The 72,089-nt window shown below is 43.2% G+C and overlaps 1 protein-coding gene across 1 annotated transcript; it reads right to left on the reverse strand.

Annotated features, from left to right (window-relative positions):
- Positions 1 to 11,669: 11,669 nt before the first annotated feature.
- Positions 11,670 to 32,456, reverse strand: LOC308170298 (ubiquitin-like protein 5; the record flags this gene model as incomplete). The annotated part of the gene is made up of 4 exons (XM_080545068.1): positions 11,670 to 11,771; positions 13,499 to 13,536; positions 15,443 to 15,526; positions 32,401 to 32,456. 4 exons carry the CDS (start codon positions 32,454 to 32,456, stop codon positions 11,728 to 11,730), a joined length of 222 nt encoding a protein of 73 aa, XP_080401194.1. The 3' UTR covers positions 11,670 to 11,727.
- Between the last annotated feature and the right edge of the window lie 39,633 nt (positions 32,457 to 72,089).

Genomic DNA, 72,089 nt, shown 5'->3' on the forward strand with positions numbered 1-72,089 from the left:
CATTGGTCACTCTTCGTTGGTGTTGGGCTTGTTGAGCCCTTTCCTAAAATGTAATAATACAGTGCTTAACAGTGAGGTCCAGAATGACATGGTTTGCTGAGTTTGGTCTGGGAGAACATGACTGGCCTGCACACAGAGCTCTGACCTCAACCCCATCCAACACCTTTGGGATGAATTGGAACGCCGACTGCGAGCCAGTCCTTCTCCCCCAACATCAGTGGCCGACCTCAGTAATGCTCTTGTGGCTGAATGGGAGCAAATCCCCCGCAACCATATTCTAAAATCTAGTAGAAAGTCTTCCCAGAAGAGTGGAAGCTGTTACAGCAGCAAAGGTGGGACCAACTCCACATTAATGCCCCTGGTTTTGGAATGAGAAGTTCAACAAGCACATATGGGTGTGATGTTTCGGGTGTCCCAATACTTTTGTCCATATAGTGTATATGGAAACTAAATTATTTAAATATTTTATTGTTTATTCAGATTTACAGAATTGGAATGCTCTGCCCTTGGATCTTAGATCAGCTGGCTCGGTCGAGGTTTTTAAAAAAACGCTAAAGACTGTCTTGTATACACGTGGCTTTTGGATAGCCCCTAGGGCCTGTCTTTCTGTGTCCTGTTGATGTTGTTGTACACCTGTTGTCTGTTATTTGTTCTTATTTTCACTTGTTTGCCTGCTTTAACCTGCTGTGGCTTTCGCTCTTTTATTATGCTTTATTGTGTTTCTTCTTTGTTATGTAAAGCACTTTGTGACCCTTGGTCTGGGAAAGGTGCTGTATAAATAAATGTTACTTACTTACTTACTTACACCATCTATAGCCTCACCCTGCACCAGATCGGACATCAGCTCCAGTCTATGTCAGGGAACCGACAGGACGTCCAACCCTAATCCCTGATCCACAACACCCCTGTGTGTGTCTGTCACCAGCAGGAAAGGAACACTGACTAACACAAATGATTCAGATGCCCCCAATGTTCCTCAGGATCTTCACAGGAACCTTTTCATCAGCCCCCCCCCCAGAGATACAAACTCACCCCCCCCCCCCCCCCCAGAGATACAAGACCCTCGGTGATAAAAGGTGCGCAATCTGAATCAATTAATGTCTTATCATACACTCAGGGTTCCTACAAGTTTCAACAAGTCAAATTCAAGACCTTTTTTAGACCTCTTTGAATATAATTTTAGACCTATTCGCGACACCATATGATAGCTTTTTGTCATCCTCGAGGTGATGAAATTAGGGATTTGTTGAAGTCATTTATGACTCGTCGCTCCAGCTCCGCATCCGCCAGTCTCTTGTTTCGTCAGCTCCGCAATAAGGCTACACAAGCTGTGAGACAAGCCAAAACTGGCTACTATAAGGAGAAGTTCACAGCTTGTGGCTCAGACCCCAACGCCTTTTGGAAAACAGTGAGAGAACTGGAGAACAAACCTTCGACCCTGCCTGTGTCACTTAATGTAGACAACCTTGTAGTCACAGATAAAAGTCTGATGGCTGACATTTTTAACCGTCACTTTACAAATTCTGGTCTTGTTTCAGGTCCTCCTAACCCCGCTCCTATTCCAACGAGCCCTTTGCCTCCAAGCCCCACTCCCCTGCTACACTCACCCTCCAGTCCTGTTTGCCCTCCTAGCCCCTTCCCCCCCGCTCACAGTTTTTCCCTCAGGCCTGTCTCAGTAGGTGAGGTCCTAAAGGAACTGACCTCTCTGGACCCCAAAAAAGCTGCCGGGTCAGACGAGCTGGCGGCGTTCTTTATTAAAACTGTTGACCTGTTGAACCTCTCCCTTCTTTCAGCCAGTTTACCTGCCGAGTGGAAAGAAGCGATTGTGCTCCCACTGTTTAAAGGTGGTGACAAGGCTGACCCAAATTGTTATAGGCCCATTTCCATCCTGCCCTGTCTGTAGGGCTGCAACAACGAATCGATGAAATCGATAAAAATCGATAATGAAATTCGTTGGCGACAAATTCCATTATCGATTCGTCGGGTCTTGTTCCATAACAAACCTACTTCCTGTTGACGCACGCCACGCCATCTTGCGGAGCCGCCCCGGCGGCTACATTTAAATCATGGCGGAGGCGGAGAAAACGTCTCGACCGAAATCGTCACATTAAAAGCTACCCTCAGCAGGGTAAGTTATACGAGTTTAACGTTGGCTGTACCCATGCCATACGTTGCGTTTTGAAGTGAGGATCATTCGTTTCACTGGCACAGCTGTAGGCCTAAGTTAGTTCTTCTCGTTTATCTAATAGATTCTCCCTCTTAATGACCTATTGTATTTTTAGCTTGCTATTCGCATTCTATGCCTTCAGCACCGGAGTATGCTCATAGTCACTTGTATTAGTAAGGAAATGCACTTGTGAGTTCTGGCGAAGCGTCAGCTAAATGACTGTAATGTAATGCGATAGCCAGTGAGTGTTTGCTCGCATTCATGAATTCAATATTGCATGACAAGTGTATTTAGCTAGCTTGCTAACGTCAGTGGTAGAGCAGAGGTGATAAGCTAAAGGCTAGCTAGTGGTAGCCTACCAAGCTACCCGTGAGTTAGAGTGAGGCACTGACTGTAGCCTAGCCTATTGTATGGAGTGAGAGGACACATTGCATTGTTTTGGAGCATATCTGTTATATAAAAACATTAGTGTCTTGTCTGTAGCCTATATTGCACTTTGGGTTACTGACCTTTACATTAAGCAAAGTTATTACCTAAAACAATGCATGTATTGAGCTAGAGTTCAACTACTTTATTGAAACAATCTACCGCCATAGTCCATGGCCTGTTGTTAAACCTATTTGATGTAGCAAAGCCTTTTTTATTTGTATTATTTATAATTTTGTATTAATACATATTCATTTTGCACATGTATATGTATAGGCCTGGCTGATTTAGAAAACATAAAATAAAATTTGCAAAAGAAATCAGTTTTTTCATTTTATCCGATTTTTATTATAATAAAAAATAATCGGCAGATTAATCGATTATCAAAATAATCGTTAGTTGCAGCCCTACCTGTCTGTCTAAGTTATTTGAGAAACTTGTCAACAAACAACTCACTACTCATCTGCATGTGTATAACTTACTTTCTGGGGCGCAGTCTGGCTTTCGTGCAGGGTACGGTTGTGTTCCAGCAACCCTAAAGGTACTCAACGACATCACTTCTGCGTTAGATGCTAAGCAGCACTGTGCGGCAATATTGATTGATTTGGCAAAGGCTTTTGACACCGTTGACCATCCCACTCTACTGAACAGACTGAGTAGCATCGGGGTTACTAACCACTCACTAACCTGGTTTTCTCATTACCTCTCTCACCGGGTGCAACGTGTGAGGTTTGAAAACCTTCTCTCTCACCCCCTCCCAGTCACCAAGGGTGTCCCTCAAGGTTCCCACTCTGTTCTCTATATACATCAACAATATCCCCCTGGCTGCTGGAAATTCACTCATTCACTTATATGCTGACGACACTATTCTCTATGCCACTGGTCCCTCCCCTGACTCTGTACTAACAACTCTCCAGGATAGCTTCCTCCAGATCCAACAGGCCTTCACCCACCTCAAACTGTCCCTTAACACTTCCAAGACCAAGTTCATGTGGTTCAACCGTAAAGGCACCACACCCCCCCCAGCCCCCATCATTATCACCTGTGAGGGAGCTATCCTGGAGCAGGTCACGGTGTATAAATACCTGGGAATTTGGTTAGACAGCTCACTATCTTTCTCAGACCACATCTCAAAACTACAGGCCAAGATTAAGGCCAAACTTGGCTTTCTCTATAGAAACCGTCACTCCTTCACTTCATCCGCTAAACGCACCCTCATTCAAATGACCATTCTCCCCATGCTCGACTACGGCGACACAATCAACAGGTCTGCATGCAAAGCTACACTCTCGACGCTCGACACACTGTATCCCTCCGCCATCCGGTTCGCCACTAACGCCCCCTACAGTACCCACCACTGCACTCTTTACTCCCTGGTCAACTGGCCCTCCCTTCACACCCGCCGTCACATGCACTGGCTCACCCTCATCTATAAAACCCTCCTCCACCTATCACCCCCCTATCTGTGTCTCCTGCTTCACCCTCTGCCTGTCACTCGCAACACCCGATCCTCACTCCACATCCAACTAAAAATTCCCAAATCCACCACTTCCCTTGGCCGTGCATCATTCCAGTTTGCTGCCCCCTCTGACTGGAATGCTCTGCAAAAAACCCTCAAACTGGATAAACTCATCTCCCTCTCTGCCTTCAGACTCACTATTTCAGACACCCTCACTGATTCCTGCACATGCTTCTCTTCTCTGTAGGGCAGCACTTGTATTCATTCCCTTTACACACCCCCTAGTAGTGAGTATGGGGTACTTTTCTTTGATCTCGATTTCCTTTGTTCTTTTTTATGAAGGGGTTCAAAAAACCCTCGCATTTTAGACACCCTCACTGTGTCCCCCAAATTATATTTAAAAACAGGATTTTGAGTTACGAATGTCATCCCCCCATACAACGTTTTAAAAACCAATGTTTCGTTTTCGGTACAAACGTCGATAGGCCTCATTTTAATAGAACGATGGTACGATGTATTGTATGAGCCCACCAAATCCTGCAGAACATCTATGTATCTTTTAGAATTAGCATAGGTCAAAAACCTCCACATTCGACCCTTAATAGTTCTGTTAAAACACTCCACCACACTAGCCTTCAACTCACTCGACGTAGCATAATGGTGTATATCATACTTGTTTGTTAATTTGTGAAATGTTGAGTTGAAAAACTCAGTCCCCTTGTCTGTTTGTAATTTCAGAGGGCTCGTTCCACATTCCAAAATATTTGTAAAACCTTGGGCGACAGCCCCAGCAGTCTTATTCTTTAATGGAATGCACCAGGCAAACTTGCTAAATACATCGATACATGTCAGTATAAATCTGACTCCGTCATAATCGTTTGCATATAACGCCATATCGACCAAATCAGCCTGATATTGTCTATCCTTTCCATAGGCTAACACCTTATTCCTCGGGAAAATAGTTCGTGTAGGCTTGTGTAATGAATAAGTGTCCTCCCCACATAACCACTCTGTTGCTTCATCACTCTTTAAAACCAATCCTGTAGCTTCACGGACACCACGTTTTAATCGAGATTCTCCCCCAAAACACCCCGTAGAAGTAGGGTCGTAATATGTATCCTTCATACTGGTCCCCATGGTCTGTATGTACATCTATCACAACTCAGCACACTTAATGAAAAGAGTTGTGTTTTGTCCCAACGTTTTTATTTCAACAGAGAGCATAGCCACACTTATTTACAATCACACTGCATCTAGGAACTGTAGAAAAAACACACAAGTTGCGATGTCGTCGTTAACCAAGAACCCAGCTAGATCGTCGACGACCTCTGTGACATTGACACATTCATTTTTAGACAGTCTTAACACACAAACATCTGTCACATAGGTACAAAGCCCCACAATACGCCCCACATTGTTACATTTGCCATAAGATTTTAACAATTTTGTAAATGGCAAACCACAAGGTGTTGAGTCACAAAGCTCCACCATCCGCTCCCACTCGTCACATTTTCCTCTAATTTCAGCCATGGTTTTTTTAAGTTTAGAAAGTCTCTTTCTAACAACAATATTCGTTGGATCATCTGTGATGACACAGCATAGCAACATTGATAAATCAAACTTCATGCTCTGCGCATCATAGGTCTTCAGATAGCTCATTAAACAACCCCCCATTGTGTCTGTCAGATGTTGTCTCTCCAGAGGTCTAATGCGTCTCTGACGCTTTTATCACAGTCTGGCTTAATAAGACATTCGCACATCTGTTGCAATTGCGCACATATGAATTTCACTAACTCCAGCTCAAATAGTATGGACTCCACAACTCCACGTACCACTAGGGGGTCGACATGCAAATCGTGCGCTTTCAGGACATGTTGCAGAACGCTGTCCATCGAGCCATCTTCATTCGATCGGTGTAGGCCTAAACGATCTCATATGTATCCAATGTTCATCTCGTAATAGTACGCACATGGTTCATATAAACAGGCATGATGTTTCTGGCTGGGGTGGTTAATTTCACAACCATAACAGTTTTTTGCTACTTTTGCTCCAACGATATTCTCCAATATACGACAAACAGTAGCCTTGATAAGTCTGTAACCCAGAGCTGTCACACTGCTGGAGAGCTTCGGACCTCCCGAAAGATCCACCAGCGTCTCCCACTCGGCTCCCGTGGCGAAGTCGTCCATGATCACTGGTTGTGGCTCTAAACTCTCTTTAGAGCTTGCAGGGTATGAGAGTACAAACAATCCATTCAATCCGCTGGCTTCACTCACACCGGCTTCTTCAGTTATAAAATGATCTGGAACTCCACAATCGACGTCCATCGCACACTCATCGAGAAGTGATTTCATGAAAAGCCCGAATGGCTGATCACGATAATCCTTATGGCTCTTCCTCTTCCGCGGGGCCAACACTAGCGATCCCAGCCGGTCGATCTCGGCGGCTGATCCGATGTCATTGAAATCCATACATGCGAAATCATCACAAGTATCCATTGTTGAGTCCTTGACATTAAAGTGATAGATACAGCAAGTCTATTTAAATACATTTCAACCTTGCCAGTCATTTGGGGGAATCCCCTTTCCTAACACCTACGTCAACTTTCGTTTTGACCCAACCCATCCGTTTGGGGGGTGTTGTGAACAACTGGCTGGGTGAATAAACCCACAACGCTGGGGCAAATAAGCCCCCCTCCCTGCTGTAAAAGAGCTTATGTTTTATGACCCCACCCTCATAAAAAAGCAGGACTCATTTGATTCATTCATTGTTGTTCTCTCTAAACCTGTCTGCGATGGGGCACTTCAATCACACTATCATATACCGCATAAAATACCATCAATCTAACAATTTATGTGGTATATGATAGTATGATTGACGGTATTAGGCAGCGGGTTCCTGAAAAGTGTCTCCTGAGACACCTGGGACGGCTGGGACAGCTGGGACAGCTGGAACAGCTGGAACAGCTGGGACACCTGGTGTCTCAGTGTCTCAGGTGTCCCAGCTGTTCCAGCTGTCTCAGCTGTCTCAGATGTCGCTCATTGAGTGAGGTAGGCTAAGGATTTATTTTCGGGCGTAAAATGATACAGCTCTGTTTTTGACTTGACAATCGGTTGTTTCGTTTTGACCCAACCCTCCGTTTGGGGGGGTGTTGTGAACAACTGGCTGGGTGAATAAACCCACAACGCTGGGGGAAATAAGCCCCCTCCCTGCTGTAAAAGAGCTTATGTTTTATGACCCCACCCTCATAAAAAAGCAGGACTCATTTGATTCATTCATTGTGGTTCTCTTGTAGTCAAGAGTGTTTCAACAGAATTTCTAATTATAATTGTTGCGATAAAGCCAATTGTTGTCATTACTACAATTTACAGTCTATTTCTATAAACATGTTAATAACATTGTGAATGTTGGCGATAGCTGAACTACTACAACTACTATTGGCCGCTACTATTGTTATAACTTGGCATAAATTGGGTGTCCAAGAGGTCCGCTAAAAGACAACTGATGACAACTACTACTATTTTGGGATGCAGGGTATTTTGGGATGCAGCTGGTTGGAAGGTATCACATTCAGGTTGATCAAACCTGGCATTCTAGATGTGTTTTTGCGGGGGTGTCCTTTTGGCAAAAATGGGGAATGGATGTCGACGCAAACTCTAAGACCATTCTGGTAACCAAGATTGTCAGAGACCAAGATTGTCTCTTGCTGTCAGAATGACGCTTCAGAGAGAGAGAGGGGTTGGGAGTAGGGGTTGGGAGTAGTACTCTAACAACAGAGGCTGTCTGAACGCATATCTGACTGCTGATACGAAACCCCCGTTCACTCTCTTAAGAGTTAGAGTTAGAGTCAGATAGACTTTAGTCAGATGACTTTTTTTAGGGAGACAGTATGACATCCCCTGGCCACATGAAAGCCCGAAAGGACATGATAATGTGAGTATTATATGTTATTATATATTGTATCGACCGGAGAGAGAGTTCGCTCCCACTGGGCATCTTTTCCTCTAATTTCATTTCTAACCCTAAGTCTCTTTCTAACAACAATATTCGTTATGGGTTAGGGTTAGGGTAACCCTGTGTGTGTGTGTGTGTGTGTGTGCGTCTACTATCGTTTTGGCCCCCCTTCCTAAACACCTGCGTGTTCTGAGCAAATGGCGAGGGTTAATAAAACCACAACGCGGGGGGTAAATAAACCCCCCCTTCTGTAAAAGAGCCCATGTTTTATGACCCCACCCCTCATAAAAAAGAACAAAGGAAATCGAGATCAAAGAAAAGTACCCCATACTCACTACTCCCCCTCTGTCCACCTGCACTTGTTTTTATGCCCCCATACGCTCATGTCTGGTCATTCTCTGCTTTTAAGCTTTTCTGTGTTAATGTTAATACTGTTTTCTAATGTTTGTTGGCCTGTTTCATAAGTGCTTATTGCTGTTGTTGTATTTGGTGGCTGTGTCTCAGTGGTTATTGTTGTACCGTATTTATGTTTGCTTGACTGTGTCTCAGTGTGTATCGTTGTATTGGTTTGTTTACTGGCTGTCTTAGTGTCCATGTTGTATCGCTGTGTTGATTGGTTGTGTCCCAGCGCTTATTGTTGTATTATTGTCTTTCCTGACTGTGTATCAGTGCTTACTGCTGTATTGTTGTGTTTGCTTGGCTGTGTCCCAGTGCGTTTTGTTGTATTGTATTGTCTTGTGTTGCCTGTCTGCTTTTTGGCTGTGTCCCAGTGCGTTTTGTTGTATTGTATTGTGTAGCCCTTTTTATAAATAATGCTTACGTCCGTTTAGAAAAATGTGCTTACGTGAAAGTCAAAGATGACGTTCAAGTACTTTTTTTATAAATGAGGCCCCAGGCCTTTTCAACTAATCGCTGATGTAGCTATTGACGTACATGGAATACCCCACTTTGTGGTATCTAGTTGTAATAATAATAATAATAATAATAATAATAATTTGTTGTATTTATATAGCGCTTTTCCGAGGCTCAAAGACACTGACAATATGGGAAAAACTGAAAACACAGAAACAACAAGCAACAAATAACATTAGCACATCGAACACAGAGTTAACGAACGGGGAACACAGTAACGTCCAGGGGGGGAGGGGGGGTGGCAGGGTTAGGGGAGATGGTTAGGGGTAGGGGATGTTGTATGCATGGGAGAACAGGTAGGTTTGGAGCTGGGATTTAAAAGTGGAGAGTGAGGGTCACCCGGTGAGTCTCTGAGTGGTTGAGGGAGAGAGTTCTAGAGGCGGGGTGAGGCAGCTCGTGAAAAGGCACGGTCTCCGAAGCCTTTGAGTTTTGAGGGGTGGTACAGTGAGGGGAACAGTGGACGAGGATGGGAGGGTATGGGTAGGGCGGTGGGGGAGAAGGAGGTCGGAGGTCAGTCAGGTAGTTGTACTGTGTGTGTCCTTACTTTCAAACATTTGATTCTTTAGTTACTGTGTGTGCCCTGTAGGTGGCAGCGTGGGGGTGTTTGGCATGGCGAGGGCGCGGTATGACTTCTCAGCCAGAGACAGGAACGAGCTGTCCCTCAGGGAGGGGGACACCATCAGGATCATCTCTAAGAAGGCCGTGAACGGCTGGTGGAAGGGGGAGGTCTACGGAAAGGTGGGGGATACTGCACGCTCACACACACACACACACACACACACAGACACACACACACACACAGACACACACACACACATAGACACAGACACAGACACACACATAGACACAGACACACACATAGACACAGACACACACATAGACATAGACACACACAGACACACACACAGACACACATAGACACACACACACAGACATAGACACACACATAGATACAGACACAGACACACACATAGACACAGACACACACAGACACACACATAGACACAGACACACACACAGACACAGACACGCACACACAACACACACACGCTCACGCACACACACACACGCACGCACGCACACAATCAACGTATTCTATTCACACACAGACACATTCAATCTATGTATTCTCACACTCACAACAAACACATTATGGGCCCTATTATGCACTTCATCAATAAGACGAGGCGGTAGATCTAAACTTAAGACGTGGAGGCGTGGTCAAGGCCACTTTGCTATTATGCGTGCTGTGGTGGGCGCCTAAAACCCTAAAAGAAATTAGTCATGGGTGTGTTTTGGGCGTCTTCTCAATCAACCCAATCAGCGTGCCAGGTGCCATTCCCTTTAAGAACCGGCTGCGTTGAGTCATTAGCGCTATGCTATTATGGAAGTCCTAAGAAGGAGGTCAGCGCGCTTCTCTGCCTCTCCCTTCTGAAATAAAGCATTTATACTGTGACCGTAATTTACGTCTTGCCGTGGAGCCACGTGCGTGTTCATGTGTGCCCACATGAATGCGCAAACCGCGGAGGCGCGCTCGTGTTTCAAAACGTGCATGAAGTCTAAACGTAAGAACTTTTCAAACCACTTCTTAGCGCTAGGAGCAAAGTCAGATCGCATAATAGCAGGGGCGCCTAGTGCACTTCATTAACATATGAACACTCCCACAATGAGTAATATATGCACGGGAGTTTTACGTCTTATGTGTGGGCGCCTATCGACACCTGCATAATAGCAGTAGCGCGTATGAAGCGCATAATAAGGGTGGCGGTAGGTCTTAACCTGGCGGTGCGTCTTAATTAACACTTAAGACGGCAAGTTAAGAAGTGCATAATAGGGCCCTATATCTCTTTCACACAAACTCTTCTTCTGTCCGCAGGTGGGGCTCTTCCCTTCAAACTACGTTGAAGAGGACTATTCTGAGTACTGCTGACCGGGCCGTCCTCGGTGCGTTTGTGTACATGCGTTAGGGACCCCTGGGGGGTATTCCATCAACGTCACTAACGGAAAATCGAGGCTTATTTTGCTCAATTTCACGAAAGACTTATCAAAAATTCAAACCTGGATTTTCCTTTAGCAACGTTGATGGAATACCCCCCTGGTCTTGTGTGTAACCCCAGAGTCGTGTTTGTCTGTACAGTATCTGGCTCTGTAACCCTGCACTGATTCAATCTTCTACTGTGAATAAAACTACTGGTTTTTGTCTTGATAGGTGGCCTGCCTTGTCAATCCACCCCTGTGCTTTGTGCTAAAGGCTAACCTGTCGAACTTAACTTCCACAATGAGCTAGGCACTATAGAAATGTGATACAATCTGTTTTTGAAGATGCTTTTATCATAAGCCACTTACTGGTTCACATGTACGTTCAATATGCGATTCAGGATGTAGCCCATGTGGTCAATTGAACCTCAAACCTTACTGCTGTTACCTTGTGAGAACTTCACTTCTATGCATGTGCGTTTCCATGTTGTTTGACAAGGTAAGTGAGTAACATTCAGATACAGACAGAAACAGGACACCGATACATTGATTCAGACATGAAGGTAAATAAATATCTGATTTTATTACCAAAACAATATCAAAAGAAAAAAAAAATTCATCAACAATGTCCGTCGTAAACCATGACTGTAAATGGCTACCATCTAATGACCATCATTATCTAAAAGCTCTGTGTTGGCTCCACATTTTTTCTGTTACAGTTGTACGTGTGTGTGTTTGAGGACTGAAAGTGGATGAAATAGGCATGTGTGTGTGTGGGTGGGTGGGTATGTGTGTGTGGGTATGTGTGCGCGTGTCAGGTCAGCCTCGCCCCCTACTGGTAGTACAGCTCCAGGTTCATCCCATCGTGGATCTCATCTGCAAGGCAGAAGTTAAGGGAACAACCACATAACTATTACAGGATTCCCACACCTTCTGAAACATCAAATTCAAGCACTTTTCAAGGACTTTCAAGACTCAATTCCCTCAAATTCAAGGACCCAACACGGCATAGTTTGAGACAGAACTAGATGAGAATGTATACAATAGGAACTATCCACTTACAGACAGCAATTCAAAAGAGAGGCTTGAATGTGTGAACACTAGATGGTCTCTTGCCTTCTCTACCACAGCACAGCAAAACAATATATGTGTAAAGGTAAGCAATACAGAGACTTATTTACTAGTTGACGAGCTAAGTAAAACATTTTGAATATATATATATATATCAGTGGAGGCTCCTCCATAGAGGTGGAGGAGGCCTGGCCTCCCCAATAATTTATGAGAAGAGAGAGAGATTTAAAAAAGCAATAATTATATTTTTTATCAGACACACAACATACAATTCAGAACAATACTTCATCCATTTCTAATATTTATCCTGCAGAACAGCACTCATACACGCGTGTGGCGGAAAAAGGTACTACACGGAGGCCAGGCCTCCTGTCGGAAAGTGGTTTCTCATAGAAGTCAATGTAATGCAATTTTTTTCATGGCAATATGTGATTGGCCAAATCACTGAAAATGGGTGGGCACAGGAGGCCTGGCCTCCGTGTAGTACCTTTTTCCGCCACACGCGTATGAGTGCTGTTCTGCAGGATAAATATTAGAAATGGATGAAGTATTGTTCTGAATTGTATGTTGTGTGTCTGATTGACATAGTGTTTGAGTGCTTTTGACATGTCATTGATTGTATGTAGTATGTTGTGGTGAATGAATGAATGAATGGTCTTTATTGTCATTTCTACAGTACAGGTACCAAACAACGAAATTTAGGAGGGGTGCGTTGTTGAATGTTGTGAGCCTGAGCAGAAGGGACAATAGCTGCTGCAGGCGGACCAGAGATTCATGCCAATTGTTTTGTTTATTTGATGACCCATTGTGCAGGCAATAAAAGCTGCTTCATCCACCATCCCTTCAGTACAGCCAAACACAAATCAATTATTTTTAACAAAGACAGATAAGAAGAACAGGGAACATTCCATCGCGAGTGAAGCGAGCAAGCGGGAAAAAAATTGGCCTCCTCAATTCTGGAAGTCACCAGCCTCCACTGATATATATATATATATATATATATTTTAGAGAGAGGGGGAGGGGAATTCGAGCACTTTCAATGACCCATATCGATTTTCAAAAATGTTTAAGGCCTTGATTTTTTTTTTCAAATTCACAAACTTTCAAGGATTTCAAGGACCCGTGGGAACCCTGCTATTAATATCTATACTACTGCTATTGCTACAACTTGTCATGTCATTCCAGAAAATGTTTTTATCCAGTGTTGAGTATGCAGAAAACAAACCCACAACCATTGCTCAACTTAAGACTTTCCCTGGGCTAGCCCCCTTTACCAATCTGGGAATTTCCCCTTTTTCAAGACAGTTTGACACTATTGCAACAAGAAATGCATCAATGTCCTCATATTTTACTACTACAATACATCCAAAATAACAATAAACCTCATCAAAGATGTTATGTTGGTTAAGCAATTCGTTTAAAACATACCTAGCATATGAATCGGTTAAGTGAGTACAAAGGACTACTACTGTAGGTCATATTTCATCTCCTGACATACAAACAGAAAAAGAAGCAGACATTTGAAAGGATACAGTCTCCCAGAGACACGTGGTCCTTGAATATGGTGTACCTGAGGAGACACAGAGCATTAGCAACTGACACACAAAACTGCCACAGCAGAGAGACTTGTCTCATCGCTACTACGGCCCCAATCCCCATGCCTTGAACTTTGTCACTATGGTATGGAAGCCTGTTTTGACTAGGTTATATACACAAATACAGAGACATTGTGTTTTTTCTTCTTCTCCGAATGGCCATAACCACAAGCATAGACGGATCATGAAAAAATGGGCCCCTGGGCCTGGACGTGTAGAAAGCCCCCTCCCCCCCTCCCCAGCGCAAACACATTTTTTTTTTAGAGCGCAAGTAAACACAATGCCAACAGCATATAAGACATAGCCTACGTTTACCTGCATCTCAACAGGTTTTACAGCGGAGGAACACTCAAAGCCAACAGCACAATAACTAGAAAAAATTCACCTGTATTTCAACGAGACAGGATTTACAACACAGGCATGCCACACTCAATTGAAGCCAACAACAGTACATGTACAGTAACAAAATACACCGCTTTCAACCAAAAACAATTGGCAACACTATGGTGTCATATATAGCAACCACAGGATGGCTTTATAAGACTAAATTAATCATAAAATAGTCTTACCTTATGCAATGCATTTTTTCCTGGCTCTGCTTTGTGCAAAATCATCCACGATATCATTAAAGTCCAGTGATTTGGTCAGTTCGCTCTCAATTGCCATGAGAGAAAGAGCCTTGAGACGGTGTTGCGTCCTTTTAGTCCGCAATTCGTTTTTAATCCTGGACAGCACAGAGAATGACCGCTCCCCTTCGCAATTGGTTACAGGCAGAGTCAAAAATAGCCGCAGCGCAACATAGACATTTTGGAAACATAGATTGCAGGCCACAATCGATAATTACGCGGAGTAGTCCTTGTGGGCTTTTATCATCTTCAGCCTTAATAAAAGATCTGTAAAAGACATGCACCAGTGTGACCTCGTGACCTGTCCCCAGTACACAAACTTTAATGGCGCCCTCTAGTGTCTAGTTTCTATAGCCTACTCATTAATCTAATGGGAATGTAGCCTGTATTCGCATTAGAATCTGAGTAGGCTATAGAAACTATGTAGCCCACACAAGCTTCTCTTTTTTTTGCAAGACGTGGGCCCCTATAAAATTGTTCAAAATAGTATATTCAAAAGTATATTCAAAATAGTTTTTTTACGTTCATATAAGGAATCTCATTTGTCCCAGTTACAGTAGGACATTTTCTACCGGCATCCCTGCGACAAGAAATGCAAAGGGCCCCCTGATCTCTGGGGCCCCTGGGCCTGGGCCCGGTAGGCCCGTTCAGTAATATGTCTTTGACCACAAGGCATGTGAAAGCTTGAGTGGACTTGGATCCAGGGACTATAGAGGGACTAATAGTCAAGATCAAGATATTTTAAGATCCTTCTGCTTGTTTATAAAGCTCTCACGGGCACAGAACCAGCATATCTGAAAGACCTTTTGCTGAGCATATCAGCCCAATAGAGCTCTCAGGTCTTCTGACACTGGTTTTCTCTGTGTAACACATGTACAAAAGAAGAGATTTGGTGAGGCTGCATTCTCATTTTATGCCCCCAAATTGTGGAATGCACTGCCAGTTTACATTAGGGATGCAACCTCAGTAAATATGTTCAAGTCAAGACTAAAAACCCATCTTGCCTTTAAATGACTCAATAATTAAATTATGACTATATAATGAATGGAGCACTTTGAGCTGCAACGTTTGCAGGAATAGTGGTATACACAAAGTGTATATATTATTATTATTATTATTATTATTAAAGATTATTAATGCCGGCACTGCTTGCAAACTGACCATATATCAGTGCCTCGGTGTTGGTGACACAGACAAGCAGAGAGGGTTTCAGGGGTTCAGGGTTCACTGGACTCTCCTGGCCCTCACCACTCACCACTTCTTCAGGACGATCTTGTCCCACCTGGTTCCTGTCTGGGCAGAGATGAGCTTCTTCAGGTCTCCGATGGTGTCCTCTGAACTGGAGGGGAAGGGGTTAAGGCCGACACACTAGCACAGGGGGGGATACGTTCTGTCTGCCACACTCGGCCTTCATTGTGGCCTAGTTGTCAATTGCAAACTGCTCAGGAGAAAGGTGGTTTTCTCATGTGAAAGCGGACCTGAGCTCAGTAATTAGGGGCTTTTGCCCTGTTGACCATTGAGAATAGATTTACAACCTCCCTGGATGTTGATGACATCATCGAGGACTTCACCTCATCGAAAGTCAAAAGAAAGCATCTGTCAATTAAAGTTTCCTATTTAAATATATAAATCTGATTAAGTACCGACACATTAAAATCAAATGTAAAATGCATAGAAATAAAATGTATAACATAGGGCTATACTTTCTACTATAAATAAATGACAACAAACTAATTGCATCTGAATACAGAAATATTAATAGATTAAAATAAAAAGATATACCAAACTAAATTAATGAGCATAATAATCACGTGGCAGTTTAAGTCATTTTGTTTACCAATATCAAAACATGCGTGTAGGGGGCCCCCGAAAAATAGTCTGCCTAGTGTAACCTACCATTTTCACCGGCCCTGTCGAGACCTAAACTAACCCCACTCCACTCCCCACCATCCCAGTTTATCCCTCAAAGAAGAATGAACTGATGGTGTCAGGGTGTTATAGAAGAATGAACTGATGCAGGTGAGGATGTTATAGAAGAATGAACTGATGGTGTCAGGATGTTATAGAAGAATGAACTGATGGGGTGAGGATGTTATAGAAGAATGAACTGATGGGGTGAGGATGTTATAGAAGAATGAACTGATGGTGTCAGGATGTTATAGAAGAATGAACTGATGGAGTGAGGGTGTTATAGAAGGGTGAACTGATGGGGTGAGGATGTTATAGAAGAATGAACTGATGGAGTGAGGGTGTTATAGAAGGGTGAACTGATGGGGTGAGGATGTTATAGAAGAATGAACTGATGGAGTGAGGGTGTTATAGAAGGGTGAACTGATGGGGTGAGGATGTTATAGAAGAATGAACTGATGGAGTGAGGATGTTATAGAAGGGTGAACTGATGGGGTGAGGATGTTATAGAAGAATGAACTGATGGAGTGAGGGTGTTATAGAAGGGTGAACTGATGGTGTGAAGATGTTATAGAAGGGTGAACTGATGGGGTGAGGATGTTATAGAAGAATGAACTGATGGAGTGAGGGTGTTATAGAAGGGTGAACTGATGGGGTGAGGATGTTATAGAAGAATGAACTGATGGAGTGAGGGTGTTATAGAAGGGTGAACTGATGGGGTGAGGATGTTATAGAAGAATGAACTGATGGAGTGAGGATGTTATAGAAGGGTGAACTGATGGGGTGAGGATGTTATAGAAGAATGAACTGATGGAGTGAGGGTGTTATAGAAGGGTGAACTGATGGTGTGAAGATGTTATAGAAGGGTGAACTGATGGGGTGAGGATGTTATAGAAGAATGAACTGATGGAGTGAGGGTGTTATAGAAGGGTGAACTGATGGGGTGAGGATGTTATAGAAGAATGAACTGATGGAGTGAGGGTGTTATAGAAGGGTGAACTGATGGGGTGAGAATGTTATAGAAGAATGAACTGATGGGGTGAGGATGTTATAGAAGAATGAACTGATGGAGTGAGGATGTTATAGAAGAATGAACTGATGGAGTGAGGATGTTATAGAAGAATGAACTGATGGGGTGAGGATGTTATAGAAGAATGAACTGATGGAGTGAGGATGTTATAGAAGAATAAACTGATGGAGTGAGGGTGTTATAGAAGGGTGAACTGATGGAGTGAGAATGTTATAGAAGAATGAACTGATGGGGTGAGGATGTTATAGAAGAATGAACTGATGGAGTGAGGATGTTATAGAAGAATGAACTGATGGAGTGAGGATGTTATAGAAGAATGAACTGATGGGGTGAGGATGTTATAGAAGAATGAACTGATGGAGTGAGGGTGTTATAGAAGGGTGAACTGATGGAGTGAGGGTGTTATAGAAGGGTGAACTGATGGAGTGAGGATGTTATAGAAGAATGAACTGATGGAGTGAGGATGTTATAGAAGAGTGAACTGATGGTGTCAGGGTGTTATAGAAGAATGAACTGATGGAGTGAGGGTGTTATAGAAGAATGAACTGATGGAGTGAGGGTGTTATAGAAGGGTGAACTGATGGGGTGAGGATGTTATAGAAGAATGAACTGATGGGGTGAGGATGTTAAAGAAGGGTGAACTGAGGGGGTGAGGATGTTATAGAAGAGTGAACTGATGGGGTGAGAGTGTTATAGAAGGGTGAACTGAGGGGGTGAGGATGTTATAGAAGAGTGAACTGATGGGGTGAGGATGTTATAGAAGAGTGAACTGATGGAGTGAGGGTGTTATAGAAGAGTGAACTGATGGAGTGAGGATGTTATAGAAGAGTGAACTGATGGTGTCAGGATGTTATAGAAGAATGAACTGATGGGGTGAGGGTGTTATAGAAGGGTGAACTGAGGGGGTGAGGATGTTATAGAAGAGTGAACTTATGGGGTGAGAATGTTATAGAAGGGTGAACTGATGGGGTGAGGGTGTTATAGAAGGGTGAACTGAGGGGGTGAGGATGTTATAGAAGAGTGAACTTATGGGGTGAGGATGTTATAGAAGGGTGAACTGAGGGGTGAGGATGTTATAGAAGAGTGAACTGATGGGGTGAGGATGTTATAGAAGAGTGAACTGATGGAGTGAGGATGTTATAGAAGAGTGAACTGATGGTGTCAGGATGTTATAAAAGAATGAACTGATGGGGTGAGGATGTTATAGAAGAGTGAACTGATGGGGTGAGGATGTTATAGAAGAATGAACTGATGGGGTGAGGATGTTATAAAAGAATGCACTGATGGAGTGAGGATGTTATAGAAGAATGAACTGATGGGGTCAGGATGTTATAGAAGAATGAACTGATGGGGTGAGGATGTTATAGAAGAGTGAACTGATGGGGTGAGGATGTTATAGAAGAATGAACTGATGGGGTGAGGATGTTATAGAAGAGTGAACTGATGGTGTCAGGGTGTTATAGAAGAATGAACTGATGGAGTGAGGATGTTATAGAAGAGTGAACTGATGGAGTGAGGATGTTATAGAAGAATGAACTGATGGGGTGAGGATGTTATAAAATAATGAACTGATGGAGTGAGGATGTTATAGAAGAGTGAACTGATGGGGTGAGGATGTTATAGAAGAATGAACTGATGGGGTGAGGATGTTATAGAAGAGTGAACTGATGGGGTGAGGATGTTATAGAAGAATGAACTGATGGAGTGAGGGTGTTATAGAAGGGTGAACTGATGGAGTGAGGATGTTATAGAAGGTTGAACTGATGGGGTGAGGATGTTATAGAAGAGTGAACTGATGGAGTGAGGATGTTATAGAAGAGTGAACTGATGGAGTGAGGGTGTTATAGAAGAGTGAACTGATGGGGTGAGGATGTTATAGAAGAGTGAACTGATGGGGTGAGGATGTTATAGAAGAATGAACTGATGGGGTGAGGATGTTATAGAAGGGTGAACTGATGGGGTGAGGATGTTATAGAAGAATGAACTGATGGAGTGAGGATGTTATAGAAGAGTGAACTGATGGTGTGAGGATGTTATAGAAGAGTGAACTGATGGGGTGAGGATGTTATAGAAGAATGAACTGATGGAGTGAGGATGTTATAGAAGAATGAACTGATGGAGTGAGGATGTTATAGAAGAGTGAACTGATGGTGTGAGGATGTTATAGAAGAGTGAACTGATGGGGTGAGGATGTTATAGAAGAGTGAACTGATGGGGTGAGGTTGTTATAGAAGAATGAACTGATGGAGTGAGGATGTTATAGAAGGGTGAACTGATGGAGTGAGGATGTTATAGAAGAATGAACTGATGGGGTGAGGATGTTATAGAAGAGTGAACTGATGGGGTGAGGTTGTTATAGAAGAATGAACTGATGGAGTGAGGATGTTATAGAAGGGTGAACTGATGGAGTGAGGATGTTATAGAAGGGTGTTATGATGTGTTTTCAAGTGTGCATAGATAAATTGTAGACATTAAGCATGAGCTCACTAGTCAGCTATATGTTGTGAAACTGCCAGCTAGTCTGTCCCATATGTGTGTCAGGAGACTTGTTGCTCAGCGAGGAAAGTGGGTCAAGAGGCCAGCGAGGAGAAGGGGTCAAGAGGTCAATATATTTAGGGAAAGGCAGGAATCGTATGACTGAGGTTGCCAGGGAGACCAGCCCGTTAAGGGGTAAAGGGGGAGAAAAGGGAATCTCATGTTAGTGAGTTGACAGCAGAATCATGATTGACACTGAACAGCTGATGGCTAACTCAGCAGTAATTTGGGCCATAAGAACTGTGCACGGAGGAGAGAAGCCCATTCACATTTTGGTGCATGGAAGATGTGGATCTCTGATCAGATAAATAAATATCTTCAAACTGTCCAACCTGAGCCGACCTTGGTGATTTCGATTGATTCATTCGTTGGGGAGAAACCATCATCATATCAATTGGCGTCTTTCGAACAGAGAAATCCGATTAAAACAACAGGAGTCAGGTGAGATTATGTAAATTTAACACATAAACATTATAGCCTGCCTCTGTTAGATAAAACGGATTAAACGAACCTGTGATGATGTGTTAATTATGAATGAATAATTGAATCATTAAAAACAAAAATGCTAAGCAATGATATAGTATGATAAAACTTGATTTAATTACTAAAACAAAGGTCAAATGTCATTAACAATCATATGGTTTAAAGTATAAAGGATACAGAGTGCGCCGTCACTCCGGCGGAGTGTGTGCAATTGAAAAATAATTGCTCAGAGATTCATATTGAAGTATTTGTATTGTATTTGTATTGAAGTAATTGACAGGGAATAAAACGTGAACTGCAGCACGCTTTGAGTCAATAAGACAATAGAGATAAGAGATTAAGATTATAGTTTTATTTTGTAAAGATATGGTTTGTGATATCCTGTGAGGTACAGGATCACGTAATACGAATGTGAGATAATTGACAAAGTACATGACGATACAGTGGTTGTAGCAAGGAAGCATAAGGATACTGTTAAAAGTAGAATGTTAAAGACGGTTGTGTGAATAAGATATTATTAGCACAAGAAGGGGTGTGGTATGTAATTTGAAAGGTGACTGAAGATTGTGTTAATGTTAAAACATAAGACAGATTTAACTGACTGTGTGACTTGAGAGGGAAAAAAGGATTCAGTTGGACATCGGAGTGGTAATTAAGAGATGATTTATGGTGCGTTGACAGGTGACACACAGTAACAGGAATGTATGGTTGTAAAACAGCAATTGAGACGAGCGAGACAGAAATAGTGACAAAAAGAGGGGAGGTGTTTTTACAGCACAAAACGAGGAGAGAGAACGGACTGTGGTTGTGACATAATTGACTTTATGATCAGTAAATGACAAAACATATTTGAAGAAAAATAAGGTATTAAGCTCTATTACGACAGTTTTAAGACTGATTTATTTTATTTTTAAAAACTAACAACGTGTGCTGTGATTAAATATGGGGAATCAGGCCAGTGTAACGCCAAAGCCAATCAAAAAGATTTATCTTAGGAATAAATCGGAGAATGATTTACCTAAAAAGGAGAGAAAAGCTCTTAAAAAGCTATTAAGTACGAACCCTCATTTAAAAAATATACCAATTAAAAATAAAGCTGATCTATCCCCACGAGAGTGGATGATTTTGAAATTGGGAATATATTACGTTGAACCATTTCTAGGCAACCTGTCTGAATGGTCAGATGACTTATACCCCAATCAAGGAAGTTTTGATAAGGATAAATTAGAAATTGTTAATGATTATTTGGGATCAAATAATGCAATTGTCAATCCAGAATGGGACCTTCAATACATGACAGAAGTATATATTGCGTGGATGCTGATGGCAAAACAATGGCCAGGTAATATAATAAGACAGAAAAAACGTAATGAGAAAAAGAAATGTATCATAGACTGTAATGTATTATCCCCAATAGAGGAACAGACAATCGATGAAATTAAACAAATACATAATGACGATGTCACGACAAATACGCCCACTGTTACTCCATTGTACCCTCAGTTATCTCTGATAAAGGAACCACCAACATATGCGTCACTAACAGATGATGACGATGACGTCATTAATTGGGTTCTGTTAGAAGGACAAAACATAAAGAAAGATGATAAAGGTGCAAAGGTTAATCCAAAGATTACAGCAACATACATCTTTTCTAAAACTGACAATGACACTTTCTCATTAAGAAATTGGAAAAAAGAATGTAATCAATTGTTCCTGGATAATTGTGTTAAAGCCTTCCACACAACGGAAAGGAAATATGCAGAACAAAAGGAACGCATTAAATCTGATAAACTAAGGTACATTAAGGAACTCACAGAAGGGGAATGTAAGAAAATTATCCAAATATTACGAAAAGGGGAGAAAGTTGAAAAACGGTATCACGACATTTCCAGTCTAATGATGAGAACATTATTAGAAAGTATAGACAGGTATGAGAAAGAGAAGGTATCAAATGTTGACCCTACAAACTTCACTACAAAAGATATGGAGACAATATTGAAAGGAATAAGAGACAATGATATTAAGGAAATATATGACATGATAATTGAAACTATTGAAGACAAAAAGAAAACCGAGACAGAAGAACGTACAACAATGCCTTTGTTAACAATGGACGAAAAGGTGTTATATAAACCCCTATCGTTACCGGAACTATCTTTAATCATAAGAGACGCCCCGAAACCATTAACGAACCCAAGGGGATTTATAAATTGGTGGAGAACAACAATAATGCATGGAAGTATGGATGGTAAGGATGTGAGATATATTTTAAACACTTTATTACCTAACATTAGAATGGATACAATAATAGCAAAATGTGATACGCTAAATGAGGACCACGATAATGCCGCAGAAGGGGACACACCTTTGGAACGTTACGTGTGGCTTACTAAAGATCATAAGATTAAACACATTAAACAAATTACTGAATTCCTTAAAGATCATGCAAGCCAAGAACGTGATATATCAAAGATTCTTCAATGTAAACGCCGACCTGATGAAACATTGTCTGAATTCGCTAGTAGGTTTCAGAAATCATGGAAAGAGGACGCGAAATTGGACATACAGGACGGGGAAGATAATTTCTTTACAAGCATGATTTTGAATAACATGGATGACGAATCCAAACAGACAATAACTATCTCAACACCTGGGGTATACTCACTAACACCGGCAGATTTATTAAAGAAAATCAGAGAGTTAGAGGCTGTGGGATTATTTAAAGTTAAAAACAAAACAAAAGACACTGAATTGCCACAACTACCACAAATTGACGTTACGCCACCCACACCACAAGTAGGAGGTAACCAATTTAGATCACCTCAACTCAGACAATATAGTCCATTTATACCAAGATCAGGAAACAATTCGGAACAGTATAAACAAAGACAAAATGGAGAAAGGTATGGTAATAGAGGCGAGAATAGCTATGGTAATAGAGGGACATTTAATGGTAATAATCGGAGAGGGGATAGAACAAACAACTGCTTCTATTGTAAAGAATTCGGACATTGGATACAAGATTGTAGAGTAAAACAAAGAGATGAACAGCAAAAAGGTAGCTGGTACTCACCACGGGCTAATTATAGACAACAAGAAAATGAACGACCACAAACGGAGTCATATAAACAACCACGAGGGGAAACGCCCACAAATTTGTTATGGAAGAAATGACCATTTCAGCCTACAGACATGATCAAATATATAGTTAGTACACCACAATTCCACATAACAAATAAACCTTCAGAAATACCAGAGATAGCTTTAAAAATAAATGGTAAAATAATTAAATTTTTAATAGATTCAGGAGCGACAGTATCATGTCTAAGGCGAAACGATTTGAAATGTCAATTAACAAACAAAACGATAAGAACTATTGGAATAAGTGTGACAATGCAAGATGATGCAGTATCCATACCTTTACAGGTTGACTTAGACGACATCAAAATACAACATCCAGTTTTGATAAGTGCAACGACACCCATGCCATTGATGGGCAGGGATTTACTATGCAAGATAAACGCAACAATTTATTGTACACCAGATGGGATTGAAATGTCTATACCACCACATAGAGCATACCAAATGTTTGCAGAAAACGTTCTGAAAACACACACGGCTCGAACTATTCTATCCTAAATTGATTTTGTAAAACAATTACTTATGATACAGGGAATTCAGAAGCTGGCCCGTTGCAGCGCAGCCGCAGCAGCTACGGTATTACACTTCAAAATTCTTAGCGAACCATTCTCTGACAAAGTAATTAAGACAGAAGAAATGACAGAGATACCTCAGAACTTTTTCGTATCACCATTAGGACTCTTATTAATATGGAAAGACATAAAAGAACACATTGAACCCTTTGTATGTGCATTAAGGAATAACTTTAACGATGTATCTGATTTAATAAAGTCATTTAAAGAACATATTAACTTACCACCAGATAATGAGGAAAAGAACAATAATTGTATCATTTGGTCTTATGGAAAAACTCCCACGCATTTCTTCATAAAAAATTTGAATAACACAGTAATGCCTGAGATATGGTGTGATAATAAAGATTACAAAATATCTCTACTACCACCTTGTATATTACACGAAGTACCGTCAAAATTGTGGGCATTACATGCTAATCATGTGGGTCTCTTGAACATTGAACCCTATAAAGCTATGATTAATCCTGATAAATATCCAGTGTATATTAAACAATACCCCCTTTCTAAGGAAAAGGAGGAAGGCATTAAGCCAGTAATTGAAAGCTTATTAGAACAAGGTGTCATTGCAAAGCAGAGTTCACCAAATAACACTCCTATTAATCCCATTTTAAAACCAGGCACTAACAAATATCGGTTTACACAGGACCTGAGGAAGGTCAATGAAGCCATAATTCCTCTGGCCCCAGTGGTACCTGACACTAATTCTATCTTGACAGCACTGCCAGCAGACTCGAAATGGTACACAGTAGTGGATTTATCATCCACATACTTTTCAATACCTGTACACAAAGACACACAAGGATTATTTGCATTCACATTTTTATCACAACAATACATTTGGCTTCGTCTACCCATGGGACTTATTGATAGTAGCGTCATTTATAGCAGAGCTGTAAATCAACACTTGTCGCATTTGACATTGCCATGTAACTCAGCACTTCTGACTTACGTTGACGACCTGTTAACAGCAGCAACTGACAGACAAGGATGCATTGAGGACTCAATCGTACTTCTGAAGCACCTGGCTGAGGGAGGGCACAGAGCTTCGCTATCAAAACTGCAATTTTGCATGGAATCTGTCAATTATTTGGGATATGTACTGAAAAATGGCTGCCGCTTCCTATCACCTGACAGAGTCAAGGCAATCAAAGACATGGAGAAACCACGGACTAAGACTGAATTACTTTCTTTCCTGGGATTAGTAAATTACTGCAGTAACTGGCTAGCTGAATATGCTATTTATGATGCGGTACTGCGGAAGGCCACATTAAAGACAGCGCCTAACACCATTCTATGGGATGAGGACAAGAAACAAGCTTTCAGACATATCAAATTCCTGCTATGTCACAGTCCCGCTCTAGGACTGCCGGATTATAACCTGATCTTCCACCTGTACACTGCAGATGATGGTGACGTGGTATCGGCAGTGCTAGCGCAACTACATGGCGATTCAATGAGACCAGTGGCGTATTTCAGCAAAAATCTACCACAAATTGTTAAGGGGATGTCCAATTGCCTCCGAGCTGTAGCAGCCGCGGCAATTATGGTAGACAAATCACAAGTCATTGTTTTGGCCCACCCTATGACGTTACATACATCACATACGGTTAATACAATACTACGGAATATTACAACACAACACATGACGAGCCAAAGACGGAGTAATTACGAACACATTTTGACTGGCACGCATAACCTTACGATTTCGACCACAATACACACGAACCCTGCATTGCATTTGAAAACATTACTACATGGAGATTCACAAGTCCAAAGTGAAAAGGATAGTGAACATGACTGTATGGAATTGATTAATGCAACAAGCAGTGTAAGAGCTGACTTACAGCAGACGATACTTGAACATAATGACATGATTTTGTATTGTGACGGCAGTGCAATGAGACCTGACGACAAGACAACTTTAGCTGCATATGCAATAGTTGACGAAAACGGTCATTGCATTGAGGCATACAGACTACCAGTTTCATCAGCACAAGCAGCTGAATTGATAGCACTAACAAGAGCATGTAAATATGCTAAAGACAAAGATGTATCCGTGTTTACCGATTCAAAATACGCATTTTCAGTTGCACATGACTTTAGCAAAATCTGGGAAAACAGAGGTTTCATCACTACTGCAGGAAAGCCAATACAACATGCTATTTTAGTGAAGGAACTGTTGGAAGCATTGATGCTTCCAGCACGAATTGCCATAGTTAAGTGCAAAGGCCATTCCAGAGAAAATTCAGAGGTGGCGAGAGGAAACAACTTGGCAGACAAATATGCCCAAGATGCAGCATTAAATGGATCGCCCGCACCATGGTTGGAACACGCGACCATGGCAGTGTTAACCACAGACCCACCGTTCACCATTGATGCATTGTTATCGTTTCAAGATCAAGCAGATCAATCAGAAATTATATTGTGGGAAAGGAAAGGATGCATCAGAGATGACATAGGCTTATGGAAATGTACGGATGAACGAATAGCCTTACCAAAAATAGCATATGAAGCACTCATATCGTTCATACATGGCCCAACACACATAGGGTATAAAGGAGTGACAGAATACATATCAAAGTTGTTTTTTACAATTGGTCTTGAAAAACAAGTAAGACATTTCATTCATAAATGTTTAGTTTGTGCAAGATGTAATCCAAACATTAACCCTGCTAAACGACAACATTTACCTAAGCCAGAAGGACCATGGCAACAGTTGCAAATTGATTTCTCTCATATGCCAAAATGTAGAGGTTTTTCATATCTATTGGTAATTGTTGATAGATTTTCAAAATGGACAGAAGCGTTTGCGACAAGGAAAGAAAATGCGCAAACAGTTGTAAAATGCCTAATGGAGCACATTATACCTCGGTTCGGAATCCCCACAGGGATCGACTCGGATAACGGGACACCGTTCACATCTAGGGTTACCAAACTGTTGGCAGCAGCACTAGGGATAAAATGGACATTCCACATACCTTACAACCCACAGAGTTCTGGCCAAGTCGAAAGGACCAACAGGACTATAAAAGATAAATTAATGAAATTGCACCAAGCAAGACAGGTAAATTGGATAGAGGGTCTTCCAATAGCACTCATGTCAATTCGAGCTATGCCAAACGCATGCACTGGCCTGTCACCTCATGAAGTTTTGATGGCACGACCTTTTCCCCTAGGTGCATTGATGAAGGAGACAGCGGCTATTGACATAACACAATTGCAAGAATTGCAACAGGACTATGTTAAACACTTGTGCCACTTTGTTTGTAGATATTCCCAACAGGTGACTGATTCGTTGCCTTCACCAGGTGAAAAGCCGATTCACGATTTTCAAGCAGGAGACTACGTCCTGGTAAAAAGTCTCAAACCGGTAACGTTGGGAGGTGAACCGAGATACGGCCCACCTACCCAAATATTATTGATCACCCGAACGGCGGTTAAGGCAACAAACCAGCCGCAATGGATACATGCTTCTAGGCTGAAAGCAGCCCCCCCCTTAGCACTCCCAAATTAGATTAACTGAGTGACGGGGAGGAGATAGAATGACACACACACACACACACACACACACACACACACACACACACACACACACACACAAAAGGAACATTTAATATATGATCCAGGAAATTTGTGACAAGTATCTCTGCTATGATGATCTTTCTTTCTGAAATGTTGTATGTTAAGATCACAGAACCAGATGACAAGTGACACCAACCAAGGAATGGAACAAAAGAACAAAACAATCAGAGCCACGCTATGGATTATGGGACTGGCCACGATGTTTACGGTCATATATACATCTATACTCATGTGTATTAACAAACAAGAGACGAGAGTGAATGACAAAACTAATGATACGCTCATGCGCATGAAACGTAACATACAAAGGATTGAATCCATGAGTGACATTGGCACTTTGGACAACACACCTATGACTGAGGACGAAATGCACTGTTTCTGGTACCCACTGAGGACCTCAGGTAGAAAATCGTTCTACATCGATAATGTGACATTCATCGCTCTAAATGAGGGATCGGTACATGTCGATGTGAAACTCAGATCCCTAGAGGGAGAGAATCTTCACATATTACCATTATCACTCCCAGCAATGGGCGCATCGACCCCTACCAATGAGTTTTGCGACACATTGTGGAAAAAATTACTACCTGATTTCCCGGTACAGAGACTTAGAGACATTTGACAACTTGCCGACAGTACGCACGATTGCTAGACAACAACAACGACCTTTGACTTGTGTAGACCCTATTAAAAGCTACCAGACGCTGCACGACGTGGGGATCACCCTAGGGTGCCCTGACAAGCGGATATTCTTAGATGTCAACAAACCATGGCCTGCCACAGACTATATCATTTGGATGTGTGGAGAAAATGTCTACACTTATCTGCCCAGTTTCTGGCAGGGTCGATGTGCACCTTATTGTTCTGACAACATTGATAATGACAAAACCAGCAAAATGGGACTAGGACAAGACCAAAGTGACAATTTCAAACATGACACACCAGACGAAATACGAGTGATTGACTATAATGAAGTTGGCCTGAAGCAAGAAGACACTCACCCATTTGCATCTAACTTGTGGTATAAAACAATGACAAGCAAAGTTAGAAAACTAACACCGAACTCATGTTACGCATGCTCTATGTTTCCTCAATCAACAACAGAATTATTTCCATCTTATGCAGTGCCACTCACTGATGACAAGGGGTTATCTACACTATGTGTCCTAGCATACCACTACATATTGCAAGTACATCCAGCCACTACAGGACAAGATTACACTGGCGCAACCGCTAGACCCATTGTCCAACCCAATAGTATATACATAGGTAAGACGACTAAATGGTCCATCATGGAACAAGGTCAAGTGAAAGAAGTGATTTCATACATAATCCATTCTAACATATCTGTACGACAGGATAATGGCGTTGATACAGACTACACACAGGTAAACCCCTACACCACTTTGGATTACTTCCCATCACTAACTGGATGTCACACACTATTTAGGAACAGCATCCTGAATGTACCTAGTGATTTGGCCACTAAACCTACAAAAATATCTGCTACGGTTAATGACTCAGCAGTATTTGATGTATGTGTAATGGGACAGCCCACCGAGGACACCGGAGCCACGGATGTCGGCTATTTATATCCCACAAAATGCAAACACTTTTTCGACTACCGCCACAACGCAGTAAAGATATCTAAGATTGGCACGGTAGAGATTCCAGGTTTCCTTTGGTGTTGTGGAAACCAGGTTGGACAAACCTACCACCAATGTTTCGTGGGATCTGTGGAATGTGCATGCTGAATGACCTGGTGTATTTAGTTGAACCCATAGAATACGAAGACAACGACTTGACAACACGCAATAGCAGTAGACGACAGAAAAGGCAGAGTAATGAGGTAGAGGGGTACATACACTTGAAAAACACTGACCCAAAAGAGTTGTCCGACAAGTATTACGAGCTACCTGAAGAGTCTAGAATCTTCACACATGCACAACTAGTATTCAAGTCCATATTTTTGGAATACCGAGTTACAGTATGCCAACCATTACTTGATAGCATTAACCCGGCATGACCTTTCCCAAGTGGCCAACGCGACTCTAATGGGATTTCAAGCTTTAAGCAGCGAAATTGCTACCATAAGACAATTCACCATTGACAACCGCATTGCCCTAGATTCGATTACAGCCGCACAAGGAGGAGTATGCGCAATTGTAGGATCAGACACCTGTTGCACATATTTACCCTCAATGTCAGAAGGTTTGGGTAACTTGTCCAATGCTATTAGGAACATCAAGAGAATTCAACAGGGAATAGTTAGAACTAAGGGGCCAGAGAAGGAGGGGGATATGGATCAGAAGTATTCGATTACCTTGCAAAATTCTTCAATGGAAACACAACACTAACATGGATTATGGGACTCATAACACCAGTGATAATAATCATGATGATTATTATTGTGATCATGGGATGCTGTTTTCCGATTTTCCGCGCACTCATTATGCGATCCATGAATGTCACAACTAACATGCCAATGATTGAGACATTCATGTGAACTTTGCACAAAGGAGACAGAGCCCTACATCAAGCTCTGATACCTCATCAACAGAAGGAGAAAGGGAGAAAAGAGAGCAAAAGTGAAAGTATGGTGTGAATGAAATAATTTCTACTATGAGTCTCTCAATAACACAGCAACAAGAGAAAAGGGACAACCAAGGCTAAAAGCAGACGACCATGAAGAATCGTCATTCTATCATCTCAGATAGTGCCTCATTGCAACCAGGAAAAGCATGAGGTCCCTCTGTTGAAGACCGACAAGAATCAAGATAACAAAACAACCTCCAGTTTGTGAAAAACATGCATAAGTGTAAACAAATCATGGAAGATATAGTCAATTTGATGTGAATTATAATCTCAAGTAACGCACGGAATGAATAGAATTAAAAAATATAACTGTTATATGCAAGTTGAGTGCTTAGACATAGTAATAAGAGCCTATTTGGATATTTTCTCCTTCAAACATCAAAAGGTTTTTATCCGAAGAAGGCAATTATTAACTAGAGTAGGTTAACCATGGACGACCTTTTACTCATCTTTAAGTAATTGAGAGATGAGACGTTTGATCGGCCATTGAGGCATGACTGGGGGCTCACATTTGTCTACGGGAAGAGATCATTTAATGATGTCCCCGGGAGGGGAATGTGAGGTTTCAGCCATGTGACTAAGAAATATTGATCATATAATTAAAAATAATTTCCCAGATTAGAGGAAAAAAAAGAGTGGATTGTTATGATGTGTTTTCAAGTGTGCATAGATAAATTGTAGACATTAAGCATGAACTCACTAGTCAGCTATATGTTGTGAAACTGCCAGCAAGTCTGTCCCATATGTGTGTCAGGAGACTTGTTGCTCAGCGAGGAAAGTGGGTCAAGGGGCCAGCGAGGAGAGTGGGTCAAGAGGTCAATATATTTAGGGAAAGGCAGGAATCGTATGACTGAGGTTGCCAGGGAGACCAGCCCGTTAAGGGGTAAAGGAGGAGAAAAGGGAATCTCATGTTAGTGTGTTGACAGCAGAATCATGATTGACACTGAACAGCTGATGGCTAACTCAGCAGTAATTTGGGCCATAAGAACTGTGCACGGAGGAGAGAAGCCCATTCACATTTTGGTGCATGGAAGATGTGGATCTCTGATCAGATAAATAAATATCTTCAAACTGTCCAACCTGAGCCGACCTTGGTGATTTCGATTGATTCATTCGTTGGGGAGAAACCATCATCATATCAAAGGGTGAACTGATGGAGTGAGGATGTTATAGAAGAATGAACTGATGGAGTGAGGATGTTATAGAAGGGTGAACATGGGGTGAGGTTGTTATAGAAGAGTGAACTGATGGGGTGAGGATGTTACAGAAGAGTGAACTGATGGGGTGAGGATGTTATAGAAGGGTGAACTGATGGAGTGAGGATGTTATAGAAGGGTGAACTGATGGAGTGAGGATGTTATAGAAGAATGAACTGATGGAGTGAGGATGTTATAGAAGGGTGAACTGATGGGGTGAGGATGTTATAGAAGAGTGAACTGATGGGGTGAGGATGTTATAGAAGAATGAACTGATGGGGTGAGGATGTTATAGAAGGGTGAACTGATGGGGTGAGGATGTTATAGAAGAATGAACTGATGGGGTGAGGATGTTATAGAAGGGTGAACTGATGGGGTGAGGATGTTACAGAAGAGTGAATTGATGGGGTGAGGATGTTATAGAAGGGTGAACTGATGGAGTGAGGATGTTATAGAAGGGTGAACTGATGGAGTGAGGATGTTATAGAAGGGTGAACTGATGGAGTGAGGATGTTATAGAAGAATGAACTGATGGAGTGAGGATGTTATAGAAGGGTGAACTGATGGGGTGAGGTTGTTATAGAAGAGTGAACTGATGGGATGAGGATGTTACAGAAGAGTGAACTGATGGGGTGAGGATGTTACAGAAGAGTGAACTGATGGAGTGAGGATCTTATAGAATGGTGAACTGATGGGGTGAGGGTGTTATAGAAGAGTGAACTGATGGGGTGAGGGTGTTATAGAAGAATGAACTGATGGAGTGAGGATGTTATAGAAGGGTGAACTGATGGTGTCAGGGTGTTAGAGAAGAGTGAACTGATGGGGTGAGGATGTTATAGAAGAATGAACTGATGGGGTGAGGATGTTATAGAAGGGTGAACTGATGGGGTGAGGATGTTATAGAAGAATGAACTGATGGAGTGAGGGTGTTATAGAAGAGTGAACTGATGGTGTCAGGATGTTATAGAAGGGTGAACTGATGGGGTGAGGATGTTATAGAAGAGTGAACTGATGGGGTGAGGATGTTATCGAAGAATGAACTGATGGAGTGAGGATGTTATAGAAGGGTGAACTGATGGTGTCAGGGTGTTAGAGAAGAGTGAACTGATGGGGTGAGGATGTTATAGAAGAGTGAACTGATGGAGGTCAGGTTGTTGAAGGATACTTGCACTTGACTCGGACCTTCTTTCCCAAGCGGTCATTGCAAACTACCTCAATCATCTTGTTCACGCAGTCCTGGAGAAAGGGGGGAAAACACGCACCTGTCAATGTTCAAAGTTCAACGTTGAATATCCAATGTGTGAGGACCATTCCAAACTAACTAGCTACCATCCTACGGATATAAGGGAACATGGAGTTGTTACAAACTAGCGTTGCTTTGCACAAATGGAACCAAAACAAACAAACGTGTTTACTTCGGTTGTGCACGATGTGGAAGCTAATACAGCTAGATACATCTTCATCAAGACAAAAGATGTGACAAAGACAAAGGAGTTATAACACCATAAACATCAATGTTCGTTATAATATTTAGTGTTGTGCATTAAATTAACGGTATCAGACCAGAATAAACGTATTTATTACCTTAAACTGACTAGTAGTTGTCCCAAAAATGTATTCAAACGACAATCGCTGTAGCCTCGGTCACCGTAAAGTGTTGCAGTTCATGTTCAGCCAGCGAGGTCCAATCAAACGTCTTAAACCGATGATTGACAGAAAACTACCGGGCGCTGATTGGCTCTGGTGACTATAAAGGGCGGGCATTGTACTAAAAAATCTACGCCGTAAAGCCACCATGAGAGTCTAGTTTAGTTTAGTTTAGTTTATTAGTTTATTATATCGAGGACAATCCAAATACATGAACCATATAAAATACAGTAAAAAAGGCAGCGTTAGCCGAGTCGGCTAATTTTCAGCTGAAGTCCCCGGCCAGTTGCAACATGGCATCCTGAAAAGTAACGTCATTAGTTAAAATAAAACATTTAAATATTCTAAGAACACGTGGCTGAGACAAGGTACCCCAACATCACACTTGACAAAAAAAACACGTAAGCAAGCTGAGGTGATTGAAGGGGCTACAACAAACACCACATACACACTTATGGGGGCAGCGACATTTCAAGCACATAGAAGCCACAGGACAATTACAGGCCACACAACATTAAGCACTTACAAACAGCAATACATTAAACAAAACAAACATACAAAAAAAAGGCATTATGGGGAGGCAGCACAGAGAGGGATTAATGAGGACAAGTATAGTTCTGTGTCAGCCAGGCTTTCATGTGTGTTGTGAAGGTGGAGTAAGTATGTATGTCTTTGAGTTGGTTGGGTAGTGAGTTCCAGTTTTCTATTGCTATCACTGAGAAGGATTGCTTACTGAAGGTGCTTTTCCTGAATGGAACTATAAGGTCGCCACGAGAGGTGCTTCTGGTGGGCCGTAAGCTGTGGTCACGCTGGTTTATGAAAGAGTTAAGCGGGGGAGGAGCTTTGTTATGCAGAATTTTATGGATGAGACAGATGTTTTTATATTTGATGGTGTCTTCCCAGCTAAGGTATTTATATTTGTCTAGGATGGTACAGTAGTGTGTGCTGTTGGGCTTCTGGTCCATGACCTTAAGGGTCCGCTTGTATAGGGTGGCTAATGGCTTTAGGGAAGTGCTGTATGCATGGCCCCAGCTTTTCAAACAATATGTGAGGTGCGACATAATTGATGCGTCCATATATAGTCTGGCAGCACTCATGGTCAGTGAGCTTCTGATGTACCTGAAGTTTGCCAGGCCAAACTTCACCCTACCAGAATCGAGTCGTTAACGACAGAGTCGTGAATAATTGTAGTGAAACGTCGCGAAATAACGCCTACATACATCATCCTCTCTGGTAACATTATCCATGCAATAATCAATTAACTGAATATAGTTCTTTTTTTTGGACAAGCTACGATAAACTTTGAGAAATGCAAAATGTCCAAAAATGCATGTCTACAAATCATGCGCGCAGACACGTAGAAATATTCTACAGATACATAGATAGCTATTTGCTGACATCTGCCGGACATCTTTGGTACAACAACAGCTGGAGAAGTTTCTCATTCTCAGCGCCAATCTACGAGAGGAAGAGAAGAGAAGAGTGACTTGCAGTGTTGTTGAAAGCAGTGAAAAATGGCAGACGACGAGAAGCTACCGTCCGGATGGGAGAAGCGAATGAGCCGCAGTTCAAGTAAGGGGGAACGGCCCGCCACTCGTTTATGATGAGCGTGGTGAATTATGTCCACATACTCCACGAAGGACATCGTAGTGCAGCACTCCGCTAGCAGCTAGCTAAGCTAGCTTGTCCACTGATGTGCCGCTAGCATCGCGATGTCACCACCCACCCAGACGCACATCAGCCCCTTTCATGTTCCCAATTAGTTAGGCCTTTATTTTTTATTTTGCGCTTGTTATTGTTGTAGATTCGCATATGAATGAAGTATGGAATGAAGGTTATCTCACCACAAGCTGAGCTGGCTAAACCACATTAGCCAGCCGAGGTAGCTCGCTAACTAGCCACACACATGCTATGTGTTGCAGTCCCAACATAAAGCCGTGATGCGTTTCACACACATAGTCACAACAGTCTCTTTCTTTTTTGAGTTTACAAGTCCTGGGGGGTATTCCATTAACGTCATTAAAGGAAAATCCAGGCTTATTTTAGCAAAATATCGCAAGATTTAGCTAAATGAGCGTGGATTTGTCTATAAATCTCGCGAGACCTATCAAAATACGCCTAGATTTTCCTTTAGCGACGTTGATGTAATACCCCCCAGGTCCTGGTAGTCACAGGCTAATTGTCGTCTATGGCAGTGGTTCCCAACCTTTTTTGTCTTGTGTACCCCTTGAGCTGTTTTGCCATGCCAGAAGTACCCCCTCACTCATGCGTGTTGATTATTTCCAAAAATGTTCAATTAACATGTTTTATCTTTCAGCCCCCCTCCCCTTTCCCCTTATTGCAGGCCGGCATTGTAAATAAGAATTTTGTTCTTAATTGTCTCGCCTGGTAAAATAAAGGTAAAATAAAATAAAATAAATGACATCTGCCCCGGACTGGCCTTCCTTCTAACAGAGTCGATCTGTAGTCTGTATTACCCTAAAGGTAAACTAAGATACTGAGGCTGAAGGCGGAGAGATTCACCCTGCTGTTCACTGTCTTACTTGCTTCCTCCTATTGTCATATCCCACAAATAAGCCTCAATAATAGCACTTAGGAATCATAGGCACATAGGTCCCTGTAGTTAATGACAGCTCTGATATTTTGTTAGGCTAGGCTAACCATTTAGTAGTAACTATAACGTGCTGGAGGCGGGACACGGAGGCAGAGCTGAAAAGACATGGTACCAGCTGGGGAGAGACAGAGAAGATAGCCCAAAGCCGTGCTGGATGGAGAAGAGTCGTCAATGTCCTATGCTCCACTGGGAGTTAAGGGCCTAAGTAAGTAAGTAATAACGTGCATTGAATCTAATGTTTTACAGTTGACAAGAAGGGTACAAGGGACCTTTGTTACATAGGGAATTCCTAATAAATGCTGTGCCTGTCTCTAAATCCTGCCATTTAACCTTCTACCAAGAACCTTCTGACTGAACAAACCTATTGCTTACTATAGCTTATTAACCTTTAAACCTAGTAATCATTTTACCCTCGCCTTAAGCAAGCCTGTCATCAAGACCCTCACTAGCGCCACCTAGGGGCAAGGCCAGGTAGTGGAGCAGCGAAAGGTCAAGACTCAAGACAACCTCTCTAACTCAGCTTCCAATCGATTGCCTACGGTCATGCCGCATGACATCAATGGTTGCAGAGTCTTTCCGCTGCTAGAGAGAGTTCATGCAAGATTATTGAGTCCTTGTAATACCTTAATCTAGTAACCTGTTAATCCCTGATATCCAGTTCACCTATTATAAAGTCAATCCAACCGATCATACAATTGATCTACCCATTATAGAACTGGATACCTTATAGGCTTTGACCCACCCTTTCATAGGATCAGAGGCCTCTAAACCAGTGGTTTTCAACCCTCTCCTCGGGGACCACCAGCCGTTCCACATACGTATCTGATCTGTTCCACCACCAGCACACCTGATTCAACTAATCAAGTACAAATCAGAAGAGGGTTGAAAACCACTGCTCTAAACCATAACCCGGCCTTGACCAACCCTCGCAGAGGGTCACGGCTACCTTAAACCCTCCCAGAGGGTCATGGCTACCTTAAACCCCCTAACCCTAACCCTTAAACCCCCTAACCCTTAAACCCTTAAACCCTCTCTGGTGATTCTTCAATCCACCCTGATATAGGTTTGAATTCACCCTTCTAAATCATTTTTTTTGTCTCTCTCCCAGAGACCATCTGGTCAAGAAGGGGAAAGTTACTTGCTCTTACGCCTAGTGAGCTTATTTTAGTAAAAGGGGAACTCATTTGTCCTCAAGCTCTGTCCCTAGTTCAACATAAGACATTGTTTTAATCAACATCAAGATAGCGCACACATCCTATCTCAAGTCTCAGCTACATCACATTGGTCCTATCTCACAATTCTTATACATCTTGCAACACAATCAACCCCATTCTAGTGGGTATCTTGGATATGTTGATTTCTCTCAGAGTATATGTGTTCAACGTTTCACTTCCTGATTCTATTCCTATGCAAGCAGGTCTACATTTCATAGCAAATCAGTCTGGCAGATCATGGCAGAAACATTCATCATTGCAGAGTCATTGGTGGTAAACCCAGGTTAATCATGTGGAACAGCTCGATGTCATAGTTCAAGTCCAGACTCCAGACCCAATGCTGGCATTGGATCCTCCTCGGACGGAGGTGGGGTCTGCTCATCGTTGCCCTCTGGTGGTGTTATAATGACCTGTGGCAGGGTGGACTGCTCGATGCCTCCCTCTGGTGGCAAGAACCATGGAGAGATCTTCAACAACCACTTATCCGGTGTGGTGAATATCACACACTCCTGCAGATTCTTCCTCTCTGATGCTTCTTCAGGCTTCCTGCTTGACTGAAACTCTTTCCACACTCAGAGCACCGGTATGGTTTCTCTCCTGCGTGTATTCTCTGGTGTCTCTTTAGGTGTCCTGCATGATTGAAACTCTTGCCACACTGTGTGCACTGGTATGGTTTCTCTCCTGTGTGTATTCTCTGGTGTTCAATTAGGTGTCCTGCCCGAGTGAAACTCTTGCCACACTGGGAGCACTGGTATGGTTTCTCTCCTGTGTGTATTCTCTGGTGTATCTTTAGGTATCCTGCTTGATTGAAGCTCTTGCCACACTGTGTGCACTGGTATGGTTTCTCTCCTGAGTGTATTCTCTGATGCGTCCTTAGGGTATCTGCCAGAGTGAAACTCTTCCCACACTGGGAGCACTGGTATGGTTTCTCTCCTGTGTGTATTCTCTGGTGTGTCTTTAAGTGTTGTTCCTGACTGAAACTCTTCCCACACTCAGAGCACTGGTATGGTTTCTCTCCTGTGTGTATTCTCTGGTGTGTCTTTAGGTGTCCTGCACTATCGAAACTCTTCCCACACTGAGAGCACTGGTATGGTTTCTCTCCTGTGTGTATTCTCTGGTGTGTCTTTAAGTGTTGTTCCTGACTGAAACTCTTCCCACACTCAGAGCACTGGTAAGGTTTCTCTCCTGTGTGTATTCTCTGGTGTTTCTTTAGGTATCCTGCTTGATTGAAGCTCTTGCCACACTGGGAACACTGGTAAGGTTTCTCCCCTGTGTGAATTCTCTGATGTCTCTTTAGTTCTACTGCTCGACTGAAACTCTTGCCACACTGGGAGCAGTGGTATGGTTTCTCTCCTGTGTGAATTCTCAGGTGGCTCTTTAGGTTTTGTTCCCGATTGAAACTTTTGCCACACTGTGTGCACTGGTATGGTTTCTCTCCTGAGTGTATTCTCTGGTGTACAATTAGGGATCCTGATCGATTGAAACTCTTCCCACACTGGGAGCACTGGTAAGGTTTCTCTCCTGTGTGAATTCTCTGGTGTGTCTTTAAATCTCCTGCACGATTGAAACTCTTCCCACACTGTGTGCACTGGTATGGTTTCTCTGCTGTGTGAATTCTCTGGTGTGTCTTTAAGTCTCCTGCACGATTGAAACTCTTCCCACACTGTGTGCACTGGTATGGTTTCTCTCCTGTGTGTATTCTCTGGTGTCTCTTTAAGTCTCCTGCTTGATTGAAACTCTTGCCACACTGGGAGCAGTGGTGTGTTTTCTCTCCTGAGTGTCTGTGTTGTTTATGGTTTCCTGATGTGGTGGAGCTGGGCTCGCTGTCTGAACCTGGGTTGGAGCTCTGCTCATCTGTAAGAATATGAACATATACAGGGTTACAAACACATTCTGTGCAAAACATTGAGCAAAGTTGTCAAAAAGAAGAATATAATTTTAAATAGATACATACCTATAGTTTATACTGCAAAACATGATGGTGTCTCTCTGGTTTCTCAAATATATTGTTAAAGAAAAGGTGTAATAAAATAAAATAATATAAACATGCCTGTACGTCATATACGTGTGAGTTTGTCCCAACATAATACAAGGGTCAAAAGGTCAAATTGTATGACCAAGTGGATTGGGGGAGTAACACAATGGTTAATTAGCATAATTTCTATATAGCCATGGTATAAATACAAGGAATTGTATTACTGTTCCCGTGCTGCTCTGCTGCTAGCTATGTTTTATACTGTATATTTCTATGTGTTTTGTATTTGGAATTTTGTAACTGTTTTTAAATGTGTTGTTGTACGGCGACCTTGAGTGCCATGAAAGGCGCCTTATAAAATAAATGTATTATTATTATTATTATTATTTACTTACTTAAGAAAAGTAAGTCGCTTTGGATGAAAGTGTCAAAAATGTAAATGTAATGTAGACGGATGTGGCTGTCCTATAGCCCACTAGGTTAGACTGGGGAACCAGCCCTGATAGATCAATCCCACACAAGGGGAGAGACCAGGACTGTCAGACTATGCAGGTTCTGACTGACTTACAGTGCACTGGACAGATGAATTATCCCCCGTCTAAACTACTGAAAAGCAGCCAACCGAAGTCCTCGTTAGCAACAAATATGCCCGAGCCTTGGGCTTGCATGAATGAACAACACTGAGGTAAGACTCAGAGGCGCCGGGCAAAACGCACAGAACAAGACAGGCCCGCGGAGCGGCGTCAAGCCAAGATTTCAGAGGCCGCAAGAGCCTGGGAATCACGTGACTCCCCAGCCCCCCCTGGTGACTCCCTGGCCCGCTCAAGAACATCCCCTCCTTCCTCTGCTTCTCCATGTGACATGCAGCGGATGAAACAGACCTCACAGATGATTGGAGACTCGGCGATCAGAAATGTAAGAGGTAAAAAATTGCAAATCCACTGTCTTCCTACTGACTAAATATCCAGACACAAAGCGGCTCATATTACACGTGGGATCAACCGATCCATGTAAAATGAGACATGATTTTATGGAACATTTCAATAGACTTGACAAGCTTAAGATTGAAACATTCATCTGTGGACCGCTTCCCACTGTTGCCAGAGGTAACTTCGAATTCAGCTGCTAAGCCTTAACACTCGGCTTTCGGGAGCATGCAAACTTAAAGGGCTGAAATCTATTGACCACTGGAACATATTCTGGAGGCAGAGCGACCTATTCAAAAGAATGGGCCTCCACTTAAACAGATCGGGAAAATACCATTTAACAAACAACATACTCTTCAACCTCATACCCTCTGCTCCCCCTTCTCTCGATGCTCTTGAGACAACTGAAAGGCCTACAATGCAGGATTCTTCAGACTCAGCACAGTCAACTGAATTGTTCACAGTTAGGGATGTCCCGATCCGATATTGATATCGCCGCGATATCGGTCTCACTCAGCGGGCTACACTTTTAAAAAGGGTGCTATCATTGATTTGCCATTTGTAAGAGAAGATAAATAGAATAAAAACATGAAGGCACTAAAACTAGAAATCTGACAGTAACTAAAAAATGTTCTACAATGCTGAATGCTGCAGTTTAAATTGTTTTAACTTTAAACCAGTTGGTCACTGAGTACTGCAGAGTACTGTTTTTGTTGCTTGAATAAAGGCTGGCAGTCTTTAATAGCCAACTGTTGTTGTGGACTATATACTGGGGAAGTATTTGTTATTATTCAGGAGTAAAACAATAAATACAAATATCGGATTGATATCGGTATCACAGATACCTGAAGCCCAGGTATCGGTATCGATAGTGAAAAAATGGGATCGGGACATCCCTATTCACAGTAGTTCATAGCTCCAGGGGCCTCATTTATAAAGCTTGAGTACGCACACTAGGGTGCGTAAGCAAATTTTCCCGCAATTTGGGGATTTATAAAAACTGTGCGCACCTCTAGGCTACGCACACTGTGATCCATGCGTACGCATAGAAACTCGAGAAATGTCAACTGCGACTCCGCTGGCAGAAGGATGAAACAGGAGAAACGCTTTGAAATGGATACAATTTCCACCAACATAAATCGAAATATTACCTCACATATTATGTGAGTGCACACAAAGAATATACGTGCACACTGCACATCTCTTATTCTCCCTTGTCCTGTACCCATCACAATGTAACCTACATATACCTTTGTTCGTATATAGATATTCATGCAAATGTTTCGTTGTTTCCTAAATTTCGTTGTTTGGTACCTGTACTGTAACAATGACAAATAAAGTCTATCTATCTATCTAAATATATTAACTTTTTATATTCATATTCATTGCACATAGCACGAGGCTGTGCACGCGTGCACGCGCATGGAACGCGCACGCGCGCTCAAAATCCAAAAAAGGATGGCAAAAAAAAAAAATATATATATACAGAATATAAACTTGTGATACCGGTTTCCATCCATCAGCTCTGAAGGTTTACGTTACTCACGGCAGTGTTTTTCAACAAGAGATCATCAGATGTGCCGTGGGAAATTATCAAATTCCACTTACCGTATTGACCCGAATATAAGACGGGTTTTTTCCCCAGAAAAAAGTCTGAAAAAGTTGCATCGTCTTATATTCGCGCCCTAGACTTTTACACATCAATATTAATTCACAACAACGTATGGCGCCAAAAGACTGTTCCCCACGCGAGCCACCGTGTTTCTCCCTCTCACACACACCCCAGTGACGGTGCCTGGAGAGATGGAGACACACTCACACACACACCCACGGAGAGACATCGCAGAGACACACTCGGACCAGCTCGAAAAAAGTGGCTCAAGTGGTTGGTCAAACAACAGAGGAGGAGTTACGATGCCAATTTTAAGACCATGGTGGTCAATGAAGCAGAGGCATCAAACAACTGTCCAGCAGCCAAGAAATATGATATTACAGAGTGTAATGTTAGAAGTTGACGAGCCCAAAAAGATCGGCTTAAGAATGGTAACAGTCAGAGAAAAGCGTATCGCCGTCCGCAAAGCGGCCTCTTCCAAGTGATTGACAGGAGGGTGTGTGAATACGTGACTGAAAAACCTAACGATTGTATGCCCATACCCCAAGATTATAAAAAATAACCTACATTGTTTCATTCATTCATTAAGACGATTGCCAGACGCATTGTCGAAAATGTTGTTTTGGAGAAGATACGTGGCAGTGGGCAGTTTGCTTTGCAACTTGAGTCTTGGCTCAACTCTTGGCCAATGCACGCTTTGTGGATGGAGACACAATCACAGAAAATGTCTTTTTTGCAAGACATTGCATAAAAACAACAACAGGGGAGGACTTCAGTGGGACAGCTGCATAAGTGTCTGCACTGATGGAGCAGCAGCTATGTTGCCGAGACTTCCCAGCAGAGATATCTGACGTGTTGAATGCTGTTGTTCGTATGGTAAACTTTGTAAAAACAAGACCTCTGAAAAGCCGCTTATATGCAGCATTATGTGAAGAGACGGGAGCCCAGCATAAGACGTTATTGCTCCATACGGCGGTCCGATGATTGTCCTGCGGAAAAGTGCCGGCCCGCGTGTTTGAGTTACGGGAGGAGCTGAAAACCGTTTTAACTGATGAGAAGTGTGATGACGCAAAGCTGCTTGCAAGTGACAAATTGTGGCAAGGCTCGCATACATGGCCAACATACAGGGCCAGGCTTCGCACTGAGTGAGTATAACGACAAGTAATATATGTTATATAATGTTACGTATATGATAGGCTACTATGTATCATTTTGTAACATTTGGGATGGCGGTCAAGCTCCTGAAGTTTGACCCCTCGGTCAAGCTCCTGAAGTTTGCAGACGACACCACCCTGGTGGGCCTCATCTCCGGGGGGGACGAATCTGCCTACAGGGGTGAGATCGAGGGGCTGCAGAGATGGTGCAGCTTAAACAATCTGGAGCTAAATGCTCTAAAAACAGTGGAGATGGTGGTGGACTTCCGAAGGAAAGCAGCCCTGCCCCCTCCCATCACGCTGGGAGGTACCCCGGTGGCCTCCGTGGAGTCATGCCGCTTTCTAGGCATGACCATCTCCCGGGACCTAAAGTGGGAGCAGAACACCGAGGTCCTCACAAAGAAGGCCCAGAAGAGGATGTTCTTCCTCCGGCAGCTGAGGAAACTCAGGCTGCCGAGGTCCATGATGGTCCAGTTCTACACGGCCATCATAGAATCCATCCTCACCCACTCCATCATCACCTGGTTCCCTGCTGCAACGACCAAGGACAAGGCCAAGTTGCAGCGGGTGCGACGTTCAGCAGAGAGGGTGATCGGCTGTCCCTTGCCCTCCCTCAACTCCCTGCATGACACCAGGGCTCTGAGGAGGGCAAGGAAGATCATGGCTGACCCCTTCCACCCCGGCCACGGCCTCCTCACCCTGCTTCCCTCTGGAAGAAGGTTGCGGCTGCCTAAGGCACTTAAGGCCCGCCACAGGCTCAGCTTCTACCCCTCAGCCGCCAGGCTGTTAAATGACTCTGGCTTCCCCCCCCCCCCCCCCCGCCCCCAAGTCTGCCCAGGACTGAACTGGACTCTGTAAAAAAAAAAAAAACTCTGCACTGCACTTTACTTTATACCGCACTATCCAATGCACTGTTGTCTGTCCTGTGTTGTTGTTGTGTTGTCCTGTTTTTTGATATGTGAAAAAAGTATAAACGCACTTGCTGTGGTGACGAAGCAAATTCCTATATGTGTAACGCATAGTGGCAATAAACGTTATCTCAATCTCAATCTCTCAAGGTGTGTCGTGGGATTTTTTCAAGGTAAGAAATGTGCCGTGGCACAAAAAAGGTTGAAAAACACTGACTCACGGATCCAATGTCCTTCCAAACGAGCAGTCTTGGCTCCGTCTCAAACACAACAGGAAAAGTATGTCCAACTTGGCGAAAGTTTCCCAGTGTTTCCAACTTGCGCGAGTTCTTCAATTTGCGACAGTTTTTCAGCAGGGATGGTTGAGTCTGCACGGTTCTCATGCCGGTTCACATTTAGACCAATCAGGAGTAGCCCTTGTGTCACGTCGTCAACTGAATGTTTAATGTCATTAATCTGATTTTGGATCAGCGGTTAGAGAGAGATGGGCGTGGATTTAGGTGCACTTATAGTCAACATCCATTATAGCGCTGATCTAGGATCAGATATATTTTAATCAGCAAAAATGTTCAGAGGTGGATTTTTTATATATTTTTATTTTTTTGTGGACTGAATCAATTCGTGGCGGAGGAAATTCATTCGTGGCGGCCCGCCACCAATAAATGCATATAGAGGAAACACTGAGCTAAGACAGGATACACTAGTGATGCAACTAGTAATAATAGATAGTTCAGTAATCTGTGCGCTTAAAGTTTTCGTAGTCCGTATACATAGGGATGGGGTGTAGGCCTACTTGGGGATGATAGTCAATTGTCTACAGTGGGCCTGTTCATGTTCTTCACTGTATGGATATTGCAATCATTGGACTTATCGGGAACGTTACCCTTATGAAGACGTACATTACTGTGAAGTCAATGCGGACGGTGGTCAACCTCGCGCTACGTGCAATGAATATTTATGTAAAAAGTAAATATATTTGCATGAATATCAATATGATATGTACAGTAAAGATATATGTATATAGTGTGATGCGTACAGGACAAGGACGAATAAGATATGTGCAGTGTGCACGTATCCTTTGTGTGCACTCCTTCATAATACGTGAGAGGCAATATTTCTTATGTCGGTGGAAATGGTATCCATTTCAAAGCGTTTCTCCTCTTTCATCCTTCTGCCAGCGGAGTCGCAGTTGCTCATTTCTCCAGTTTCTATGCGTACGCATGGGTCCCAGTGTGCTTAGAGGTGCGCACAGTTTCACGCCAAGTTCCTTTTTTATAAATCCCAAATTTGCGGGAAAATTTACATACGCATGTACGTACGCAAGTCACAGAATCAATCAAACAGATTCTAACCTCTACATCATGGGCAAGACCAAAAAGTTGTATAAGGACGTCAGGGACAATATTGTAGACCTGCACAAGGCTGGAATGGGCTACAAGACCATCAGCAAGCAGCTTGTTGAGAAGGAGACAACTGTTGTGCAATTATTTGAAAATGACAGAAAGACAAAATAACCATCAATCGCCCTCGGTCTGGGGCGACGATCATGAAATGCATCTGCGTTTCCTTGTCTTAGTACTTCTCAATGACAATAAGGTTGAATCTAATCTATTCTAAAAGATAAATGATTTAGTATAATATAGGGATGTCCCGATCCGATACTGATATCGGATATCGACCCGATATTGGTCCTGAATGCTGGATCGGGGATCGCACCAGAAAAAAAAGAGGCTCCGATCCGATCCTACTGTCATCCGCAGTCAAAATTATGTGTATAAGCGATGAGGAAATAAAAACAGTGAACAGAAACACGTGTCGCAGAAATGCTTCACGCGAGTCCTATATGCGCTTAAAATGCGCATAGCGCTTCACGCGAGTCCTATATGCGCTTAAAATGCGCATAGCGCTGCGCTGTGTGCTTCCGGTTTCATTACAAAGAGGTTAACCCTATATGTGCCTGACGTCTAACAACATTCAAATGACTCTAACTTCATATTTTTTCGGATTTCAATGTATGACACATCATTTGAAAGCTTATGATCCGTAGTTCCAATCCACAACACGTCGCATTTGTTGCTTTAATAAAGGCTGGCAGTCTTTAATTTAACTGTTGTTGGTGTGGACTATATACTGGGGAGGTATTTGTTATTATTCAGGGGTCAAAAAATGTATACAAATATCGGATCGGTATCGGTATCGCCGATACCCGAAGCCCAGGTATCGGTATCGGTATCGGTAGTGAAAAAGTGGGATCGGGACATCCCTAGTATAATAACTACAAAGCGAGGTATCTGTTTTTGCAAAACAACCTCTCAAATGTTGTACCGTATTTTCCGCCCTATAAGGCGCACTTAAAAGTCCCAAAAAAAAAAAAAAAACGACAGTGCGCCTTATAACCCGGTGCGCCTTATATATGGATCAAAATGTAAAAATTACATGACCAATATTTTTTTTTTAATAATAATACAATGTTTCAGTACGACTGGTAAACTGCAAAGCCGCACCGCTTGCAGCATTACGGTAATCAGTAAACGACGGCCGCCATTTTGGAATCTCCGCGAATGCTATTGTTATTCTATCATGTGCTCTGAATGGATGCCGTACTCACCCAACTGTTCAATTCGGACACTCACACCGCTTGCAGCATTACGGTAATCAGTAAACACCGGTGTTGTGCTTACTCACAGTCCCACACCACAAGACCCCAAGTAAAGAAGACTAAACAGAGTTTCCGAGGGAACAAAGTGAGATTCTTGGTGCTTTCAACTTGAAGTTTTAAAGTACCCACTCGATATAATAAACAACAGTTTAACGATCACTAAACACTTATCATTTGTGTATTGGATTCATTATTCTCGTTTGCCGGAGGCTACCGGTAAGGGAGGGTTGATTTGTAAACATACTTTCGTTTTAGCTCGTGTTCAAAAGCAAGAACTGTGTGTTCATCTAGTTATGTGTAGTTATGTGTTTTTAGCATGTCGATGTTCTCCCAGTATGTTGTCATGTTATTAAAATACAGTTTAGACCTTCGTAGCGATGTGTTTTGTTAGCTGTTAGCCGCTAGCAGCGTTTGTTGTGGTTTGGTCAGATTCACTTTTCTCCCATTCAGTGTTTGAGATGAACCAACATTCAAATACGCCTGTCGTGTTCAATCTTTCTCTGATTTGAATGTATGACACATCATTTGAAAGCTTACAATCTGTAGTTTAAGCATGTGTAAAAACTGAAAAAGTACGTTGCACATTTCACCAGGAGCTGTCACATATTGGTTGTTGGTTATAATTGTATAGCCTATTGGTTGTTTTCTGGTGTTGTTTTGCTCTGTTTGTAGTCTACTTGATGTATTTTTATCAGCTGTTAAATCACCACAGCGGTTAATCCACTAATAGAGATAATAGCAGATTGAAAATGCTTGTAGCTAACTACTCTATATCTCGTGGTTGCAGCTATTGCGAATTGCTATTCACGCGAGTCAGCTGTGAATCACCGCAGGTCCTTGACGCTTGTTGCAAAAATGGATGACGAACGGCTGATACTTGAGGTGGAAAAATATATATTTTTGACAGTGGAGCAGGTAGAACGTTGATGGTGACAACGCTCAGGTGGAGCTTGGACAACGGGAAGTTGACACAACACCGATGGAGAGGTGACGCAACGCAGTAGGTGGAGCTTGGGCGTAACGCAACCCCAGTCAAACGTTTGACTGCAGTATCTATTCTATGCGCCTTATAAGCCGGTGCGCCTTGTATATGAAAGAATTTCTAAAATAGGCCATTCATTGAAGGTGCGCCTTATACTCCGGTGCGCCTTATAGGGCGGAAAATACGGTAGTTTAATCGGGAATCATATTTAATTGGATCTGTAATTATTATAGGCTACATATTATACCAATACTTGGATGCTATGACATTATCATAAATAATAAGGTAAACAGTAGGACGAATCACGTTTAAACTGATTCCGTTGTTGATGCAGTCTGGAACATGTTATATATGGTCTGGCGAGAACGTTTGTTGCGCGGAAATTGACTGATTGGGTGAAAAGTATTTTTTTTCTGCATTCTGTCGGCCGTTTGACTGACCATTTATATGCAACGTTTGCAGGAAAAGTGCTATAGAAATAAAAAAATATTATTATTATTATAGGCAACTATGGGCGTCAAAAAGGGTGGGACAAGACGCTCGTTCACGTGTGCAACAGAGTTGATTGGAAGCAGGCGTGGAACTTGCAAATTCCACTGGCGTGTGCACCGTTTTATAAATCCGAATGTTGGTGACGGAAATGTTCTTGCTTTGCAAAGGTGCGTAGGTACGCCAAGCGTAGGTAAGCAACGCTTTATAAATGAGGCCCCAGGTCTCCCCACAGACCTGCGACTCATCACAGCCCACAGTAAAGGGCCCTCCAAACTCATCACAGCCTACAGTAAAGGGCCCTCCAAACTCATCACAGCCTACAGTAAAGGGCCCTCCAAACGCATCACAGCCTACAGTAAAGGGCCCTCCAAACTCATCACAGCCTACAGTAAAGGGCCCTCCAAACTCATCACAGCCTACAGTAAAGGGCCCTCCAAACTCATCACAGCCTACAGTAAAGGGCCCTCCAAACTCATCACAGCCTAGAGTAAAGGGCCCTCCAAACTCATCACAGCCTACAGTAAAGGGCCCTCCAAACTCATCACAGCCCACAGTAAAGGGCCCTCCAAACTCATCACAGCCTACAGTAAAGGGCCCTCCCAACTCATCACAGCCTACAGTAAAGGGCCCTCCAAACTCATCACAGCCTACAGTAAAGGGCCCTCCAAACTCATCACAGCCTACAGTAAAGGGCCCTCCAAACTCATCACAGGCTACAGTAAAGGGCCCTCCAAACTCATCACAGCTGGCTGAACTGCGCCCTTCAGTCGCCAGGGCAAGACAGATCGTTAGCCAACTTGTTGAGCCACTAAAGCGACGGTGCAGCCCCCCTTCTCTCCCCCCACCCTCACTCCCAGCCCCCAACTCCCCAAACCACTCAACCCCAAATGAAGGTCCTTAATGACATTCGTGTGAACACTGACTCCAGAAAAATCTCAGTTTTAGTACTACTAGACTGGTTTAGATCCTACCTACAGGACAGAAGCTATTATGTCTCCATTGGCAACTTTGTGTGCGACCAAATTAAAATGACATGTGGGGTTCCCCAAGGGTCAATCCCCCCTCCTATTCAATCTCTATATGCTTCCATTGGGACGCATCATAAAAAAGAACAAAATTGCCTACCACAACTATGCAGATGACATACATAGCCCTGTCACCAAACAACTATAGCAGGGGTATTCAGCAAAAATTCAACAAGGTCCAGTTAGAGAAAATGTCCTCAAGCAAAGGTCTGGAACATTATAATGTCTAGATTGCGTTGATGAGGTGATGGAGTACACGGTTCCATTTATAAAAACTCTCTATGTGCCATTCTTTCTTTAAACCCTCTGAATACTTAAATGAGGCTAACATAACAATATTGCAGAACATAAAAATGCTGCTAATACCGACGCTTGCATTAGAGCGATGCACGCGTTGCATTAGTGGATACCTGTGTTGTTTATGAAGTTTAATAGTTTAACGTTGTAAGTTGTTTAGTAAGTGATAGTGTTGTAACTGTCTATTTTAAAAGACATAGCCTGGCAGAATAACTCTAGTGAAACCAGTAGCCCCCCTGAGCCAAGTAGGTGCTAATCTGCAAGTAGGAGGAGCCTCTGTCCTGTATATCTGGATAGACCAGGGGACATTTGGCTCATACATGCGACTAGGGAGAACACCTGTCAGTCTTTCGCATTAGTGGTCGTTAGTGGGAGGGGCTACAAGCCTGCTAGTTGTTAGCAATTACTGAGTCTCCATTAATATCTGGCCTGTCTGAGAGCGACAGCCTCTGCGACAGCCTCCTGGCACTAAGACTCGTGACAACAAGACAAGGGAATCTATCTGTGGGAGTCCATAGAGGAAGCCGGAAGCCAGGGTACTAAGTACCTTCTCTTCCAGTTGTTTGTAGTGTTGCTGCTGTCTTCTCAAGTCAGTCCGGTCTACTGAGTGCGCTTAGCTAGTCCTAGTTCTGTTGGTTCCTTAGCCCTCTTCCCCTCTACAGACTTTTGCCACAATGTGCTTTCTCCCTATCCCTGTTCTTCTGACACTCAGGAGGACACCCAGATGCTACATTCCCCCTGGCAAACCTTCCAATCTCATCTACCCACCTCTTTCTACTGACCATGACTTTATCGCCGCAGGCGGTCTCTGGAATTGCCAGTCGGCGGTCCGGAAAGCTGACGCTATCTCAGCTTATGCATCTCTTATGGCCCTCAATTTCCTTGCTCTCACTGAAACCTGGATCACACCAGAAAACACAGCTACACCGGCAGTCCTCTCTGCCGCCTACTCCTTTTCTCATTCCCCTAGACCCTCTGGTCGAGGGGGAGGCACAGGACTCCTCATCTCGCCCAAGTGGTCACACACTGTCCTTCCCCTGGCACACTTGTCTACATCCTCCTTTGAATTTCATGCTGCTTTTGTCTCCTCCCCGGTCAAACTCCACATTGTTGTCATCTATCGCCCCCCAGGCCAACTCGGTGACTTCCTAGGCGAGATGGATGGCCTTCTCAGCTCTTTCCCTGATGATGGCACTCCGCTCGTACTACTAGGTGACTTCAATTTCCAATCTGAGAAGCTTCTCTCATCTGGAGTACTTGACCTTCTCCTCTCCTTCGGCCTTACCCTGTCCCCCTCTCCTCCAACTCATAAGGCAGGCAATCAGCTCGACCTTGTCTTCACCAGATCTTCCCACACTTCCAACCTTACCGTTACCCCTCTTCCAGTTTCTGATCACCACTTAATATCCTTCTCCCTTCCCCTCAAAACTTCCTCTTCCCTCTCAGCCTCTAACCACTTAAGACCCTCTCGTCGTAACCTACGCACCCTGTCCCCCAGCGCCCTCTCTTCTGCTGTCCTATCCTCCCTACCCTCTGTCGAATCCTTCTCCCTTCTATCCACTGATGCGGCATCCTCAACCCTCCTGTCCGCTCTCACCTCATCCTTCGACACCCTCTGTCCACTAACCTTGAAGCCAGCTCGATCCTCTCCTCGAGCTCCCTGGCTCTCTGAAACGCTACATGCTTGTAGACTAGAGCTCAGAGCAGCTGAGAGGAAATGGAGAAAAACTGGCCTTTCTGATGACCTTAACCTCTATCACTCTCTCCTTGCCAACTACGCCTCCTCGGCATCAGCTGCTAAAACATCCTACTATCGTTCCAAAATACATTCTTCTGCCTCTAATCCTAGAAAACTGTTCTCCACTTTCTCTTCACTCCTTAATCCACCTCCTCCCCCTCCTCCTTCCTCCCTGTCCGCCGATGACTTTGTCACCTACTTTGAAAAAAAGGTGGACGACATCAGCAGCACCTTTCTCCCCCCACCGCTCCCTCCTCCCACTAACAATGCTAACACTGTTCCCACTAACAATGCTAACACCCCTTCCAAACTCTCCCCTCGACACTCGATCTCTGGATTGTCATCTTTTTCCCCCCTCTCCCCCGATGAGATTCTCACACTTATCACATCAAAGCGGGCAACCACATGCCCTCTTGACCCCATCCCCTCCCCTCTTCTCCAATCCATTTCCGCCGACATCCTTCCTTACCTTACCACCCTAATCAACTCCTCCCTATCCACTGGATCTGTCCCAGCGGCCTTCAAAATAGCCAGAGTCAAGCCTCTCCTCAAGAAACCTACCCTTGACCCATCATCTGTCCACAATTACAGACCGGTATCCCTTCTCTCCTTCCCTTCCAAAACCCTTGAACGCGCGGCATCTAAACAACTGACTGACTATCTCCGGAAGATGGATCACTTAGACCCCCACCAATCCGGCTTCAAGGCTGGGCATTCCACCGAGACTGCGCTCCTTGCTGTCACGGAAGCCCTCCACTCTGCCCAAGCTTCCTCCCTCTCCTCTGTTCTCATTCTCCTTGACCTGTCTGCTGCCTTCGACACAGTCAATCACCAGATCCTTCTCTCCATCCTCTCAGACCTGGGCATCTCTGGCACCGCACACTCCTGGTTTTCTTCCTACCTGGCGGGCCGCTCCTACCAGGTGACCTGGAGAGAATCGCTATCTTCTCCACGAACCCTCTCCACTGGAGTTCCCCAGGGTTCCGTCCTAGGGCCTCTACTCTTCTCCCTCTACACCAAGTCTCTTGGCTCGGTAATCTCTTCACATGGGCTCTCCTACCACAGCTACGCAGACGACACTCAACTCTTCCTGTCCTTCCCCCCGTCTGATGTACACGTGGCAACCCGTATCTCAGCATGTCTCGCTGACATTTCAACTTGGATGGCTGACCACCATCTCAAGCTCAATCTTAACAAGACCGAGCTCCTCTTCATCCCCGGGAAAGCCTGCCCTCTCCAAGACTTCTCCATCACAGTGGAGAACTCTACTGTAACCCCCTCCCTGACAGCCAAGAACCTTGGAGTGATCCTGGATAACCGACTATCCTGTGCGGAGAACACATTGCAGCAACGGCTCGCTCCTGCAGATTCCTCCTCTACAACATCAGAAGGATACGACCATTCCTTACCAGAGAGGCAGCGCAACTCTTGACCCAGGCACTGGTCATCTCCCGCCTGGATTACTGCAATGTACTCCTGGCTGGGCTCCCCGCTTCAGCCATTAGACCTCTGCAGCTCATCCAGAATGCTGCTGCCCGGCTGGTATTCAACCTCCCCAAATACTCGCATGTCACCCCTCTCCTTCGCACCCTGCACTGGCTCCCGATAGCAGCTCGCATCAGATTCAAGACCCTGGTGCTTGCATACCAGGCAGCTAAAGGGACAGCCCCTGCCTACCTGAAGGAAATGGTAACCCCCCAAACCCCTGCCCGCTCACTCCGTTCCTCCACCTCGGCTGGCCGACTGGCCCCACCTCCTCTACACAGCAGTCGGGCTGCCCGATCACGTCTCTTCACAACACTGGCTCCCCGCTGGTGGAATGAGCTCCCCACGGCTGTCAGAACGGCAGAGTCACTACCCATCTTCCGTCGTAGACTGAAGACCCATCTCTTCAGGTTACATCTTAACTGCTCCTCCTGAGACATCTTCTGACCCTCAACACTACGTCTCCTAAAGACACCCGCTTTCCCCTCTACTGTGTCCCTAAGAACGTCTATTGCCCCCCTTGTACTGTTTCTCAGTTTTTCCAGTAATATAAAAAATAAAAAAATAAAATAAATAAAAAGTTTTAGTAGAAGGCGATAATAGGGAGAAGGTTTTTCCTTCTATCGGTGGCCCCGGGCCCGAGCTAGAGTACTCTTTCTGCAACGAATAGTGGACTGCTGATTCACATGCTTAGTATTCAAATGTATTGATTGTAAGTCGCTTTGGAATAAGGCGTCTGCTAAATGCCAAAAATGTAAATGTAAATGTAAATGCACGCATTTTGGACTATTATAGCTGTCCAGCCTCAGACTCTCGGAAAACAGCAACCAATTAAATGTTTTTACTCACATCAAAACCTGAGAATCACTGCCTGCCAGCGTTAGATCCCATCGCTGTTTCACTTCAACTTTACGTTTTGACGTCTCTTAATAGCCTTTCTCCTTTTGCACTTTCAGCATGGTATCTACCATAGAGCCATGAGATGGAAACATGGTATCTACCATAGAGCCAAGAGATGTAAACATGGGATCTACCATAGAGCCATGAGATGTAAACATGGTATCTACCATAGAGCCATGAGATGGAAACACTGCTATTGCTACTAGTGTAGGAATATGCGTGTTTTGTTTGTCTCAAATAGCAGTGTTTACATCGCTTCATTAGGACAAAACAGAGATAATTGTATTCGGTGCACCTGACAAAAGATCGAAAGTCAGTGCAAAACTTGATTCTCTCTCTAAACTAAAAAACAGGTCAGAAATCATAGTGTAATTCTAGACTCTAAACTTCAACAGCCACATGAACTCGATAACTAAATCAGCCTACTATCACCTGAAAAACATAACAAGAATGAGAGGTTTCATGTCCAAATAAGAAAAAACTCATCCATGCCAGGGTTCGACAGTGCGACTGTTTTGGTCGCATTTGCGAGTGAATATATTTCTGTGCGACTTGGAAATACATTCAATCGCACCAGTGCGAAAAAAAATAAAAAAATAATCAAATTTAAAAAGCTGAACTACTGTCATGCGCAGTCAATCTTATGTTCGTTAATAAGATCACAGCGCATCTAAACCAATGCAATCCTTTGAAAACAGACACGTGACAGACACGTGACCCGCAAGCACAACAAGCGCGCATTTACATTTGAAAATCCTGTCAGAAAAAGACCGCTGTTAAAATGAATCCGATTACGGCATACTTTAGCAAGAAGGCTAATGTTAGCAGCGTTCCAGACAGAGAGGAGGTAGAGGGGGGTAGTGGAGTCAACATTACAGCTGGAGACGAGAGGGACGAAGAAGACAGAGACGGGGAAAGCGAGGATGAGAGCGCCCGGTCAGAAAGTGTGTCAGGGGAGGGGGAAGGTCATTATCTGCGCGGTGATAATGGCGGTGCCACTGCCAACGCGAAGTCTGGTCTGACAAAAGTGACAAAGGTCTACAGGTACAGTGCCGAGTGGCAAACATCTTTCCCGTGGCTGTTGCTGAAGGAAGGGAAGATGTATTGCAAGTGGTGTGTCGCCCACATGAAGTTAGCTGGAAAGACCGTGTTTGTGTCAGGAGACGCACAGCTGAAACGCGACACAGTGAAAAAACATGGTCTGTCTCGCAAACATGTGAAATGCAGGGAAGCTTTCATGTCAGCTCAGAACAAGCCCCTTGAGAAAGCTGTTGGACGCCAGAAGGCTAGCTCCAGTGAGGAAATTAAAAGACAGCTCAAGTTAAAGTTTAACATCGCTTACTACGTGGCAAAAGAAGAGATCCCATTTATTAAATTCCACAAACTATTCGCCCTTCACAAGAAAAATGGCGTTGAATTAAATCCAACCTATAGTAATGACAAACGATGCGCTGACATGATCGGGCAGATAGCGGATGCCATGAGAGAAGACCTTGCTGTGAAGATCAATTCCGCACACTATCTCGCCGTACTGATAGACGGGGACATGGACATCACGAACACAGAGTGTGAGATTGTATATGTACGTCTTCTTGACAACGGGAAGCCTGTGAACCTTCTGGTGGGACAACAAGCCCTCGAACATGCCCATGCCATTGGTAAGTTTTTTTTTAATAGTCTTAATTTATGTAAGTTGTAATTAGTCTATTTGGTTTTGGAGACTATTGTGTTTTTCTAATTGTGTTTTTTTCTGTAAAGGGGTTCTGAAGGCCACAAAGGCTGCCTTTGCAGCTGTTTGTGAAGGTGATGGAGCGGCATGGATGCAGAAGTGTGTGTCGTTTGGTGCTGATGGGGCCGCAGTGAACATGGGCAGGCAGGGGGGGGTGATAGGCCATCTTCAGCGAGAGGCAGGGCCTCACATCATACCCATCCATTGTATGCCACACAGGTGAGTGTAAATGCATAACGCTACACTATACATAAATAATTACTACCTACTGTAAACTATAAATACTATGCACTAAATAAATAAGCCTATGATAACACTACCATATACATAAATACTGTACACTATAAATACTATAGACTTAATAAATACTACACTTTAAATAAATACTCATGAACACAACCATTCATAGTTGCATTACAATCTCCATACTCTTAACCTTGAAAACATTTTTAATTAAGTGGCAACACATTTGTTTGAGTCTCTTGTGTTGGAAGAATATGTCTGCTTCTTACACAGATTGGAGCTTGCCATACTCACTCTACAGAAGACAGAGCCAAAGGTGTCGATAGTCTATGATCTCCTGCACCTCATCTGGAAGACCTACCACTACAGTGGAAAATCTAAACGAGAGCTCTGTGCTCTTGGACAGGAGCTTGGAGTGGATGTCCACAATCCCAGCAGTGTCAAGGTGTTGTATTTAATACTTATCTGGAATGTTGTTTTGTTATGGACATGATTCAGATGTTTTACCCTGTAAAACACTTAATAATAATAATAATTATTAAGGGAACTCGGTGGATCCCCCACATTCACCGGGCGCTGAAGGTATTCCTGCAGTATGGAGAGGGGAAGGACCTTGCCAGTGATCCTGATCAATACTCTGTGGTTCTCCAACATATGGAGCATCTGGCAGCCTCACAGTCCACTTCTGTGGAAGTGCAAGGACGGGCCAAAAAGGTCAGTTTTCTTGTGTTGACCACTATGAATAAATAAACTAAAGTTAGGCTTTAAAGAATAGGTTAAAAACGCAAACACTACTGTCATCAAGTTGTTAGATGGTTACGTTTATTTTCAACAGCTAACCATTTTTTATCGTATCCATTTACTCAACTACTCAACAGATAAAGAAGGAAATGGAGACTACACTTTTCTGTGTATTCTGCCACTTTCTCTGTGACCTGTTTGGCCTGCTAGCCAGCCTCAGCCTCACACTGCAGAGGAACAGTTTAATCCTCCCCACAGCCAATTCAGAAATAAGAAAAACGTTAACCAAGCTTCAGGCACTCAAGACACAGCCAAAGGAAGGTGGCTTGTTTGAGAGAATCCTGGCCACATTCGCACAGCAGCAGGGAAATTAGACGAGATTCCAGGTTAGTTTAGGATAAGTCAGTGTTTGTGATGTCAGGGTTTAACATTGATCATCTTGAGGATTATGCAGGGTTGAGAGAGTTTGAGGATGAAATACTGCTATGGTCACAACCAAGATTTTGTGTGTGTGTGTGTGTGTGTGTGTGTGTGTGTGTGTGTCTTTTGAAGGGAATGACCCTGATGGGGAACATGAACGGCCTCACACATCCACAGCTGAAGCGACATGTGGATGCTGCCATTGACATCAGCATGGATGCTATCAAAGCGAGGTATGGGCAACAAACACTAAAGGAGCTCTGTGCTCTCTTTTGTTTTTAAAAGCATCACACCAAGGTAAATCACAAATCGATTGTGTTGACATCGCAATAAATCTTCTTTTTTAGGTTTGGTAGTTTGGTGTCAGATGAGGGCGTCAAGTCTACGCTGGACTCTTTCAAAGTCTTCAACCCTGATGCCTGGCCAAAAGACCAAGCCAGCCTACTCACTTATGGAAATGAGAGCGTTGCAGATCTGGCAAGGCATTTCCATGAGCCTCTGACAGGGTAAGAATGCATTTTAAGACATTGCATTGACAGACGTGAGACACTAGTTGCATATGTGCTAACCCAATTGCTCTCTTCTATCCTTCAGAGCGGGGTGTGATATTCCTGCCCTGCAACAGGAATGGGAAGGGCTGAAAGTACTCGTAAGCGAGAACTTCAGCGACAAAAGCTATGCTGAGCTGTGGGAGGTTCTCCTCACAAAGGACCCCTATAAGAAAGACTACCAAGTAAGGCAAAGTAGATCCAGATAGCCCTACACTTAAACACATTCATGTTTATTGTATGTATGTTGTTTTTGAATAGTGAGAGGTGAGGGTTAAAAATTAATTAAAAATGAAAATTGTTCTCCCCTTAGAACATACTGGAACTGGTCCAAATTATGTTGGTGCTCCCAATCTCGGCTGCCCAATGTGAGAGGGGGTTTTCAGCCCAGAACCGCATTAAAAGTGCAACCAGAAGTAGGCTGGCCGTTTCTACCACAGAAGACCTAATGCGAATCAGTTTGGAGGGGCCTCCGCTTGAGCAGTTTGATCCAAGTCCAGCGGTTGAAAGATGGCTTGATAGCTCTAAGCGGGCCAGGCGACCAGATTATCAAGACTGCTGGACCACAGACATTCTTTGCATTTAATTGCTCAGAATTTATGAATTTTATATGAAAGCCTGGGCTTAATTATTTATTTATTCATGAATCATTTATTAATAAATGAATATTCTTACTTCCCCTTTACATTGTGTGAGTCTCCATTTTTATTACGGCCAAGAGCCGGTTATGATAATTCTGATATGTTATGATTATGATAATTTGTTGTCGTCATACGAAAATTGCGCAATTTTCATTGTGCTACTGAAATTCTTGGTGTGCTACTAAATTTTTTGACATGGTAGCACAGTGCTACCTGGGGAAAAGGTAAGCGTCAAACCCTGATCCATGCATTTGTTTCGAGTAGACTTGATTATTGTAGGCTAATGGTCTACTAACAGGCCTATCTAATTTTTTATTTAATTTAATTAATTTTGCCATTTAGCAGACGCTTTTATCCAAAGCGACTTACAATTACGAATTACAGGGACATTCCCCCTGGAGTAACTGAGGGCTAAGTGCCTTACCCAAGGGCACACTAGTAGTGGTGTGGCTTCAGGCGGGATTTGAACTCACAACCTTCCGATCACAAGTCCAACTCACTACCCACTAGACCACCACTACCCCTATCTAAAGGGGCTGTTCGTAAGCTGCAGCTCATCCAAAACGCAACTGCTAGGGTCCTAACAAAAATGAATACGTTTGAACACATTACACAAATCCTGAGATCCCGACACTGGCTACCAGTCTCTCACAGAAAATGGTCTTGGACCAAAATACATTTCAGATGTCCTCCCTCCCTATATTCATATCAGACCTCCTCCCTATATTCATATCAGACCTCCTCACCCTGTATTCATATCAGATCTCCTCCCTCCCTATATTCATATCAGATCTCCTCCCTCCCTGTATTCATATCAGATCTCCTCCCTCCCTATATTCATATCAGATCTCCTCCCACCCTATATTCATATCAGATCTCCTCCCTCCCTATATTCCCTAAGGCCCCTAAGGTCAGCTGCTGCATGCTGCATTTGCTTTTATACAGTCGTTTTTATTTTCTTGCTATGCTCCTCTTGCTGTATTTTTAAATAATGTATGTAAAGCACTTTGAATTGCCCCTGTTGTATGAAATGTGCCATACAAATAAACTTGCCTTGCCACTGGCAGCATTGATTTTACAGCAGTGCAATGACCCTCACCACTATACAACAAAGACTTACCATCCGTGTCTTCAATCTCCACTTCTACTTCGACCTCTTCTTTCACCATCCCTCCCTCCTCCCTCATTTCTTCTCCTCCATCTTCTTCTTTCACCATCACACCCTTCTGCATTACAGCTGCACCTCCATCCTCTTCTTTCACCATCACTCTCTTCTCCTCCACTTCTTCTTTCACCATCACTCTCTTCTCCTCCACTTCTTCTTTCACCATCACCATCATCTTCTTAATCACACCATTCCCCTCTCCATCTTCTTCCTCCAGCTTCACTGCCACCATCTCTGGACCCCACTGTGTGATTTTCAGGTCTGGAAAACCACAGTCACATCTGGGGGACTCTGTGGACTCTGGTTCATACATGGTTACATGAGCTGAAGAGGACCTGCAGCTAGAAACAATGGAGGCACAAACAGTGCAGAGTCAATTATAAATGACAGCCAACCAGTTCACTGAAAGCCCATCTAGACTGACAGGACATGTCCTGCCAATGCAATAATCTATGGATTACTGATTGCATTTCTTTGTAATTAAAGGGTCTGGAAAATAGACATTAAACATTTCCAATTAGTATTTTGATATTTGATATTTTAAATACTTAACACAAGAAAAAATTACAATAATCTTCTAGTTAGGCTCAACTTCCTGGTCAGACAGAGGGCTGTATGGGCGTGGACTTTGCACGCTTGACTGGCAGCTCCCTTTCAAGCAAGCTTGCTGCGTTATCATACATGACATTCATCTATTAGATGTGCTTATAGTTCTGCCCTTTAATTACCAACTGTTTAGCTGCTGCTGAAATGTACTGAGCTAATACAATGACTTGGCTAAGATTATAGTTATGCACCTGGCAGTATAATTCATCATATCAATTCAATGACCACCATTAGCATACTGTACACCTGGCACCCTATGGTGAATTATTGAACCAGGGTTCGACAGTAACGCTTGCCCGGTGCAAGTAAAAAATTCACCGGATTTGTTTGCGCGAGCCCGGCAACGCTGCTGGATCCTGGATATTTTTACCTGTGTGCAGGAAGAACAACAGACGGCGCAGGCGCCAGACCAGACTAGATGATCGTGGAGTGAAGATATTATTATTATGCCGTCTGTTGTTCTTCCTGCACACAGTTAAAAGTATCCAGGATCCAGCAGCGTCACCGGGCTCGCGCAAACAAACCAGGCAAATGTTTTACTTGCTCCGGACAAGCGTTACTGTCGAACCCTGTGAACACAATAGGCTACTTGTAGACAGGATTCACAGCATGTGTATGACTTACTGATCAGTTGTACCACAATGGTGTTGTCCTCCTTTTCTAATTCGCTGCCGTATTTTCACAATATCCTCCATGTTTAGTTTCTTCCCACACTGGACGTAGCACTGGCGCATGTCGTCATGACCAGAACAAGCAGAAGCATCCATCATTGCCCAGATGGGGAGTTCACAGTGCAGGGAAACCTACGAATAAAGATGATCAAAATATTAAAACAAGAGTGAAGAAATTTAATCAAAACATATTTTATGTATTTTTTTTTACCAGAAGTGGAAAACAGTAGCCAAGCTATATGTAGGTCCATATACAGTATACATATATATATATATCCATTTTGGACACTGACAGAATTGTTGTTATTTTAGCTGTTTACCAAAACATATTCAAGTTAGGGATGCTCCGATCTGGATTTTTGGGGCCGATACCGATCACCGATTTTTTTCCTCAAGATCAACCGATACCGATTTTTTTTTAAATACATAACTGTAGGCCTACTGACTGGATAGTAGGGCTGCAACGATTAGTCGATTAGTCACGATTAATCGATTACGAAAATTCGTCGGCGAGAAATTTCATTGTCGACTAATCGTATTAAAAACACACGAGCCAATAATAATAAATAAAGACCATTCATTCATTCAATACAGAGCCGCGCTGTTCATTTGTAATTGCAATGCACTACAGGAACTGCTGGGGGCAGTGTCACGTCTACAGCTCTAGTAGCCTACTACATACGGCAAAGAAGGAAAGAAGGAGAGAGCGTATGAACCATGGCGGCATCGCAGGGCGGCGAAGACGAGCAGAGAAAGAGACCTAGACTCAGCAAAGTCTGGGAATATTTTACGGACGACAAACCACACTCGTCCGTGAAATGTAATATATGTAAAGTAAAACTCGCGTTCCACAGCAGCACCACCGCGATGCACGAGCATCTTAAACGAAAGCACCCGGGAGCCATGCACGAATCAGCTGGGTAAGTTTTACTAACGTTATATTGTTAGGGTCGTAATGTTTATGTTAGCTTTACTGTTACATGTTGGAAAACAACGTCTCATGGACAGGGCTGTACATGCTATGAGCGTTTGTGCTATTAATTTATTTGCCCTGTGGCACGCGTGTGACAGACAGAGGCGCTTGTATGTAACGTTACGTAGCAGGGGTTTTCCATGTTGAAGCCAGGAGAACGCGAGATGAAATGAAGTGAGGGGTGGTCGCTATTAAAATACCAGGTAGTCATGGTGGATGATCATGAATGATGCTTGATAAGTGAATGCTATTTCAATTATGTTGAGTCCACCAGCGAGCTGTCTGTAAGATAAACAGCGCCAAGCGTAGCCTACTAACGTGAGCTGTCTGTAGTCTAGCCAGCAATGCTAGCTAGCCAATCAACTAGCTCTGTGGGCAGCTGTAGCTTGGCGTAACGTTAGGTTAGATGTGTGACGCAGTGACGCAGAAGCATACATCCGGCTTTAGACTGAGGGTTGGAGCACATCAATAATTAAGTTGTAACTTAAGATATATTCAGTTCACTGGTTTAATTGGAATTAGGCAGTACATTATCTAAAAAACTGATACTGTAGCTTACAACTTGTGATGATAATTAATACAGCTTTCTGTTTTGTTCTTTCTGTTTTAGAACTAGTAAGCTAAAGCAGCAAAGAGTGGACGAGTTTGTGGTTAAGACAGGCTCATGCACCCCTAAAGTCGCTAAAGTCCTCACAGAGAGCGTCCTCAACATGCTGGTCAATGACATGAGACCAATATCCATGGTCGAAGATGAGGGCTTTAAGCAGATGGTGAACACATTCCATCCAGGTTACACCTTACCTTCCAGAACCTACTTTACCAAGCTCATGGAGGGAAAGTATGAAGCTACTTTTGGTAAGGTTAAAGATGCTCTTAAAGCAACCAAGAACAAGATAGCCCTGACAACTGATGCCTGGACCAGTGTAGCGACAGAGGCATATCTTGGCATCACTTGTCACTTTATGAGTGATGACTGGGAAATCACCAACTTCTGCCTCACAACCATGCCACTGGAAGAACGGCACACTGGAACCAACATTGCTGCATGGATTGAAGAGGCAATGGAAAGGTTTGAGCTCCCTCCAAGCAAGATTGTGGCGGTTGTTCATGACAATGGCTCCAATGTTGTACTGGCTGCAAAGATCTTGCAGGAAAAACATGGATGGTTGTCCCTCCGCTGTGCAGGCCACACTTTACAGTTGGTTATCAATCGTGCACTGAAACACCCTCAGATTAGTAAAGCTCTAGGAGCAGCGAGGTGTCTCGTCGAGCACTTTAAAAGGAGCGAACTGGCTTCAAGCAAGCTGAAAACCAAGCAGAAACAGATGGGGACCCCGGAACACAAACTTATCCAAGATGTGTCTACCAGGTGGAACAGCAGCTACTATATGGTGACTCGCCTGCTGGAACAGAGATGGCCACTGACTGCGACTCTGTCGGACTCGGAAGTAACACAGAGAGGGAAGCAATATCTAGACCTCAAACCTGATCAGTGGACCCTCCTAGAAGAACTGGCCAAAGCTCTCCAAGCCTTTGAAAGCGCCACTGTCTACTTGAGTGGTGAAAGCTATGTGACCGTCTCTGCCCTGCCTGCTCTAGTCAGAGGACTTTTGAAGTCCACCAACTCTGTCTATGATACAGCTGCTGTTCAGGAGTTCCAGACGACTGCTTCAGAGGAGATCACTGCACGCTGGTCAGAAGACGTCAATGTCACAGATGACCCAAGCAAACAGCTAATTGCAGCCGCACTTGACCCACGGTTTCGAAAACTGAAATTCCTCACACCAGGGGAGAGGTTCAGTGTTCAGAATAAAGTACAAGCTCTGGCCCAACAGTCCAATGAGGTGAATAACCTAAGACATGTTCATAAATGTTTATCTTATATGTGTATATGTTTGTGAATATGTGAATATGTTTTGTGTTTTTTTTGCACCTTCGGAAGAGCCACTACAATTTCATTGTATAGGCAACTGTACAACGACAATAAAGTCTAATCTATTCTATTCTATTCTATTCTAACCAGCGCACCAGTGAGAATGAAGAAGCCACAGCGGCATCAGCTGACAAGGATGCCACAGTCTCAGCTTTGGATTCACTTCTTGGAGGAGACTCAGCAAGCAGTGACGGTGAGACCAATGAAGAGGAGACGCACAACCAAGCGATCATTAATGAAGTGCTGATGTACTTCGGAGCACAAGCCATCTCAAAGTCAGAAAATCCCCTGTCATGGTGGAAGTTGAACGAGGCCAAGTATCCGACCCTTGCATCACAAGCCAAATCATTTTTGTGTATTCCAGCTACCTCTACTCCCTCTGAGCGTCTCTTCTCAGCAGCTGGGAACATCGCCTCAAAGAAGAGAGCGAGCCTCACCCCAGAGCACGTTGATATGCTCACGTTCCTGCACTGCAATTTAAAGCACTTGTGAAGGGGGAGTCATTTTGAACTGGAAGAAGTTGTTTTATTTACATTTGAGACCTTATTTGAACTTTGTATTTACGTTAAATGTCCAGGACGGTGGACTATATATTTTTTCTCATTTTTCTGGACTTGAACGTCATTATTCTTGAGTCATTTTTGGACTTCCAGACCGAGCAAGATTTCAAATAGAATGGAGTATTTTCTTTTAATTACTTTTTTGGACTTGAATGCCACTTTGTTTTTGAAGAGTTACAACTCCACAACGTGCAGATCATCAGAGTAAGACACACACACACACATGCACTTTCTCTCACTCACACACAGCAAACAAAAGACCTAGAAGTCTGTCTGCTTTAATGAATGAATGAATGAATGAATTAACTCATCCTCCTTTCCTCTCACCCCCCCCCCCCCCCATCTTCTCCCCCTACAGCTGTTGGAGATGGAAGGGTAGTGTGCGGATCCATGTTCCCCCTGGACCGGATTAACAGCCGCATCCGAAACGTGGTGCAGGGCAAGGCAAAACTTTGAGTTGTTATTTTATTTTAAAACATTTGCACATTACCAAGTTTATATTTGCACTTTCATTTGTATTATTTTATTTATTTATTATAAATAAATGTTCAAATTCAAATATTTCATGAGTCATTATTTGAATTTGCAATGGGAACGTATGTTAAGCCAGAGAGACTGGACAACAGGGTGACATTCACAGGTGTGCAGACTTGAGAAGGTGAGGTACAACATGCACTGGAGCCCGCGGCCACTGCCGCGGCCACACGACTAATCGGAAAAATAATCGACAGATTAGTCGACTACCAAAATAATCGTTAGTTGCAGCCCTACTGGATAGCCTACATATTTTTTGCTTTTTAGACAAAAGTTTTGATCCATTAGGCACCAAGCAAACGCAGACCCATTTTTATGGCATAGTAAAGGTCTGGCCTATCACCCAGTTAGGGCCTGAAGCCCAAGTCAGTCGATATGGCTGTATAAAATACATCATAAACGTGGCCTTCATGGTTTACATACTGTTACGTCCTCCTATGTTTTCTGTTCAGTTATCTGAAAAAAAACGGTAAAAAACGGTTTTTGCGATCGGCCATTTTTGCCGATCACCGATCGAGTCATTTGGAGTGAAATCGGCCGATTTAAATCGTTGGCCGATAAATCGGAGCATCCCTAATTCAAGTTACAGTTATAGAATATGGCCTTAAAGTGCAGACTAAATACCCTCTTTAACTCATTGACTGCCAAATGGCGTCTTTGGGATTTTTTTTTGTTTTTTCGCGGGGATCGCGTTATTGACATGTTCTACACCTAGCGAGTGAATTTCAGACTTGGGTGTAATGTATTTCGGTCCCAGATGGGGGCAGTAGTTCGATAAAAGCCTGGAGAAGGAAGTGGCTTGCTGTGGGTTGTAGTAATGGCGAATGGCGAAACGGATCAGGGTATGTGCCAAACGCGGCGCGGAGCATTGCGGAGCAGCGCGGCCATCGCGCGACTCTTCAAACAGTTCAGAGTCGGACGATACAGAAAAAGTGCAGAAAAAATAAAATAAAATAAAAGTTCTGCAGAAAAAGCTCGTTTTCTCTGTTTATTGGTCAAAATCAGGTGTTTTTGCTGAAACCACCCTATGTTCTACGGCCGATTTCTAAACACTCAAAGAGGCTAGAAACAAACTTTCTTTTTCTGATGAAAGAAGATATTTGGTGGGTCTTCAAAGTTCAGCGAAAATGCCCCAAAAGTCTGGCAGTGTGGAGCTCTCCGCTCTGAACATGGCTGGCAGTCAAAGAGTTAATTTGAGGGTATTCCTATCCAGATTGGAGGAAGGGTCTAGGAATTACAGCTCTTTAGTGGCCCCCTCTTTTTCAAGGGAAAACCAAAAGTTTAGCTTTTTCTGTGTTGACAACACAGCAAATAGGCTGACTATGCCATGATTTTCAAATACCATTTACAGGCCACAGGATAAGAGTGCAGACGAAATGAAAATAGCGAATGAAAAGGTAAGAGATTACAGATTTGAATAGATCAAGTTTGTATTGTTACATTTAAAATATATAGGGGTGTAACGGTACAGACACATTTCAGTTTGTGGTTTTGAAGTCACGGTTCAGTACCTTTTCAGTACAGCAGTGTAAAAGTAAGTAAGTAAGTAAGTAAGTAAGTAAGTAAATAAGTAAGTAAGTAAGTAAAGCTTTATTTTAGGGATGCACGATATTATCGGCACCGATATTTATCGGCCCGATAATGGGAAATTAATGTTTATCGGTATTTATTGGTTTTATAACATTTTAGCCGATATATAGCCGATAATATGAAGCCGGAAATATTTCTGCTTCCGGTTTCCGCGCTCATGCTGCTGCGCCTGCGTACAGGCACGCAGTGTATAGACGAGACGAGAGCGAAACATGCCTTCCCCGGTGTGGACATTCTTCACAGTTTCTGAGGCAGATAGTGCGTTTGCAATTTGCAATACATGTTCGACAAAAGTTCGGAGAGGAGGGCAAAGGTCTACGAGTTACAACACAACGAATCTCATAAGTCACCTTAAGATTCACAATTGCAAGCACGCTGTATGGAAGGAATATCTAGCACTGGAGCAGAACAAGGTAGCCTAGCCGCGAAAAAAAAAGCTGCTGTGCCTATTGAACACGCATTTGAAAATTGCAGGAAGTTCACTCGAGACAGCTCAAAGGCTCAAGCAATCAATGAAAAAATAATGGAGTTGATGGCCCTCGACGACCAGCCTTTCTCTGTAGTAGAAGATAAAGGATTTCGCCAGCTAATTTCACATTTAGAGCCCCGGTATACACTCCCAAGTCGCCGCTATTTTGCAGACGTGTGCCTGCCTGCTCTGTATGATACAGTCGCCACACACATCCATAGTCTGATCGATACTAGCGTAAGCCAGATAAGTTTTACCACGGACATATGGACTTCTGACGTTAGTCCAGTCAGTATGCTTAGTTTGACGGCCCAGTGGCTGGATGAGGACTTCAATATATACAAAATGAACATTTGAAGAGTCAGAAGTGTTCTCTTTGTTGTGTTAACAATAGTGATGTAAGTTAGATTTGGTGAGATCACAATGGAATATTAAATCATCAATCTTTGCTCACTACATAGCCTCACTACAGGTGTGCATGAACTACAGGTTATCAACTGTGAAATTATATCTGTTCTCATATCGGTTCTCATATCGGTTATCGGCCACGAGAAGCGGGTAAACATCGGTATCGGTAGGAAAAAAATGCATATCGTGCATCCCTACTTTATTTACATAGCGCCTTTCTAACATGAAATGCAATCTTTTACTGAACAAAAAGTACCATGGATAAGTGGTGGAAACTGTTTGTGCTTGTTTATAAAGGGCTGGTAACATTTGCTGTCTGAAATGCGGACGAGAGGGAACTAGTAGGCCTACGTCATGTCATGAGTAATTCACTACGGTAATGTTACAGAGTTGGCTGGTTAACTAGCCAAACAAAGCCACATCTATTAACATGATTAGAGATGCTCCGATCAGGGTTTTTAGTGCCGATCACCGATCACTGGAATCAGTGATCTGCCGATCCGATATCACCGATCACCGATCACAGCGTCGAAAATGGCAATTGAAGCATTCTATTTATTGTGTAGCATTATTTATGTTTTTAATTATTCTTAACACCATTGACATTGTATATGAAGTATTTAAATGAAATTAGGAGATGAGAAAGTATCATGAATTGACGACCATCTGTTTTATTGAATTCACAATCACCTGTAGCTTACTTCAGGAAAAACAAATAAAATGTGAAAATAAAAATCATAATAAATAAAATGTACACTGTCATATCAAATGTGCAACATTCCACTCGAATGAGAGGAACTAGGGGCTCTTAGAGAACTTGGAGCTTATACAGTACAGTGTTTCCTCCAGGAATTTTTACAATGGTGGCGGGTAGTGCTGACCGCGCGATTTTGTCGCGTGCACGCGCATGAAACGCGCACGCGCGCTCAAAACAACGACGTAATTTCAGCCAAAACTCGAGGATGGCCCAAAAAAATAAAATGTTTTCCTGTACTTCTCCCGTGTGTCTCTTATTGTCTGTGTCTGCATGTTTTTCCAGCATGTAATTCCGTTGTCAATAAAAACAAAAACACTGATCTGACGTTTTTTTTCACAACGTTATTACTTGTCACTTTAAGCCCAGGAGGGAGTTAGCGATTAGCGATGTTTAGCTTAGCTTAGTTTAACAGAAATATCTTCACTTTTAACATGACTTCCCGTGGTCGTAGAGGGCTGGTCGACGGCTTAAAATGACCGTGTAGACCTGTAGACCTTATCCAGCTATAGTCTTGTGTTTCTACCCCGGGCATAGCCGGTGTTATTCACGGACAAACACTCCTGTTAGAGTGGTTCTAGTACACTGGACATAGGTAACACATAGAGAGGCTTCTCCTCTCTCTCTCCATCCTACACTACACTACACTACGCATCCTATACTACACTACACTACGCTAGCTCGCGGTGTTCGGGTGACAGCCAGGGCGCGTTCGTAAATACGCTCTGGAAATCTGATCAGCACTCACGGAATGCCTCTTGTCCAATCAAATGACTTGGTCCCTTTATGACGTTGAACCCAGTGTGCGCTCCGGGGCTCTCAGAGCGAATTTACGAACGCAGCCTCAAGTTCAATACTCGCGACACACACGGACTGGTCCAGTTTCAGCGCTTGTGGGTGTGTCTAGCGCTGTGAAGGTCTGAAAAGCGGCCTAAATCTTTTTTTTTTGGGGGGGTTGAGAAATCTGAATGGTGGCGGAGGAAATTCCATCGTGGCGGTCCGCCACGATGAAATGCATGTAGAGGAAACACTGCAGTATACTGTAGCTTTCCTGAGGAACAATAAACATACCCAAACTAAACTGCAACATAAACAGGCTATAGCCAAATATAAAATACTGTTTCAAGTCAGTCAGTTTCAAGTCATATTTAGGAGGAGATAAGACAGCAAGTCAGCAATATTCAATAAAACAAAAAAACAAAACATTGCATCTAAGGAGATTTCAGACTCAAACCTTACTTCTGATTAAGCAGCATCACTGGCAGATTAGCCTTGAGAAATACAAGCATCTCAGCGTTTTTGGCACTCAGCCTGTTCCTCTTATTAGGGATGCTCCGATCTGGATTTTTGGGGCCGATACCGATCACCGATTTTTTTCCTCAAGATCAACCGATACCGATACCGATTTTTTTTTAAATACATAACTGTAGGCCTACTGACTGGATAGCCTACATATTTTTTGCTTTTTAGACAAAAGTTTTGATCCATTAGGCACCAAGCAAACGCAGACCCATTTTTATGGCATAGTAAAGGTCTGGCCTATCACCCAGTTAGGGCCTGAAGCCCAAGTCAGTCGATATGGCTGTATAAAAGACATCATAAACGTGGCCTTCATGGTTTACATACTGTTACGTCCTCCTATGTTTTCTGTTCAGTTATCTGTCTTCCCCAGGAAGAAAAAAAAAAAAAAAAAAAAACGGTTTTTGCGATCGGCCATTTTTGCCGATCACCGATCGAGTCATTTGGAGTGAAATCGGCCGATTTAAATCGGTGGCCGATAAATCGGAGCATCCCTACCTCTTATCATCTAAAATATGTCCTGCTGCTGAAAAGTCGCTCGCTATCTACACTTGTGCAAGGTGCACAGAGGAAGACCTAAAACTCACGCGCTAATAGTTGTTGCTATGGGCCAAGTGACTTCCTGCTCGCGGGGTCACATGACGTCGCTGCACACTACCTACACTACGCTCGTGAAGTCGCGCTGGAACTCTGACCAGCACTCGTGGAACGCCTCTCGTCCAATCAAAGCACTCGGTCCCTTTATGACGTCGAGCCCAGTGTGCGCTTCGGCGCTCTCTGAGCGAATCGACGAACGCAGCAAATGCCGTATGATATTCGTGGTATTGAAAGACCTTGCGTGCGTTCCTCCCCGAGGTATTTCTTTTGAGCAGACATTACACACGGCATATTTGTTGTCTCTTTCCGACACTGTGTAATATTTCCAGACTGGCGACGCCATTTTGTAAACTGATCGGTCGTGTTTGATCGGCCGTTTTGAGAACTCCGATCAAAACCGATCAAGGCCATATCGGCCGATACCGATCGGCGCCGATCAGATCGGAGCATCACTAGTAATGAATAAGTATGTAATAATGATCTTGTATCACTAACGTAGCTCCACCTATGAGCGGCTGCAGCTCTGTACTAGGGCTGCACGATTAATCGATTTTAAATCGAAATCGCGATTTGAGATGATGCGATTAGCAAATCGCAAAGCCTGCGATTTGGGATACATTATACAGCGCGTCTGATTCAAAGTCAATGAACGCACACACCCCAAGAACAACAACACTGCACGTGAAACGCCCACGTGTGAATCTGTGAAGACATTTCAGTAGCTAGCAACATTCATGGTGTGGATAAATCGCTTCAAAAACAGCACTTCTGTTGTAGGGAAGTATTTCGAGTTTAGGACGACAGATGTGCAACAACAGCAGGTGTTAATGCGCACAACCTGTCGTGGAACAGTCGCTCCATCCAGAGGCAACACCACAAACCTGTATCAGCACTTGAAAAAGTACCACAGGCAGCTCTATGACGAGTGTACGGTCAGAAACAGAGAGTTGAGTGAAAGTCCCGTAGCCCAGTCTAACGTTAAGCAACTTAGGGCTGGTTTCACAGACAAGGCTTAAGCCTATTCCTGGCCTAAATCACACTTTCAATCTAAAATCTCCATTGAAGATGCTTTTTTGTCTAGGATTAAGCTTAAGCCTTGTCTGTGAAACCGGCTCCTAGTGTTTTAGAGTCGTTTGCGGCTGTTACGCCGTATGAAAAGGGCTCATTAAGGCACCGTGAAATAACCAATTCCATCACGGCATCACGCACTACCTCGCTAAAGACATGGTGTCTATTAACACTGTGAGCAACGAAGGGTTTAAACAACTCATCCAAACGCTGGATAAAAGATATGCGGTTCCCTCTCGCACGTACTTTAGCCATGTGGCCATCCCAGAAACGTACTTTAGTCATGTGGCCATCCCAGAAACGTACTTTAGTCATGTGGCCATCCCAGAAACGTACATGCGGAATGTAGTAAGATACTTGAGACGGAGCTGAAAAATGTGGAGTACTATTATACATATTATATTATTATATGCAACAACAACCGATCTGTCGGTCAGGACGACCGAGCCGTATCTCAGTCTCACCGTGCACTTTATACATTACGACTTTGAGTTGAAGAGTTGCCTGCAAACGGTATACTGTCCTGCTTTATCTATTTCAATGTTTACAGAAAGGACCTATTATTCTTTACTGGACATTTTTATTATCACTTTATTTAACTTGATTGCAGTATGTGCAATATTTAGATGCTGCTGCTGAGCCATAATTGAGTAACCTTGTTTGTAGAAAGGTCCTATTTTATTTTCATATTGGAATTGTTAAAACATGTGGACACTTGTTGAGAGAAACAAAATCACAGCTGTTTAAAAAACCCATAAAATAAATGTGTTGTTCCAATTCATATCTTTTAAGTTCTCATCCTTGCATTAGAATTAGAGCAGTTAACAGTTTGATGGTATCATGTGGTAATGCTCTCTGAAATTAGTCCATGATAGAAGGTGATAGACAGATTCATCCAATCACCTGTATTTTTTAAAGTACCTAGCCTTTTCCAAACAGCTTCCAATGAAGCTTTCCTAGATGGTTGTGTGAAACAAACCATCTGAGTCAGGTTAGTAATGCTCCATCACATCTATTACACAGTGAATCTTAAACTGAAGCTTGACTTTAAAGCAACCCAACGTAAGTTTCATGTAAGTTTAGTTCTTTCACTCGTAACTCGGGCTGTGGGGCTGCTAGAGACTGCGCCAATGTGTGCTCCAAAGTCCCCTGAAGATCTTCGACGTACAAACAAACTGCACGTTGATACGACCTAGCCGGAGATATGGCCGCACTTTACAAAAACCTTTAAAAAATAATAATAATCGCAAATTAAATCGCACTCGCAATATCTGTCAGAATAAGCACAATTAGATTTGTTCCCCAAATCGTGCAGCCCTACTCTGTACTGACCATTGTATCTAGCAGCTCTCTGCTTCATTCATCAATCACTCCAACTCCTACCGTCAGGTCGGCGCCTCCGTTGTTGTTCAAGCTAGTGTCGCTTTCCCAGTCTTTGTGTAATAAGTGAACATGTTGTAATGTTTGCCCTCTAGCACAGTTATAAACTTAATAAATGACTCGTGTTGTCTTCAGTCTCAGCGCTGTGTGCGTTTATGGATCCACCATTTTAGTTTCACGTCCCGCCGTTTCAAATCCCGTTCCCTGGTCTCGCGGGAATAGCTGACGTCTATTCATCAGAGCAACACATCCGGGTACTTTCCCCTCCCGTAATGTCCACGCCCCTTTTTGGGTGATAGAAGCGGAGAAGTTTGACTGGCGGTCAATGGGAATTTCTGGTCTTTGCTACTTTAATCCGATCAAATAAAAAAACCGTAGTGCTTTTTGGATAATAGGAGCCCAAATCCGATGGCCAGTTAGGCAAACTATTATATAGTGTCGTTGCCTATCAATGATCGACGTCGTTATATAGAGAAAATTAATGAAATAGGGGTTGATTCATCAGAGCTGTCATACGTCATCTCCCTGTCATCAGGCATTTGTAGTTCTTCATTTGATCTAGCCTACTAAGGTACTACTTAGTACCTACTAACCCTTCACCCATAACGGCTATCGAATAGTGCTACTGTGCATGATATTTCTATTGTAATCATGGGAGATAAATGTTCAAAGAAGAAACTAAAGCAAACGCTGTTGGGGGGACTGGAGGTGAAGACGTTAGGACCACGGCAAATCAAATGAAGAACTACAAATCCCTGATGACAGGGAGATGACGTATGACTGCTCTGATGAATCAACCCCTATTTCATTAATTTTCTCTATATAACGACGTCGATCATTGATCGGCAACGACACTATATAATAGTTTGCCTAACTGGCCATCGGATTTGGGCTCCT

This window comes from Nansenia antarctica (genome assembly GCF_963989245.1).
Source record: "Nansenia antarctica genome assembly, chromosome: 14".
Classification (NCBI taxonomy): domain Eukaryota; kingdom Metazoa; phylum Chordata; class Actinopteri; order Argentiniformes; family Microstomatidae; genus Nansenia; species Nansenia antarctica.